The sequence below is a fragment of the Amblyomma maculatum genome, chromosome 9 (genome assembly GCF_055883805.1).
Source record: "Amblyomma maculatum isolate TAMU_Amacu chromosome 9, ASM5588380v1, whole genome shotgun sequence".
Lineage (NCBI taxonomy): Eukaryota > Metazoa > Arthropoda > Arachnida > Ixodida > Ixodidae > Amblyomma > Amblyomma maculatum.
In genome coordinates, this window is record NC_139352.1 from 76,235,632 (window position 1) to 76,298,557 (window position 62,926).

The 62,926-nt window shown below is 44.3% G+C and overlaps 1 protein-coding gene across 1 annotated transcript; it reads right to left on the bottom strand.

Moving 5' to 3' along the window:
* Positions 1-1,909: 1,909 nt before the first annotated feature.
* Positions 1,910-57,205, bottom strand: LOC146179462 (uncharacterized). The gene is made up of 21 exons (XM_084579888.1): positions 57,105-57,205; positions 30,261-30,324; positions 29,421-29,582; positions 21,665-21,936; positions 20,982-21,075; positions 20,101-20,115; positions 19,230-19,291; positions 17,994-18,043; positions 17,442-17,481; positions 16,265-16,306; positions 16,051-16,103; positions 14,297-14,324; positions 13,728-13,832; positions 11,403-11,470; positions 9,600-9,780; positions 8,179-8,251; positions 7,272-7,421; positions 6,138-6,239; positions 4,465-4,543; positions 3,104-3,192; positions 1,910-2,067 (listed from the first exon to the last, which is right to left on the bottom strand). The coding sequence occupies exons 2-21, from the start codon at positions 30,267-30,269 to the stop codon at positions 2,017-2,019; spliced, it is 1,725 nt and encodes a 574-aa protein (XP_084436014.1). The 5' UTR covers positions 30,270-30,324; positions 57,105-57,205; the 3' UTR covers positions 1,910-2,016.
* Between the last annotated feature and the right edge of the window lie 5,721 nt (positions 57,206-62,926).

Genomic DNA, 62,926 nt, shown 5'->3' on the forward strand with positions numbered 1-62,926 from the left:
CATGACATCCTGGACGTTGATATAGATATCGGTATTGAGGCTATATTCGTAATTAGTTTCTATTCCTACGATGTTTTCCCATGCAATAACGAAGAAGAAAAAAAAAACCCTGGCGTGGAGTAGCGGTTTGCGAGCTTGGCTGTGGATCACAAGATTGCTGTTCAATTCCCAGTGGAGACAGTTTCTTCTATGGTGTTAATAACGTGTAAGCATCATGTGCCAACCAATTGCGCCACTGGGCTTAAATCCACTGGATTAATTAAAACGTTCTACTGTCTATCTCCCTCCTAATATCAGCATGATTTTTTCTTACAGCCACACTTCCAAAGAAAGGTAAAAGATGGTGTGACACCACGTGGGTGGGGCATGGTCTATGCTTATAGCCACACTTTGTGTTCCGGCTCATAAAACATCAAACGTAAGCTGTTTGTTTACTTGCCTTCGCTCGAGCGGGATAATGAAGCTCTCGCTTCCTAAGTGACGCCAAATATTTGTTCCTAGACGCTAAGACTAGTCCCCTGTTTAATACCATCGGGCTCTGAGGGTGAAATAAATAAATAAATAAAATTAGTTGTAGTTTAGCTCGGGTTAACCCTAGTTGAATTGCGAAAGCAACGGCGGAAGCTTCTTGTGCCAGCTACATTATTCCCCTATCACGCCCTATCAGTGCAAGGTGCTACATTATTGGGGACACTTAAGCTCAGCCTTTGAATTGAAGTATATTTTGCCCACACACATTACAGTGGGAAAAGGGGGACACTGGGAAAAAAGCTGCATAATGCAGCTTGAGGTAGCACCCAGTGCCCCAAGAATACATGGGCAGCAGTGTGTTTCGCGAACATCAAGCTTGGCACTTCTGACCGTTTGTTGCGATCTGGTGGCGATTTGGTGGCGGCCTTTGTTAAGGGTAGGACGCGAGAGCGTAAGCTATCAGCTCACATATAAAGTCACGCTTCAACAACGACTTATGGACGTGCCTGCGTGTCGTAGGGGTAACGAGAATGCAAGCGGTTCTGGCAGGCTGATTCTGATGACACCTTCCCATATGGAAGAAGCGACCAGAGTTGACAGCTCCTGCCCGTGGCATAGGCGTAACGTGAATTGAATGTCGTGATAGGCTGATTCTTTTATGAGGAGACCGTAGCTACGCCTCTTCACGGCGTAGTTGCGGCCACCCGAGGTCTCGCTTTGGCGGTAGGAGTGGTGCTTTCGCAACAATAAATCAATAAACAAGACACCCTTGATTTCTCCCAGCAATCTTTCAGCAAAGGCAGGGGTTACTGCAGACAGAGAGACCCCGCACAACAGTTGCATACAACAGGTATACAACAGGTATAAAACATTTGCATCTTACCTGTACTCACCTATGGAGCTGAAACGTGAAGGCTAACGAAGAGGGTTCTACATAAGTTGAGGACAACCCAGAGGGCTATGGAACGAAAAATGGTAGGGGTAACATTAAGAGATAAGAAGCGTGCAGAGTGGGTCAGAGAAATAACTCGTTACTGACATTATAGTGGAAATCAAGAAGAAGAAATGGGCATAGGCAGGGCATGTGGTGCGAAGAGAGGATAACCGATGGTCGCTTAGGGTGACAAACTGGATTCCAAGGGAAGGAAAGCGTAGCAGGGGGCGGCGGAAAGTTAGGTGGGCGGACGAGGTTAAGAAGTTCGCAGGGGTCAAGTGGATGCAGCTAGCACAGAACCGAGTTAAGTGGAGAAATATAGGAGAGGCCTTCGCCCTGCAGTGGGCATAGTATGGCTGATGATGATGATGATGAGAGAACCCGCAGTCAACGTTCGTTTGCGTTGACATCAAGTCAGCAAACTAAAAAATACAACTACGAATAAAAAAATACTGTTTTCTTGAACTCGCCTGGATACATGAGGCAATAAGCAGCAGATAAACAGATATGGGTTGTCTCTTTATTGAATGACCAGCAACTTGAAACAAACGAAGCGCTCTACAAGAACAGCTCTCGCTTCTGGAACTTGTGGACGGCTGTAACAATCTTCGTCAGCAGTCAGAGTCCTCGCAGCGACCAGCCTCGGTGACGACGTAGTTCTTCTGAAACAAACAAAAACAAAAGTCATTTGCGTTTTTAAACACGTTTTTACTGCTAGCGGCAATATGGCGTGAGAACTCGATAATCTTGAATGTGTACTGCTTTTATAACTCTAAGCAGGACTCCGAATGGTGCATTGCTAGCAACTCGCCGCAATCTATAGCGATAGAGAAGAAAAGTGATAATCGTTGAAAGGAATCGGATTAAGTGCGGCAGTCTAAAACGCGATATGCGGGTGGAAAACGGCAGTTGGCACACAAGCATAGTAACGAAAGCGTTCATCACCTCAATCGGTGTCGAGGTGCGTATACTAACGTCACAGCGTTAAAGGCCTTGTGAAAAGTCATGTGAAAAGCCAGACTTACTTAAAGCGGTGCATTATATCCCAGACAGCTGCCAGCAGCGGCTCAATATTTGAATATCCTGGCGATGTATTGGTCCTATATAACGCCTATATTGCCAACATGTATCCAATATTCAGTTGACGATTCGAGCTGCCCGGGATCTATGCCGGGTGGTATTCCACATGTTCTGATAGCTTGCAACTCTACGCTTATGTGTACATGCGAGATAATATGAGCATAAATTGAAGAAATAACAATTAAATTAGTTGCATGTGCGTGCATGCAAATGAGGATCTGTAAGGCGAGCCGCAAACGGCAGCCAATAAAGCTGTATACTTGCGCAACTACGAGTGAATATTAAGTATCCTCTCTATTTTCGGTGTAATGACCTATTCTCGTTTTGGTGGTTTAAAAAAAAAATTATCATTTTCTCGAGTCCTATATCTTTTCTTTTTTTTTATGTCGTTGACCTCGTCATATCCCGTTTTGAAGGGTTACTAGCCTGCAGGTCTGCAAAAGCACCATTATCACTTGCAGCATGGTTACATCACGTGCTTTGTTGATACCTTGTAGCTAGGCAAGACATTAAGTGGTTGCATCTAACAGTCCTACGCCGATTTTGTTAATGTTCGAGAACTTCGGGGAATGCTTAACGGACATTGATCGCTAGGCCTATTACGTGGAGCATACTGACCTGCATCTGCTGTATTCTGTTTATCTGCTGTTCCGTGGCCAGTTGTCGCCTGAGCAGCTCCACATTGTTGGCCATCCTGTCGCGCGACTCTGCATTTCAGAGGATGGAAAGAAAGTGTATTCTAAGCGCACTGGGCGTAGTGAATGCTTCTTATAGGCGACTGATAGTGAGTGTGGTGAGAAGAGCGGGATTATTTTTCTCTTGTTTGTCAGATTAATTTCACCTCAACGTGAAATTTAGGTGTGCCGGAAAAGAAAGAGAAATTCCAAGAGCTCTGTTCTGTCCCAGAAGCAAATCCCCATTTACACTTTCCTCACCCTTCTCCTACACTCTTGATCTGGTTTCACATATAGTTCCGGTTATAAGTGGAACTTTTAAAACGTTCCACTCATAAGCGGAACTTTTTAAATGTTCCATCTGTAACTGGAACTACGTGGATCTAGATTAAGAGTATACAGCTCTTAAAAGGGCTCACTCGAAGACATTGAAGGCTTAGCTTCAGGAATCACGTGACCTGAATCGCGATAATATTAGCAAAAGGCACATTCCACAGATAACAGCTGGATAACAAACAATAGGCGAAAACGGAAGTTTCGAATTACGACACTGGGACGCCGATGTGTTTACCTGAAGAAAAACTCTCCCGCTGTTCTTACTTTTAAAAACAAAAACATGACGCATACAGACAACTACTGAACGTCCGAAACAGTACAAGCACGGGGAAAAATGTCTCAAAACGCGACAGCACGGAGAGTTTCGCCCCCAGATACCGGTGCCTGATCTTGCATGCACTATGGGCCCTAGGCGTGAAACGCGGCCTGCAGCCTAAAACTGCGCAGCGAGTTGATTTTAGCTGTTGTATTACCGCCGTAGAAAAGCGCAATACCCTTACATTGTCAGCCGTTCACAATATCTAGAAGATATCACTATTCCCGCCTCACGCGTGCCGTCTACTATAGATGCCTACTAGCAACATGAAATTTCGTTCAGTAGCTGCATATATGCGAAGTGTGGGATATGCTTGCCTCACGTTACTCCGAAAAAGCGCGGTATGATTCCTACGAACAGTTGTTTTTCAGATTAAACACCTGCGACGCATTCGCCGAAAACGTTGGTAAACGAATTGTGGACGCAGGGATACTTTTGCGCAGAGAAAGTAAAGCTGCAAAGGCAAAACGGTAAAATGGACAATCCGAATACAGTAAATAATTGTACACAATCGTATATGCCATTTCATCATAGGGTTACTTGTATAAAGAGATATGGATCTCGCGAAGATACGTCAAAATTGATTCCAATGCTTCCGGAATATTGCGTTTCTGCTGCGTAAAATTAAATATGGGAAGCGAGGGTGACATCACCGCTTCTCCGTCGGGGAGGCCGGAAGTCGGGCACGGCGTCGCTCTTTGCTTTCCGGCCGTCTTCTGCTGGCCGCGTTACCTGGGCGGGAAGAAAACTCTATCTGTCACTGGCAATTTTTACCACGATGTCAAAGACCGTGCCCTCTGTCACAATGGCCAAAAATGTGTACTTCTGTGATGAAACCGAAACGTTGAAGTGACATGCACAGGCCATTATGGGATCTGGTCCAAACCGACTTTGACGATTGATAAATATCTCATTGTATACTGGAAAAGGGAATCAGAATATCTTGCGTGTGGGCTAAGCTAATAAAAAGATGCAGCTTCTGTGTCAAATTGTGACAGAGACATAAGTTTCTTTTCGCTGTTATTTGTCAAACCTGTAAAGTCCCTGCAGGAGGGGAAGGCATGACTTGTACGGAACGTCACCTTGCTTTTTCCGTGGTTGGCCGCCGCTAAAGGTAGTGCTTTCATGAATATATGACGTCTCTCTTATATGCAGCATTTCAAACGCAAATGTAGTTTCTTTACTTTGAGTTGTGTCGTCTATCTTTTTATTGGTGACGTTGGGGCTAGTGCAAATACTGTACGGGTGTTGTAGGGAATAACCACCGGGTATATTCAGTGGAAGGAGATATTTGAGGGAAATGTGTTCTTCTAACCCTATCTTCGTGAATAAATTTGGCTGTACGAATTATTTCTCCCGATGCTAGAACAGAGCAGTACTAAGATCTTACAGTGTTTGTTCTACGCTCTTCTCCGCAGCAAGAGCCAATAACAATATGTGCGAGACCAGAGCAGCCGTTTCCAGAGCGCCAAGAATAAGATTTGTCTGTGTCAATAGTTCACGGACGTATACGAAGACGTACAGCCTTTTCATGTGTTGAAGATACCGGAATGCCCATTAGGAGGTTACGCGGGAAATTTTAGTTTTCATTTATTTTCTTTCTTGGCTCTACAAAGACAGATGCTGCAGGATGGGTATATTAGAATTCTGCCACACAAATTAGAAAAGAAGACGAAGGGCAGAGTACGGGAAAGTGTGCCGTTTATTAGTGGACACAATTTCGCAAACGCTAGACACATGAACATATAGCTTAAAACATAAAAGCTATTCAATATTAAAGCTTCATTACATGCATAAAGGAGGAGGTTAATTCACCAATGTATTGGATATCTAACGGGAGCTTCGCAGAAATATACGCATAAAAATTAGCTCGCAATGGATTGATACCATGGAAAAGCGCGTGCTACGATGGTGCATTTTACAAGCTTTGTTGTGTGTGCACGCGGTTGGTCAGCCCCACAGAGGTATTCAGTTTGGAGGGTAGCCAGGTAGAGCGAGACGCTCGCTTCAAATGCTTTCCAAAGACGTTTGAAGGATAGCCGATGTGAAAACGGGGAAAACGACTGTGTAAAAGCTTTGTTAGGTGGCATTCAGGTGAATTTACCCCAATAATCATAAATTACGTATCCTGAAAATTTCTTGTTAGAGCCAGCTTTATTAGCAACGAAAAAGCTTTCGCAGAAAATTTGGCATCCGCCATCCCTCTCTTGAAAAGCGCATGCTTCAATGCTCGACTGTACACAGTCGATCCAGGAGGCGATTTCGTCGGAGGCCCTTTCATAAAGCACTGTAGGTACAAGGTTCATAGCTGTGAGTTAACGCTTACCACTTTCTGCGGCTTGACGTGGGGCACCGACCTCTTGGTCTCAATCATCATGCGCTCCTTGTCGTGGGGACCTTTAGTCACTTGCTCCGAACGTCTGGTGACCTGCGGTGCATGCAATGGTATCGCCACCGTGTAGAGCACTCGTATTGCTTAAAGCGTGGTGTCGGATAAAAAGAAAGCGAAACGTCGACCACGAGGCGCCCTTCATTCTTCCTAGTACGATTCAAAATCGGCGCAGCTACATTAAGTCTTTATGGAAGTTAGCACATGTTTGCGCAGCCTACCACACGTGATCATCCAACTAGTCAGGTGTGCAACAAAAAGAGCGCTGGGTGAGCGTCTCAATATGAAAGTTATTTTAGAAAGTCCAAAATATTTAGAAATGCAGCTATCTGAAGATCTGGTTTAGCGCTGGGACTATATTGAGGCCTAGAACGGACACCAGGCAAAAGGCGGAAAGCTACGGTAATAAAATAAATACGTCAATTACCTTTTATATATTTAGTTTAAGATGCCTGTTGTATTTCCAGTACTGGAGTGCATTCCCCAAATAGTTTAACCAAGAAAACATATTTTAATAAATCGCTCCGCCTTAGCGCTTTAAGGCCGAATTGTGAGCGAAATGAGTGCGCGCATTGTGCACAGACGCGGCGGCTATCAGCGAGGCAACCAGAAAAACGATGTGATTGGTCATCCTGACGCACTCAATCTCCGGGCCTGATCTCACGGCACTGGAAAACGCCACGACATGCAAAGAGCAAACAGCCTCGAACATTCAGGAAAATCTATAATTCTTCTCCCAGTCCCGCCAGTCGCTCAGTGCGGAGCAAGCACGCATGTCCTTCACAAAGTTCGAATCCACACCCTCGTCACATCCCTGATACTCTGCAACTATCAATCGCGTGACACAGCACTGTTTCATAGGTTTGCAGGACAGCGCATACACCGCACATTCTGCACCCACGTAACATCCCCTTAGCGAAGCAAGCGCTTTTTCTCGTTGTTCTTTAGTGCTGGAAACAGTTTTTATCGTCCTTCTTTTCTTCATTGCCGGCACCCTAGAAAGCATCCGTTCAACATTTAGGGATTTCGGTGCATTGCCTAGCCACAAGCGCGAGTGCGAAGAATGCGCACCTGCTCCTTGGTCCTCTGCCTTTTCCTCTCCTCCTCGTACTCCTGGTACATCTTGAGCTGCTGTTGCTGGACGCGCCGCTCTAACTTCTGGTCTTCCTCTTGGTCCAGACGGCGCTGCTCCTCCAGACGCTGCTGTTTCTCCTTGATCTGCTTCAGTGCCAGGGCGCGAGGCAGATCGGCTCAGTATACCGTGAGGCACAAAGTAGTACACAACAAAAGGAAAAAAGCAATTGACGACAAAGTAGTCACAGTTATACCCTGGTTATTGAAAAAGAGGACTACACTGCGGATGAAAGTAGGCATGGGCCCTTTAGCCCAAAAAATGATAAAATAAGAACAGAAACAATGACCCATACAATATTAACTCTGTACTGTAGATTACACAGACACACATGCAAAAACAAAAATAACGTTAATAAGAGCTAGCAGAAGAGGTAGGCATGATTCAAGTACGGAAGACACAAAATGTCACGTCAATGACCCGCTCAACTACCAATGTGTTGGCCGCCATGAACACTAACAGCGACCGAAGGCTATTTCTTTAAGGAAACAAATAAAGGACCTCGTGTTTAGGGTTCGATGGCTCTGGATGAGAACCTCTGATAGTGCTTCGATATTCAGCATGTTCGATAAGCGCGCTGGCATGGAGGTCACGTAGGCGTACAGCAACGACAGCGCCACCTGTAATAACACCTTAGCCAGGGTATAATGTGCTGCCATTTCGGTACAAGCGCGCGACAGAGTATCCGGCAGCTATAATTATAGACCTCTAATAGATATAATAGATATTTGAGTTATAATTTTGCTCTCACATTTGTGTGACAGAAAACAAAAGACACAAAAAGAACAAGATATTCTTTTTCTTGGTGACACCCATGGTATGAAAGGAGCCAATCAAACGACTTACCTGTTTCTGCAGTTCCTTGCGGTACAGGCCTGGAGGCAGAACGTTACGCACAAGCTTCCTACTGGGCCTGAATCTGCGTGACACGATGAAGACGCCATGAGCCTAATTAAGCTTCATGAGACTGCTTCCAAAGTGCTTTAACAGCCCATGAATGTGAATGCTAATTTTTTACGGTCTGCCGAAGTACTGGGCAAGCCTCTCAGACACAAATGAGAAAAAAAATCCAAATCGTCCAATTCACAACGATGAACCTATAACAAATATACTTTCTGGTTTTATACTGCCTATTTTCTATAAAATATTTCACGACAAACAATAGCCGCAGTACAATTAAGTTAGCTGGGATGTGCTACGTCACGTAATGCAGTCAGAAAATCAAGGAAAGGAGAAGAAAATGAATTCTCTAGCGTACAATACGAACAACGCTACCACCATGTATTGCCACCGTATTTTTGGTATTACGTGAGCAGTAGAGCTTTCTGGCTGGCCTGAAAACACCGTAGACGGATACTGTGGCTCCAAAGCACCTAGGTGGGCAACCTCAACGGTAAGAGACACTCAGGTGCAATTCTAGATCATTTGCGCAATGCCAATTGTTAGTTATAAAACGGAAGACCCGCCGTAAGGTTCAGTGATTATGGCGCTCGAATATACTGTGTCCAAGGATGTGGGATCGAATCCCGGCATCGGCGGCCGCTTTTTGATGGAGGCGAAAAGCAAGGCGCCCGTGTGCTGTGCGATGTCAGTGCACGTTAAAGAACCCCAGGTGGTCGGCATTTCTCGAGCCCTCCACTATGGCGTCTCTCATAGCCTCAGTCGCTTCGGGACGTTAAACCCCACAAACTAAACCTGAAAACGGAATAATTTTTGTTTGACGTGCTTATGGAGTGATTTGCGCTCAAAAAGCATCTCAGAATGAATATCGAAGGAACGCACCCGCAGCAGATTTTGTTCATCATAACTAAGAACAGCATGCATTTATTAGTGCGGGCAAAAAAAGAAAATAATAAAGGAAGAAATTCTGCTCTCGATCGGCTCCCAATATTGAGGTTCAGGGCGCACAGCCCAAGATGTTAGCTTAAACACACACACACCCAGACAAGAGAGCGTTTGTCAGCTCCTTTTCCTGGAAGCCAAGCTTCGGCGTCGGGCATCGGAGGTAGCGGCCAAGCATGCCCTTTTTGTTGACTGTCAACCACCCGTCTCCTGCTTTCTCATTAAAGAACTTTTGCGCTCCTTTGTTCTTGTGTGGTGAGGTTGGATAACTAGAGTACCCTCTTGGTCTATTCGTAGTTTTTTGGCCTTGTGCTGTGCAGTGTCTTCGGCGAAGATGTTTCCAGCGATTAAAGCCCAATAACCCCAAAGTATAACACTTGACACAGCGCCGATAGCAGACGACACGAGAAATGGTGCACTCTTACAAGAGTCCGTCGCCCCTGCGCGCCAGGAGCATGTGCAGGTGGGGCACCAGCATGGCCACCTCTCGCTGCCTTCGTGGGTCACCAAACAAGTTGGACTCCGAGCGCGCCTTGGAGGGCATGATGTCACTCGACGTCTGCACCGGCTGCACCAGATCACCCAGGAAGCGGAGCCGCTTTCCACCTGCCGAACCGGTGGAAGCGATGATATGATTCGGAACAGACAGAGCTCATAATGAATATTTATATCAGATGTTTCGGGAAAGCCCGCTATTCATTTATGCAAACAAGGTTTTTTAGATAAAAATACGGATTCTGCGGCGTAGTACGATTGTCCTATGGGAGTGTCCTGCGGTACAACACGAGTGCCCCCCCACCACTGGACTTTGTTTCGCGGTGAACATGACACGTGACCTTCTCGTCCCACCTAGGCTGAATCAATAAGCAAAGGCGTGCGCCGCAGCGCAGGTGGAACAGAGAACGTCCCGTAAAATTCTGTGCACCGAGCGTCGCGATCTGATAAATGTACTGTGCGCACACAACAGGTATCTGAGTTCCGCATTGCGGGAGAAATGGCCTAAATGTGTGGAGCAACAGCGCCTCGGGTAATCGCGTTCCCAAATTATCAGATATCGCTATTACTAATGGTGAGCAACGACTCTCTGACTGTAACTGTGTGGCTACCTGTAATGGAAAGTAAGTTCACAGTTAGAATTAGGCTAGCCATCTCAATAGGTAATGATATTCAGGTGTCTTCCGGCGTAAGCCAAACTTTACCGTTCTTTTTCGATTTTTCCTGTCCAATACTCCTTCCTACACAGAGTAACATGCCAGCGAAATCTCAACGACGGCTAAATTCTCTGTTTTTCATTAAAGGGTATCCTTCTCTCTCTCTCTCTCTCTCTCTCTCTCTCTCTCTCTCTCTCTCTCTCTCTCTCTCTCTCTCTCTCTCCAAACTTTACAGAAACATGTCCAGGGTAACAAGTTGCATTGCAAAAGAAGGAAAGCATAGCGGGGGAGGAAGAAAGTTAGGTGGGTGGATGAAGACGTTTTCAGGCGTGAAGTGGATGCAGTTAGCACAGGACCGGGTTGAGTGAATTACTATAGGAGATGCCTTCGCCTTGCAGTGGATATAGGCCGGCTAATGATGATAATTTCATTCTAAAAAACAAGGTGGCCGCCTACTCCGAAACATGTGACAAATTCAAATCGTAGCGATGAAAGGCACTTAAAGCCGAAGTTAGTGTGGGCAATCAAAAAGAAATAGAAATTACATTTCCCAGCCCGCACCACACTTATAGCTGGATGAAATATGGCTTCTGAGTAGTGTGCTCCTCATGCTGTACAAAATTATTGGTGCATGGAGAAGCAGCTGTAAAGCTTTCTGCCGTGCAACACTCGCCCTAAGGCAACTTGACACACTCCTCGTGGAATATAAGTGTAAATCATCAAACTTCTGAGGACAGATAGGACGCTACCCCAAAAAAGCCGAGTGGAAGGCAGGGAACATATTTTACCCATACAAGCAATATCAGCCGTGGGATTGACGGCATTAAAGGTCGAAATAAAAACATTTTATGTGCATAAATAACGCAATGCCCCGTTTGTTTATCGATGTGCTGTATTTCCAGCTCTTATTATTTCTCACTGATTAAAATTACATGTGCGCCTGAACTTCACGTGCACATTGTATCCTTGCCCTCGCTTTGTCCGGAACTTGAGGGCATAACACCAAGCTGGAGGGTCTTTGTTTTCAGCAAAGAAAGGCAGCTGTTACAAAACAAATATCAACCTGATAGATCTAACCTGCAAATGCTGCAGTCAGGTCTCTACCCCACGGGTCCTGGTACTCTTCTATGCACTTGCGGTCAAGCCTGAAAAAGCATAAGTTTTGGCCAATAAAAGACCTACAGCTGCAGTATAAAATCATTTCTAATATGCAGGTCATGTAACAAGTGGCTATTAACAATGTATAACGATTTTATTATCTAGGGTGTGAACCAACCAGTCCGTGTCACAATTCTACTTGCTTAGGTTGTGGTCAGTCACGTTATCCATAATGAAGGCGTTAAGAGCTCTTGTATTATATTAGGCGGCTACTTTTTACGACGTATTTTAGCTGTTGGCTTGGTTTGGTTGGCGTCTAAAGTCTCAAAGACAGTGAGAGACGCCTTAGTGCTGAGGACGGGTAATTTAAACCACCTGTGATTTTTTCGAAGTGCACTTACATCACACAGTACACGGGTGACTAGAATTTAACCATCATAAGGCAGCCGTCACGACCAGATTTGAACCAGGTACCGCAATAAGTACCCTACTGAAAAAATTGTATGAGGCAATAACCTCACATTTTCTCACACAGTCTCAATCAAATCACGTAAGAAATCACTTTAAAGTCGCATATAATTGTGTAAGATCTCATAGTTTCTTGTACATTGACATAAATTCTGGAAGATATTTTATGATAATGATGTGCACCGTATGAGGGTCTATGTGATTCGATGAGGTTGTGTGACGTTATTGCTCCGTAAAACTTTTCGTTTTTCAGTAGGGTAGTCCAATACGTAACCTCCAAGCCACCTCGACGGGGAAGTTTTTAGTGCGAAATCCCTAATCCGGAACGTCAGAACCTGACAAAATCGTCTGAAGTTTGTATGTCCCCTTTGTATAGCGGGTCACCGAGGAGTGAGGTAGATACTGAGGTTTCCTTTCCCCAAAAATGACTGTGGCAGAGCCCAGCTAACCCTGGTCATGCAGGCGAATGCTTTGCTATCACCTGATTAGGCTTCGGTCGAGCTGTAGCTAGCTCTTGCTAGGCCTGCATTGTCAATTACACCTTTCGCTCGGCGTTGAGCGAATTGGCTAAGGAACAACTCGGCTGAACCTGGTTATACGGACCGAAAGATTGGTTAAGCATGATTAGGCACAGTTCGCTTTAGTTTACATCTTAGTGTCCAATCCTGGGTAAAGCTTTGACTTTTTGAGTCGATTAAAGCAAAGACTTCGGTGAAGTAGTTCATAGCCAGAGTTTGAACGTCCAAAACTTCCAGGTCACACCCAAGCAGTCTTGGGTAACTTGTTAACCACTATAGGTCCAAATGGATGGTCCATTGTGTCGCTGACACGCTTTACCCGCTGTCTCTCAAGACGAGCCTCTCTTACATCTTCGGTTTCCGCTGCTATCTTGAAACGCTTCCCTTCATGGTCGTTACAAAGTGCTTGTTTCCAGCGCACAACATCTGCACGGTAGTCAGATTCGGCCTGGCATTTTCGATTCACAGCACAACAACCTGCAACCGGTTCTTCCACAGCTACGCGGAGTACCGAACAGCTCTCATAATCATATCAGGAGGAAGGCTAGTCATGTGGTTAGGCGCACTTGCCGATGGAACGAGTCAAGCGGCGAGCCAGTGGCGATTCACGTGGTTAGGTGCATGTGTTCAAGGTCATTTGTGCAGACATGGTGCAATCGACGCCGCTTTGCTAATAAAGCTTTTGCTTTAAAAGAAGAGATTGAAGGGAAGCGTTGCTCTGCGCTCTATACTTTTGTTGGCTCTTTATGTCACGTTGAACAGGGTCGTAATTTCGATGACCACGCTCATAAAGCTGATATCTATACGAACCTACTCTTGGAAGGTTTCTTTAAAACACTACCACGAACGTTTCTAACTACAGGCTCTGAAGCTATAAATGCCAAGCGATGCCCGGAATGTTATTTACTATTCTGCTTTTTTTCAGGAGGGTGGAGGGGCTGATTGCACAGGCACTTCTGCCCCTTTGTGGTGGCGCAGTGGTTAACTGGGCCAGAGTACCCGGGTTCGATACCGACCGCCGGCGGCGGCGTTTTGATGGAGACGAAGCGAGGAGACGTCAGTGTGCTGTGCGATGTCAGTGCACGTCAAAGAACACAAGGCGGTCGAAATTTCCTGTACTCCACTACGACGTCTCTCATAGCCTGAGTCGATTTGGGACGTTAAACCCTACATACCAAATCAACCACAGGCACCTACCTCTACGGCATCCGGTATTCAGACCGTGCGCCTTTCTTTTGACAGAGGAGAGCGGGATGCACATACACTATCCCGGAATTCCTCATTCCAGCGCGTCCTTCTCCTACCAACTCCCACTCACCGGGCCTCTTCCAGCTTCTCCTGCAGCATCCGCTCCTGCTTCTCCTTGATCTGGGCCTCGAGCTCCTTGAGGTAGGCTTCCTGCTTTGTGGTCGACCTTGCAACGCTGCGGACGGTTATAGAAACAATAGAAGGAAATTGCGTCGGAAGTGTACGACCCGAAGAAATAAACTTTTGGGCACCATCTGCTAGAAAGCTAATAATGGGCAAAGAAGGCAATTGCGGGGAAGAAAAATTCTATGACGTTTCTATTAAATAAAGAAAAACGTGGTCACAGTTTTCATTATAACACTAGAGGCTTTTTAAAGACAGTATGCTCCCTCAATCATGCCTGTGTGCGGGTAATTAGAAGTGCACGTGCTCTCACTGATCTAACGTCATGTGCGTTGATGTGAATAAAACAGAACTGCATCACAAACGCGGTGCACAACTCTTGAAAGCACATACTTGACTTCGGCAAGAATATCGTTCTCAAGTCGAAGAAATATTATTTTTGTTCACGAAACATTACCGTTATGTCTTGAAGCAGCGTTACAATATAATTATCCAGTGAACATGAAAAACACTCACCTTCCGTCAGGGCGGCGCTCGGAGCCCGCTGTGTAGGCAATAGACAATAAGAAGCCTGTCAGCTCGTTTGTTTCATTGCACGCACTCCTTGTAATAAAAAACGTCGGGGGACTAGATCCATAACACAGTGAAATCCGCGACAGCGAAACACACAGGCACCCTGAAAATTTTTGTTAAAGCGGAAACTTCGTTATAGTGAAATATGACTCAAAATTGTCAGATAGGACTGCTATCTTGTAAACAACGTTTGCAGTCGATTCTAGATGCACTGAATTATTGTGTATAACAAAATATTGGAAGAACCCTCTTGAGAATTACATGCAAATGTATACCACTACTGAATGCGTAGTACCGAACAATGTGCCGCGGCACTGCAAGCGGCTCTTTTCCTATCTGCGTTTTCATGATCACTTTTTGCGTCGGGAACAGCCGTGGGTGAGGCCTTGTTCACCTATTAGCGCAAGCTATGCCATGATTCCGCAAAATTTAGTGAAGTGAACGTACTTCGCAATTAGCGGTAGCCTCTGGTCTAGTCTGGAGGCACTTGTTTTCACGTAACACTGATGTCATACGAAGAAGCCAACGTTCTGCATAGCACTGAACACGAGGTGAAGATAACCTAGCTGAAATGAGGTTACCGCGGCTGTTACCAGGCTTGCTTGGTTCGATGAAAATTCGTCTTGTCAGACACTGAGTAAAGTGAGTCACTGTCCCTAACAAAGAATGAGGTTCGAGGCATTTCTGAACCGCTTGCGAACTCATTCTTCACTGAGCTAAACAAGAAAACATCACCACGATTTTTTGCCCAGCTCAGTGAACAAGGAGCGCGGTTCTGGGGTGTGGTCAGTGACCGTAATTTATTTGCTCTTGTTGTCGAAAGCACTGCAAAAACCAATTGCACCTGATTCTCAATGAAATATTTTTCTATATTTATTGTACCGGTGACACTCATCATCATCATCATCAGCCCGACTATACCCACTGCAGGGCGAAGGCCTCTCCCATATTTCTCCACTTAACCCGGTTCTGTGCTAGCTGCATCCATTTGACCCCCGCGAACTTCTTCACCTCATCCGCCCACCTAACTTTCCAGCGGTGACACTATTAGACCTTATATTCTAAGCACCGATTGGACGTGACTTCGCTGCGAAGCAGGATAGGCCTAGCAACTATCAGCGTTGGCGTTTTGCCGGTAAGCCGGTGCGCAGCCGGCGTCACGACTCTGCAAAAAGCATGTCCTTAGCCTTTATTCGCTGTGCTCACTTCCTAGGCGGCCTGTAGCCCCATGAGTGCAAGTGCCCTGTCCAGGCATGCGGCATGCTTCGTGCAACGACATGCACGCCATCGCAGAATAGCATTACGGAAGAAAATATGCAAGTGCTGCAATGTTTCGTCACACTAATAACAAGCCTGTTTGCAATATTTGCAATTTTAGCATACAGGTGCGCTTTTGAGCGGTATGGAATGGGACGGTATTTGAGTATTTGAGTGATTTGGGACGGTGTGGCTGAGGCTACGGAGGAAGTCATAGTAGACGGCTCTGGATTCATTGAGACCAGTGATCTTTAACGTGCACTTACATATCACGCAGACCACGGCTGCCTTTTGTGTTTCTGAGGCATATTTTCAGATATTTGCTGGTTATATGCATAGTTATGGCATATCGCTAGCTTCTTTTGACGGAAGCCAGCTTTTGATAAAGGACTGCATGAGTGAATTGTGTTCATAAAAAGCTAATAATAAAGAATTCAGACCAGTTTGAGAGCCTCCTCCTGCATCCAGTTGTGTCGGTTGTGATCCTCCTTTCCTGTAGAGAATAAAAAATAAAGTTCTAACAAGATCTAACGGATATACAGGCTTTCACATACATCATTACGTCTTAAGAATTGAAAGTCGTGGGCATTTGGTACCCCTGATAGTGTCTTAGGGAAAACATTCCATGGTTGTGATTCACGAATTGGTTATTACCTTAGTTGCTGAGATGCATCCAATTGTGAGGCGCCTTTCAAGCTGAAAAGTGAGAATAAAGAGTTTGTAAACTAAGACAACATGAAGAAGTCAGCACTCCCTGCTGTCAATATAGCATGCTCATTAAAGGTCTGCTTCCTCCTTGTAAAGATCTTTACAACTTAACTTTACGAAATTGACAATAATTCGCTATTGCTGTCGTTGCGTCATCTGCTCTTTAGGTCCATTCTTTTTTTAACCACTTAAGTGAGGATTTGCTCACTAACTGGCCTCTTCTGATCCTTTACTTTCCTTATCTTTATTTCTTTTCCTTATCTTTATTTCTATCATCCTTTGTATTACCCAAAAAAGCCTATCTCTACTGCCCTATGTGCCTGTGCCTATGTGTATAGTAGCACCCATGACACGAGCGGTTCGCGGCGCAAAGTTTTAAGCATGGATTCTGTCGACACCCAGTAATGCATCAGTTCCGAACAAACGAAATATAACACCACAAAATAACAACTACCGAACCAGCTACCACAAATTACCAAATGTTTTATTATGGTTGTAGCAACTAAGGTCCCGCTCGGTGGAAGATCGAGCATCGGCGTGAATGGAAAATACAGATTGGTCGGCTTCTAGCAATAGGAGTCATTATTCAAACAGTGCATAACGTGTCCTTATGTGGTCATTGCGTGACTAAAATAATATTATAACACTTAATTAAGATAAAGAAAATACGCTTTAAGCAACTTGGGCTATCAAGTGGCAGAATTGAACTTCGGATCCCTGGGTCGCGACTTAGACATGCTGCACCAACGTTACTGAGGAGTGCCCTAGGCCTGTTCATTCGACTTTGTTAGAAAGCAGTATGCTATGGCAACATATGTGTCGCTATCTGCGAGGGAGTGCGCGAGAACCCCGGTCCACGATAGAGACACTTTAGCGCTGTCGCATCGTACTCTTAGTGTGGCATTAGCTTAGGCGCCATACAAAGTTTTTGTCTTTGGTACTGAACATCTTACCGAGATTTGCGCGAAGACACACGAGCTTCAAGTCTTTTTCTTAAGCCTAACAGCACCCTCTCTCGTTTTAACGCAGTAGTGAGTGCTTGTGAACGGCATTGCGCAGTATTAGTTTTGGTCTCGCCAGCAGAGCATTTGTTCGAGGAGAGAGCATGCAACTTCTAGCTTACCCCCTGTCCAAACTCTGGCTTCTTTCCCACTGAACAGGAACTGCAGTTGGTTCATGAAGAGAAAAGAAAAATATGCGCATGTTTCACCATGAAGAACGGTTCATGCCAGGGACTGTGCTGACCGTAATGCAACATATGTAGACATTGGTGTGCTGTCTTTAACGCCCCAGAGCTGCACGTTGCAGAATTTTATTTGCGCTGTCAAAACGGTGCCACCACCTTTGGTTTCCCCATTTTGAACCATTTAGCTTGACTGTTTGGGGCTAAAAGGCATTCCAAAGCGGACATCCTTCAGATGCTTTATGGAAATGCCAGCTGCACATTTCGTTTGCCTCTGTTGCTCCTGACGGCAATTACATTAGCCATAAACAAATAAGTCGACTAATCAGAGCTGTAATGTCCTCCATTTTTTACTTCAAGATCACTTTATAGTCGTGGCTTCTCGATGGCCGAAGTTAAATGCGGTTGGAGTTGCACTGCGGTCCAGTCATTTACATTTTCATTAGCAAATTAGCAAGTGCGAAAATCTGACAAGCTTATACAGATTCGTACCATTTTCATCGCCGCTGACTTCCCCGTGACCCGGTGATTGTCCTCTGCTCCTGGAAGAGAACACGGAGATCAAGGTTCAGAAGAATGCAGCCATCCCGGCAAAAGCGACTCTTAGCGATTATTATTTGTTTAGTATTACCTTGCGGGATGTTTTAAAGAATCAGTAAATTATGGTAAAATATCAGGAAGTTGTGCCACCTACATTTTTAGTTTTCTCATTTCTACCCTTCTTACCCTGGAGCATCTGCGGAATTAGTAAAAACGTATTGGTAGCATTCTTACTGCGGTAGGTCCCATCACGGAAAGGACTACGACGGTAAAATTATAATTCACTAAGACTAGAAAGGCAGAAACCATTTTCTTTAGTTCACAATATATAGTCAGAATACGTTTCTGAGTTGTACTATCACGTCTTCCAGTTCGTTTCAAGCTGAGAAATACGTTTTATTCAAAACCAGATGTAGAGGGTCGTCCACTTCTAGCTATAACACGGTCACTGCTTTCGAAGCAACATTGCGCCCGACGTAGGCACATATCGATACAAAGCGATGCAAGCACAGAAGGACCCGGGCCTGTTGTTGCTTCACATGGCCTGCCACTAAGCTCTATTGCGTGGCCGGGTCGGACGCAATGACGCTTTGAAAGCAGTGACCGTGTTATAGCTAGAAGTGGACGAGGCTGTACAAGATGAAGTGAACAAGCTGTTTATCGAGCATGTGTTGACCTCGAGATAGTGTCCTCAGAGAGAAGGCGGACAAAGCCCAATAGATTAACAGTCCAATCATAGTCGGTAGATAAGTTCAAAAAATGTTGACATGGGGATTCACCATATCAAATGCAAATATTAGTGCCATTTTCCAGAGCCAAAGTGACCAGGTACAAGTTTTTGATGACAGCATAGACGATTTTATGAACGGATCAAATTTCACTCGCACTCATATGGTCGTGTGAGCATGAACATCCAGCGGTTGAGGAAGGTAAACCTGTAGTTGGGAGTCACTGGCGCCAATTAGCAAGCCGAGAACGAAAACAAGAGGAAATGGTGTATCTCTGCTATGTAATGTAACCAGCACAGCGGTCCAATAAAGGCAAATGTATCAGTAATAGAGACCGCAATAAATGAGCTTTACTGCAGGAATATCTGGGCGTAATTAACAGGGCGCTCATACACACATGATAGCGAAATTTTCATAGGCAAAGATTAAGGCAGAAAACAATTCCTCAGAGACAGCATACCTTGACAGGCAGGCAGTCAGCGCGGCTCTAGTGGCAGGTTTCTGAACCTCGGACATCACTTCCTGAAGGAGATAACCAGAGGCCACCTTTTCGAGCTTGTCTGTCTAAATCTAAATTTAGCGTGCATTATTTGCATCCACACCAAGATATTCTTATCCAATGGTAACAAAATCCCCCTTGCAGATGCCTCCTTTTTTTGCATTCGTAAACATAGCTTTAGACCCACATCGTTTCGAGGGCACTTATATGGCGATGTCATTTTAGAGTTTAGTTAATGCGCCACTGCACATTTTACATGGCCCGTTGAATTATAGTTTTGCAGTGGTATAGGCATAAAGTGTTGAGCGAAATCAGACCTCCTTTTCTTACTGAGCTTTAGTTTTAGTTTAAAACTTTATGAACCTACTGGTTGGCATTCCGTGTCCTTTTTGCGTGGGATCTGCTGTATTAAATGCTGTTATGATTACGGAAGGATTCTTTTTTCTTTTTCAAATTCATTGTCAAATCTTAACGCTGCAAAGGTTAAACTGGACAAAACTGCCGGACAGAACGATGATATTTAGACATGCGTTTCAAGCATGTAGCCTTTAGAAGTAATGTTCCAAGCAAGCCAATACAATAGCACCTAAACATAACTGTATAACTATTAGGGCTAAGTATTCTCATTGATTTAGAGTTGCTTCACTTTGCGGAACACTACTTAAAAAGATTGATCAAGATCGAAGGATGCTACAAAATTGAGGTGGCATGCAAAAGATTCCCAGGTGATGACGTAGTGCAGTGACTTGGTGTAGTGACGTGGTGCAGTGCTTCGCTCCAATGTGGGGACCGTGCCGCGCGCAGTCCGAGTGCTTCGTGCCGGGTGACTCACCTTCAGACTACTCACCTGCAAGACAACAAAACAAAAAGAGAAACTTATCTGCTGAGTAACATAAGGTGGCGATAGTGGTATGTGGTCCAAAGAGACACCAGCGGATTAGATGTTACTGTCACTGCTTATATCTGACGTGCGCATTCTAAACGACCTTAGGTTGGCCGTGTGACTTGTGCGGATTACATTCCCTGGCACAGCAGGCATTGCAGCAGAAAAATATTAATAACGCCTTTGAACAAATATATTTTTAGAGAAAAGTTTGTATGCAGAATTTGCATGATCCTTGTGTAGAGTGCTCGAGCACTGCATACTGGGCGGGAAAAGATATAATAACTGAAAGGGCAATTGAAGTTCGGGAAAAGCTGCTCGTGTCTACCTTGCTTGCGGGTCTATCATTTACTATTCGGTAAAATGTCATCACTGGGTTTGAAAAAAATATCTGGCTTTTTTTGTGAGAAAGTGCGCCACCCGAACTCCTGACCGCTCTGCACAAGATTTATGCAAACTGCACCCCATCATCGTGTAGCATTGTGAACAAATGCGTATGTTGGTGCATTACTCTGAACAGCCTTTACACCCATGCAAGTGCAAACATTAACGCGCGGACACAGTTAAAAAAAGAAACACGCGCCTGTTGTAGAGGCAGCAGATAGTAGAGCATAAAGAAGATGTTTAAATTTCACATATTATATAGACATTACCCTTTTTTTTTTCCTTTTTTAATGCGGGGCGCGCTGCGAGCAAAACAATCGTTTATCAAGCAAAGTTCCAAAACTGAGTCCTAGAGGCATTTATTCGCCCATGTATATAAATTTGAACTGCACATTGCATGTAGAGGCTCGAGAACGAGGTGTACGTCCTTGGGTTTCCGCACTTACTAGTTTGGCGAACTCTTCCCGCTCCTCCTTCAGTTTGGCAGTCTCTTCCTTCAGGGTGGCAACCACGGCCAGCTCTCCATTTCTCGTGCCGTTACTGCATAGCATGCACGGGGTAGGGACGGAGGAAGGGCAACAGGGCTGTTGCGATAAACGCGTCTCTGGATACGCTGTCTGATAGCATTAGTTTGTTTAGTTACACAAATTACCTCCACTGCACGTATTATCAAGTTTAATTCGACAGTGAGGGGCTTCAATCAGGAGTGCCACCCAGACACTAATTTATTTGTAGGACACACATGTATAATATTCAGAAATGTGGCGCAACAAACACAAAACATTAAGCAGCACCAACTAGCCCCTCAAGCCGTTATTTTGAAACACATGTATACTTCCTGTGAAGTCATCATTCGCCGAAATCACGACTAACCGCCTCAAATTACGAAACTGAGTTATCATGTACGTAATTAATTACATATAAACTGTACTAAAAGATACCAAGCAGAAAACCATTCGAACAATCCGCCAGTTAAAAAGCGGCACAAAAATGCATGTAGCTTATAGGCTGCCATCGAGAGATTTGTGTACGGCAGCCCTTGACGGTGATTATGTTTCCGAATTTGACTGCTATGCCTGCCGCAACCTACACCTTTGAAAATGAATTTTACATCGTTTTGTCCACAAACCGTGGCCGGCGTCCATCTTTCTCGTTTTGGGTGCCAGATGCCGTCTGCTGCCCGTTGACGAACGGTAGAGCTAGGGCCGTGTCGGTGATGCCGTCTGCTCTCGACTGAACTCTGGAAACAGCGCTGGCTTGGTGGTCACCCTCTTCCTTAGTCTGCTTCTTGAACGATTCATCTTGAGCTGGTGTCGGTCTCCTCAAGTGCTCTAGTTGTGACGTTGCGCGTCTGCAGTGCTTGCGTCGCCTTTGCCGCTTTGCCTCTTCCTCGGCTTCTTTCTTAAAAAACAAACGCAACGACCATAATACACAAAAATGTACAGTGATAAGCCGGTTAATTGAAATATCACTTCGTTAGCAACCAAATGTTTATACAGTAAAAGAAAGTAAAGATGGAGGAACAAGCTCGAAATGTTGCTCGTAGAGGACGTAGCGCATGTCCGTTCTAGAAGAGAGTCACACAAATAGCGAGAAAATGAACAGGAAAAGAAAACGCGTGGTTAAATTGACAGGAAACGTTCACAAGCTAGAGGACTAAGAGCACCAACTGTGCAGTTTTCGTCATGACGGTAGTTGGTCGATGGCGTACCTCATCTGTTTCTTGATAAACATTAAACACACTAGATTTATAAATCGCCCATGTTGATCTACTGCTATTTCTTACATCTATTTCTTTTCAATTCTAAATATTTTGAAAACGTATTTTATTTTCCTTATTTAAATACTCTAAGGGCCCAATAGGCATTACAGAGGGGGGGGGGGGAGCATATAAAATATGGTTACATAAAATGCACATGGGTTCATGTCATACATAATACAAATACAGGAAAACCAATAATGAAACAACAGTGTGATTTAAAAAATTAGCTCAATATTGTACATTGTGGGTATGGTAAAGTATGCTAAAAACCAAACAAATATGTACATGTATAAGGTCGGCAAATTCAAACAGACTACAGTGCTGCGCTAGATTCAAGAAGTGTTAGTAACGATGAGCGAAAAGATGATGTTTCGTTAATGGACACAATTAATGCTGCCAATGTAACTATGCATAACGAAGCTAGTTCTTTGTCCAATTTCGCGTATTCCTCACGGTTTCTCAGACGAGGAGGCAGATGTATTTCTCACGGTTTCTCAGACGAGGAGGCAGATTTTAGATTCTTGATGGCGGGTATTCCTGAACGATAAAAAATTAGCTGGGGTTTAGCTTTAGTTAAACCCGGTAGGTAGCGTAAGCAAAGCCGACGTAACTATACTCTTTCTGTTCTTCTTCTTTCCCTTCCTCCTCTTCTTCTTCCTCTTCCTCTTCCTCTTCTTCTTCTTCGCCCCGCCGGGGTGGCGCAGTGGTTACGGCGCTCGACTACTGTTCCCAAGGACGCGGGATCGAATCCCGCTCTCAGCGGCAGCTTTTCGATGGAGACGAAAAGCAAGGCGCCCGTGTGCTGTGCGATGTCAGTGCGCGTTAAGGAACCCCAGGTGGTCGAAATTTCCGGAGTCCTCCACTATGGCGTCTCTCATAGCCTGAGTTGCTTTGGGACGTTGTTGTTGTTGTTGTTGTCCAAATAACTTATGGCACATACCCACAGAGGGGGATCGGCCAAGAATTGGGTAGCAAAGAATTTTTTTTTTAATATACTTGCATAAAAAGAAATATATATATATATATATATATATATATATATATATATATATATATATATATATATATATATATATATATATATATTAATAATAATTTGAGGGGTAGAGGAAACGAAACAAAATGGGAAATAAGTGAAATATAATATGAAAAGTGGTAACACTCACGGGAGATTGACACTATATTTGTAGGACAAGTGATGTTTTAATATTTAGCAAGGAAAACGATTTGAGTGCAATAAAAAATTTTGCATGGCGGTAAAAATAGACCTGTGACTGTGCCCAAGGATGGTGGCGCCAAATGATAACAATGTCGGGCTGCTTAAACTAAGGCCAAGCTGTTGCAATGGCCTTTCCATCAACTGTTTTCTCAGCGTAGTAAAGCGGCGGCAAAACAATAAAAAGTGATCTAATGTTTCTTGTTCACCGCAAAATGCGCAGACGGGAGACATTGCCAAACCAGACCTGTGAAGATAGAAATTTAAAGGTGGGATGCGGCATCGCAGCCTTGTTAGTGAAATCTCAAGTTGCCGTGAATGACATAATTTTCTATTCCAAGAATAATTTAGATGCAGGTAGTCCTCAGATCTTAAAAGATGTCCGTTTTTCATATTTAATAGAACGTTTCTTCGAAACCTCGCTGCGGTGATGTACGCGGTTGCCGGAAGGATAGATAATACGGGGCCATTAAGGGACTCTTTTGATAAATTGTCAGCATATTCATTTAAATCCACATTGCTGTGGCCTGGTACCCATACCATATGTACAATTTTCAAATGTTTTAGGATCAGGGAGACAAAGGTTTTTACTATTGCAGAATCCACCGACGAAGAGAGAGATGAACACAATGATAGAGAGTCGGAAATTACTGCCACTTTAGAAAAAGAGGAGTCTAATTTACGTAGAGCGAGTACCACCGCCAGAAACTCCGCCTCAAAAATTGGGGTGAAGTCCGGAAGCCGGACAGAAAAAGACCAGTCTAAATGTGGACAATATATACCCACTCCCGCCTTTTCATTACTTTGAGATGCGTCAGTAGCTACAACTAAACTAGCAGAAAGGCTTCTTAAATGATCTTCTAATAATCCGTTTAGAATAACGGATGATAAGTTTTTAGCATTATTCGGGAATATGTCATCAAAGACAATTTTAATAGATGAACCGATGGTTTGTATGGGTAGAATACTAGGAAGGGAAACATTTAAGGGGTCCAGCAAATTTTTGACCATAACAACCTGCGGGGTGTGAAATTTAGACCAATGGACACCGAAAAAGGAGGTCGGTTGACAGCAAAAAATAGACATAGATCGGTGAAACTCTGATTCATATATCCTTAAGTACGTCTGAACGGTTAGAATTTGTAATCTATATATCAAGGGTGGAATCTGGGCTTCAAGGTAGAGCACATTGTTGGCAACAAATTTTGGAAGTCCCATACACAAACGAAGCGCTTCTCGCTCCAAAAGAACAAGCGGTCGAATTTTATAAGCTGCTGATCCAGAAAACAAGACTGAACCGAACTCTAAAATTGGACGCACATACATAACATAAATCATTAAAAGGACATCTCTCCGCATTCCAGACCTGGGACGACTAATTCGGCGCAACATGCCCACGGCCCGAGCCCCTTTCGTAGTAATATGGTTAATGTGGGGCTGCCATGAAAGATTATCATCATAAGTGACCCCTAAATACTTTAATGATTTAACCTGTGGTATTATTTGTTGCTGATACATTACAGACAGACTTACAGAATCTTTTATATTAAATACGAGGACTGCGCTTTTGTTGACATTTAATGTGAGATGCAAGCCACACAACCAATTCTCAATAGAGTTTAGGTACGTTTGCAAGTGGAGATAAAGGGATTGAATATCCGATGCAGTTGCAAAAAACGCAATATCATCAGCATATACGTAAGTGCGAACGTCATGATTAACAGGTATTGAGCTGAGTAGTATATTGAAAAGGACTGGTGAAAGGACTGCTCCTTGCAGCACTCCCCTGGCTTGCTTATATCTGCCAGAATGGACGCCATTTAATGCACAGTAAAACTCTCGGTTTTGGAGGAATTCGGATATCCAGGCTACTAAATAATGTGGAAACTGAAGAGATTTTAATTTTTTCAATAGAATGCTATGCTCAACGCTATCATAGGCCTTGGCTATATCTAGCGTTATCAAGGCAGCGTGCATTTTTTGGCGCCGCGCTAGAAGAACTCGACTCTCGAGATCAGCATGCGCATTCCAGATGGAACACTTTTGACGGAAACCAATTTGGCAAGGACTGAGGATATTTTCTTTATTCATGAATTCCGAAACACGTATAAGTATGACTCTTTCAATTAATTTTACAATGTTTGATGTTAATGCAATTGGTCTTATATTATCAATAGACAAGGCACCGCCTTTATTCTTAAGTAAAGGAATTATTTTGGCAAGTTTCCATTCTGGGTGTATCCAAGCATGTTTAATGGAATAATTTACTAGCTCTAATAACGTCTGAGGTGACTCGTCAAAAAGAATTTTTAACATTTTTGAAGTTACTTTATCAGGACCGGGAGCAGCGGCTGGTAATCTCATAACTATTGGAGTAAGCTCAGAAACGGAAATTTGAGGATCATAATTAACAGGTTCCATTGGCATTACAGATATCGAGCCCGAAGGTAGTGCAGACGAGAAACGTTTCTCCAGTCCTTTGGCAATTTTTTCAATTGTGTCTATTGCTTCATGGGGAGTCAAAATAAAGGAATGTAGATTTTGTGCTTGCGGAATCTTTTTCCGCGAGCGTAAAAAACCAAAAAGTGCAGTTCGATTGCCTGATTTAGAGAGGAAATCAAAATGCTTTGCATCATACTCGTCCTTCGCTTTTGCAACTGTACGTTTAAATGTAGCTGCAATGAACTTGTAATCCTGCCAGTTTTTCGGGCACTGGTTGTGGAGAAGCTTTTTCCATGCCGCCTTTCTACGTCTGTAATCTCGGGAACAATCAGCATTCCACCAAACAGCTGAAGTATTCACCTTTGAGCTCCGTACCAAGATCTCAGACTTCTTACGGCAATCCTCAATCACCGAGCATAAGCGTTTTGATTTTTGTTCTTTATCCGTGTTAGTCAATGATTCAAGATTAGAGCGTAACGTTGACTGAAAGTTATTATAGTTGATAAATGACCTCAACTGAGAAGTCGCTGGAGTTACAGGGTGATTAACCTCAAACGCAATCGGTATGTGGTCACTAGAGGTGCCACAATCAAGTGTTGACCAATTATTAACGAAGAGACTGGGAGAGGTAAAAGTTAAATCTAACACAGATTGACTGTGTTTTCTTATAAAAGTGGCCGAACCCGAATTTCTACAGGAAAAGTTATTATTTGTTACCCAATCCCAAAGACGCTTGCCACAACTATCTGTCTTGTAGCCCCATGACACATGATGCGAATTAAAATCACCAGCCAGAAGAACTGAGTTTCGACAATTAACTAATAGCAGATCTAGAGGTTTTGTATCTTGTACACCGCTAGGGAAATAAGCATTCACTAATGAAAACGGACAGTGCCCTGGAATTTCAAAGTCTAGGGCCAATAACTCACAATCTATAGAAGATAACTGGAAAGAAATCCTAGCCCTGTGACAGAATTTTGTACAGACAAATATAATTAAACCTCCTCCTTTTGATTGGCGATCTTGTCTGAATGAATTATAATTTTGTAAATAGAAATGCTTTTAAGCTGTTAGCCAAGTTTCTTGCAAAATAATTATATGTGGATTATATTGAGAAGAAATGTAAACTAAATCTGTTGAAGCTGTTAGAATTGAACTACAGTTCCACTGGATAACTCTTAGTGCCCCTATGATTGTGGAATCTTGGCAGCCGCAACTGCCTGCCCCAAAATATTATCCTTTGGCTTTAATGTATGCTGATGTTTCTTTGATTTTGGTTGGGACCGCGGAGAAGAATGATTGGACATGGGAGACCCACACCGTTTTAAAATTCTTACATCTGATTCTACCATCTCTGCGTCATTAATGTTTTCATCGTCATCTGGAGGAGCAGCCCTGTTAGGCGAAGCAACAGCAGTGCTTTCAATCGGTTGAGAGCTTTCAGAGGGCATATTTTGCTATGAAAGGGGCTGTTCCTGATTGCAGGGCTTGCGTTAGCTGAACTGCCAGAACGTTAGAAAAACACTCTGTGACAGTAGAAACTATTCGGTCGACCATTTTAGTCATTGATGATTCCACTGCAGTCATTATAGCCTTTGAGATTGATGCATCCAGAGGCACACCTGATCGGGCTGATACACCTGCATAACCGTGTAATCGTTCCTTAACCTCTGTTAAAGCGTCACGACGCGAACAGCGTTTTCTATCTATTACCTCTAGAATTTGCAGCTCCTGTTTTCGAGATGGACACTCCAAGGAGTTTGCAGCGTGGGCTCCACCGCAAAGGCAGCATTTATCGTTTTGTTGTGAACAAGATGACGAATGATGACCATCGCCACATTTGGAACACCGCACGGAGGACTTAAACCACGAGCACTGTGACCATATCGCCAGCAATTAGTGCACTACAGTGGCTTAGATTTAAGAGGATCCACACGGAAGATCAATGGCCATGCTTTTATCTCTGACGGGCATGAAGTTCCCGCAAATGTGGCAATCACCGACTCTGTTGGTACCCGCGTATTATTAACCTCCCGGCTGCAACGATACACCGCTACCACACCAGCCGCCGAAAGAAGGTCGAGGGTCTCAGCTGGAGTTAAAGAAGAGTCTACTCCTCGGACTAATCCCTTTGTGCATGCAAGATGAGTAGGGATAAAGCTGCTCACCTGAAGCGATCCAAATGAATTGCATTTAAGCAGATTCTTCACGCAATTGAGATCTGGAGATCGGCACAGTATCCCGCCGCGCCCAAACTGCCTCACTTCTGTGATTGAGTCATACAGGGTAGAGGCTGCCTGGAGAGCAGCTCGAACAGTCCCAGGGTTATTCATTTTAATAAATCCGCCATCCTTGGGCACTAGCGCCACAGGAATGTTTGGAACGCCAGATCGTTGGAACGCTTCCAGAGGTAGATCTTGAGGAGTAATGAAAGCCGACCAGGGGGAGCGCCCCTGGCCGGGAGACTGCGTAGACATCACTTTACAGTTACAATCTCTCTGCGAGCGTTATCAACACGGTGAAAAGCGCAAATGCGCAGGGGAAAACAGAAAAAGAGGACTAGCCGCCCAATACTTAGCCGAATCACGCCTTCTGCTCGTAGCGGTGCCCTAACGTGCTAACAAGCTCGATGTGGTTGCCGACGACGTTGTAACCCGTGCCGACGTTGTAACGCAGCTTAAACGTCAAACCTCCCGAAGTTGCCTGTGGTATACGAGTGAAGCTGCAGATGACGATTTGAGGTAATTTTAATTAAATCGTCCCTGGATCTTTGGCGTCCACAGCATACCCCTTGCTCAAATCAACGTTTTCCCATTGCCTCTGTAAAAATGTTGGGACGTTAAACCCCAAAAACCAAACCTTCTTCTTCTTCTTCTTCTTCTTCTTCTTCTTCTTCTTGTTCTTCTGCGGCGCGGCATGGCTACCGACAGGGTTTACCTGACAGCTTGAAGAGGCGCCCCATCTGCGGTCGCTCTAAAGGTCAAACGTGGCTACCAGCCGGGTTTACGAGACGGGCTGAAACCTCGCGTAGTATCGCTTACGCAATAAACAAAAAACAACTAACTGTTGGGAGCAGCACGCACGTTATGCAGTCATGTTAAAAGCGCTGTGGGCGTGAGTGTTGACTGCAGCTTGGACTGCAAGCAACCAGCGGAAATAAATATGGTATATGCTATGAGATGTGCAACCTCCCGAAGTTGCCTGTGGTATACGAGTGAAGCTGCAGATGACGATTTGAGGTAATTTTAATTAAATCGTCCCTGGATCTTTGGCGTCCACAGCATACCCCTTGCTCAAACCAACGTTTTCCCATTGCCTCTGTAAAAATGTGGCGGATCGCAGGGATTTCAAACCGCCACCTTAGGCAGATCAGAATAACGTCAGAATCACTGAACCACCCTAGTGGGTGGCACTAAGGGCACAAACACTACGCAGAAAGACGGCATCGTGGTGGAGGGTACGTACCCTGGAAAGGAAGTCGTTGTACTCGCGACGCCGTTCCATGGAGAGCCGCAGCCTGCGTTCGTAGTCCTCCCGTATAGGTAGGCTCACGGGATCGGCGGGGCTGTCGCTCCGCCCTCCGCCGCCATGAGGGCCCTTGCTGGCCGCCTCAGGCTCAGACACCTTCTGCAGGGCGAGGGCGTTTAGTGTATGAGCAAAGATCGTCCCAAGTAATCGCATATGTGCGGTTGAGACTCGCTCTTCTGAGCGGTGATGTGATGTTTTTTTTTTTTTTTTTTTTTTTTTGCATGGCCGCCCGGCCTGTCACTAAATCTTGTGAGCAATTATTCAATATCACGCAGAAAAAACTCCATCCCTTTTTCATTGTCATTTTAACATTCTGTTCCACAGTCCTTTTTGTGTATAGTGAATTTTGGTCGGCACAAAATAAATTGCATTTATTGCTTAGACACCCCTTTCTGGTCGGACAGATAGCTCTTGTTCATTTAAAAGCCTATACGAAACGACAAGGGAGGATTGATGAGAGATGTTATAAACCATGCTCTAGGGGATCTGTCTTTCTTTGTCTTTCCGTCTTCGCCATTCGACGCAGGTTTTGAAATCATTTACTAGACAACATAGGCTTCAGGAATAAATTACTTTCTAGAATTTATCGCGAAGTCATGACGTCAGCGACAAAATGGACTCCGTGATCACAATTGAGAAGAGAATAGAGGTGAAATGTAACCTCCAAGATACGTTTGAAGATTTGAACTTGCATAATTGCCGCCACTATACTTCCAGTGAGTATCAGCAAATATGGCCCGCACGAGGTGCAGCGAAATGATGTGAATACACTCTTACATGTGTCATGAATAGTCCTTCATGCTAGAGGGTTCACGTCGTCAAGGAAGCCAACGCAGGCAACCTGAAAAATAAAATGCCACAAACAGAAAAGTTAAATTTTCTGCAAAATAAGGAAATGCTGGCTAGTACACAAGACAAAAATAGAACGTCATAACCGCTACTCGAGAAAGGACACGCTGTTCTATAACTGTGGCGTCACGCACAATCTGTGGCGTCACGCTTAACATGAGCTTTGTGAGCTGTTAGAAATTGCAACATGTGGTCATGTGACGTCACCCATTGTTGAGGTACCTCTGTGGCAAGTCCCCATCCCGTATACTGCTTTTTGAGTGTTATTTGCTAGTACGGTATCACTAACGAACCTTCAATCAATAAATAAATAAATAAAAAGCGATCTTTATTTGTAGGCGATCTTTATTGTACCTTCATGTTGCGCCGGGTTTCTCATGCACCATATCAAAATTATGACGGAACGACGCATGTACTCCTCCACGTACCTTCAATTTTACATCGTTAAATGAAGACGTTTATAAATCTGCCAAACTTTGCGCCAGCCTCCTAACGCTAAACCGTCGAGCAAAACTGTCAAGCGGAGTCTGTGAATCCTGAAGAAGTAGCCAAGCCACAAGGAGAACTGAAGAGAAAAGGTTAGAGGCCGAAGATGGTATGAGCTACTGAAATACCAGAAGAACGGGCTGCTATAGGCGATAGGATGACCGCAACCGAAAACATGTTAATCTCATTTCTCAACCGGAACGTCGCACCTCTTTCGGATGACTACTGGTTTAACGATGTCTAAACCAAACATTTATTTGCTCTTAACTACTGTTCAGCCGCAACTGTGGCGCCCGTCTTGTATACACTGCAATGATTTCCTTTTTTTTTATTCGCATTCACACTGGCAAGCACCGTCTTCTCGTCTGTGTAGTAGTTTGAAATTCCTCTATCGTCCCCTTTTCATTAAATAAATATCTCCTTATCACTTCCTGTTGGCATCTGAACATTCGACATATCCCTTGCTATCAACTTCATATCACGTGATATCGCCTTTTTATAGCTCACTAACACATCCAAACCAGTTTCACCTCTATACTTTGAATAACATGGGGCCGCCATGGTTATTGGGATGCTCTTCCATAAGAAATTTGTTGTTGTGGATCCACTCTAGCAGAGCTCTTTATTTCTTTCTTTCTTTCTTTTTTTTTTGAGGGGGGGGGTATTGCTGCTTCTTCAACGCATGAGTACCCCATGCCCCTCCGAATTGGTTCACCTCGGCCATATGCTAGCGCACCGAAGGCGGCTCATTGGCGACTCGCATTTGCGCGACTGTAAAGGACCGCCTGTAGCTGACATCAGCTTCAGCTGAGTGGCGAGGACACCGTCATGCGTGACGCGAATGCATGCTCTGCGAAAGCATTCTGCCAGCTCGCCAAGTGCGTACATCTTGCTCCCCGTAAGCGTCACATAGATACGTTAAAAAGAGGAGTGCGCCAGAACTTTACCTTTTGTCTGCTCATTTATCCGAGTGCACTTTTCTTTCTTTTCGCAGTAAACCCCCTCTCTCTCTCCTTATTGCGGGAAAGGCTTATACCGCATGTAAAATTTACGCCAGACAAGACAGATAGCGCCGAAATGCAAAACAAAAAAAAAGGAATCACTAAAAAGGGATTAAAAGGAAAATGAGGGAGGAGGTAGTGGTCAGGTGAAACAGAGCGTAGGCTGAGAGCGTCGATGGCTCGATGGCGGAGACGTGCTCAAAAGCCGCGCCTGGGACCATTACGGCGGTGGGCTGCCCTCATTAACATGAACGCTCTCTCTGGCGTCGCGCCCTCGTTTCCGTAGCGCCGCCCGGCGATACACTTTCAACTCATGCAGCTGCTGCCACGCGGGCCCCTCCCTCTTTCTTCCTGATCTCCCCTTTACGTGTGGTGCGGGCGCGTAACCTTTGTGCTGTTTTTATTTCGCTTATTTCGTTTTAACATACTTGGTGCACAGTTCTTACGCTACGTGCAATAATCTTCCATTGCAAAAAAATTTAGCTTTCGCGGAAAATCCCCAATGTGGGACGAGGTGCGTGTCCTGAATAGCGCGGTTAACCGCGTGTCGTACCTGATTTGTTGCATATATGTTACTGGCTGCTTGAACGATTTCAGCCCAATACATTAATCTCTAAGGGTAAGTTTTTTTCTGTCCAGACTATGTCGAGGCGCAAGTGCAGGCTATATATATATATATATATATATATATATATATATATATATATATATATATATATATATATATATATATATATATATATATATATATATATTGTTACGAACGAGCAACGAAGATGAAGCGGGCAGTGGCGCGGCCAGGAGGCCCGCTAACATTTCATTAAACGTCCCTTCACTGTCATCGAACATCTTCTCTCTGTCCTCTGTTGTCCTGTTTTCATCTGCTTGCCGCCACGTAACATTTGGTTGGAGGTGCAAGGTACTTCATCCTCACCCCCTCATCCTGGTCTGGAGCTTCAGCGCCCTGCGACTTCTTGCGTCGTCGGCTGAAGGTTAGGAGACATCGCATGGCTGTTCCCCAGCCGGCCGGGCCCAGTAAGACCTTACCGTTCCACCGCCCCATCCCCCCGCCCCGACCACAAGACACGACAAAGGAGAGACTGACCCTAGACGCCACACATCGCCACAAGACACAAAAAGGGACCCGAACGACCATATGTGACCCCACTGACCTGATGTGCCAACCAACGACCCCACGACCCAAAACACCGCTACATTTGAGGACATCCTCCCCTGCCTATGCCATGCGTGCCTTGGCCTCCACCATCGAGTCGTGGCAACGTGTGGCCTGAGAGTGTCGTGGTTCATCGGGAATAATCGTGCCGGCAAGCCGTTCTATTTTTCCTTCTTCCTATTCTTCAAGCATCCAGATACGCCCATCATGAACATCGGTAAACTTCCTCGTCCACGATCGGGACGATCACTCGGTGGCCCCTTGTCATATTACGGACGAGCAACGAGCAATGGCGCGGGCAGGAGCGCTATATATCATCATCATCATCATCATCATCCGCCTGAGTATACCCACTGCAGGGGGAAAGCCTCTCCCATATTTCTCCACTTAACCCGATATATATATATATATATATATATATATATATATATATATATATATATATATATATATATATATATATATATATATATATATATATATATATATATATATATATATATTACATTAACATCGAAGAGCAAGGCTCCTACAGAATATGTCTATCAGTTGTATCCCGTAGCACATGTTTGATGGTTAAGGCTAATCAATATAGTGAATACTAATTTTTATGAGGCTGACATGTGTTGCCATATCTGAACTGAAGCAGCAAATTTGTAGAACACCGAACGCATGCAACTTTATCCTTACTCGATCTGTTAATCGCAAGGGGCATATAATCAACCTTTATGTTGCGTCGAGCTAGATGACAACAATATATAAAATACGTTAGGGACTGGAAACAAAGCTCCGAGAGATACTAATACTGTAGTTACGTGCAGTTTTGCTACAAAATTGTGTTCACCTGTTCTGTACAAAGCGCGTGACGAAATTGAGGGGCTCTTGTTCTCAATGTTCTTTAGCTGTTCGACTAGCCGCATACTCGAGTGCTAGTTTTTGTTCGTGCATTTCGTTCAGTGAAATAGAATAACAGCTATAAACATGCGGCGAAACGATGTTTGCGCGTATAACGTGTGCAGAACTTCGCGTCCATCGACTGCGCGTGGAACCCTCTCCATTCCATTCGGGTTACGTGTACTGTTCATATTACTACTCATTTCTTCTGATGACTTTTTTTAGAAGATCGCCTGTGCAGCCAATTTCGGGTATTCGGAACAATGGTCTTCATCTCCCGGTAGCCTTTCTACGTAATTCAAAGATAGCTACAGGGGCAAATCATCCGTGTTTGAGCTATTCGGCAAGAGACCGCATGAGTTGCGCTTGGCTGCCTAACTATTGCAGGCACCATAGTTGCCATCTATTGCATTCTATGTTTATTTGATATCGCCCCATAGCGTCTTGCAACATCTACAAAGATTCTTGCGATCAACCAAACGTGCCTGGAAAATTTCTTGCAATCAAGGAAGCTGCTTTTCCATCAACTCTGACTATAACTATTGTTTACTTAACTTTACTTAATTAATTCTGATAACACGATCTGTTTAGGCGAAATTATAAATCAAAAAGGCGACTATTTATTCTACTTCATATGAAGTGGTGGTGTGTTAGGCTGCATAGCTTGTTTCATTTCAAGAAAAAGCTACCACGGAGTATTAGTTCATTTCATATACCAGTACTTTCGCCTTAGCTAACAGCTGTACTTTATTTTAGAAAACAGAATACACACACATTTGACGATAGTTCGATATCTGTGAACCTCTTTATCTTATTGATGTTGCCTTTGAACACCACCAAGGCACGACGTGCACATGCCTGTGGAATCACGTAGAATCCGTACTACCGTTGTGGTAGGCATTCATTGTTTAAATTCTTTGTTGTTTTGGAACAGCCGTTAGGAGATGTACCGAGACGCCACTTCATCTATGGTACACGTGATATCCACCTGGACCATTAATCCCATGAAAAAAAAATGTGCTATCAGTGCTTGGTATGCCATTACCTACACGTTCAAACACACTGCTTCTTCAGTAGAAGTGGAATTGAAGAAGTGGAAGTCGTTGAAGCCTAAGCTAGAACTTCTAGCGGAAATAGAGGCTTTACAAAAGTTAGCGCCATCTAGTGAAAGAGAGAGAAACTGTGCGCGGCGGCCATGTTTTGCTCAGTCCGCCCGCGCCTCCCATCGAGTACGCTGTCAACGTGCGCCTTCGTAGAACCCGTGCATGCACCGAAATGTGAATTGGAATGCTCACAAGCAATTGTTTCATTTTTTAACATCACAGCAGGCGCTGTTAGCTCCAAGCTCTATTCGGAATGATGCCAGCATGTTGTTGCGTGCCCTTCTGCAGCCAGCGCTCCGTCATAGACGCGCACGGAATCAAGGTATACGTGTATGCAACCGCTCGTTTGCAGTCCTAATCGGCTTTACAAGGGTCACTTGCATCATGTAAAGCATTACTGCACGTCCCTCTGACTGGGAGCTAGCTCACAGAATGTGCTATCACCTAAAACAGCAAGGTTAATTGTTTTGCGCGCTATGGAGCCTTGTGAACTTGAAGGATAAACTTATGCTGCGATGGAGGACACGGGAGAAGGAGCAATGCATGTGCAACGAATGCTGTTGTGCAAATACGTTCTTTGAAACATTTTGTACGTAGGTTACATTTACCATTGTGTATTTGATTTAAGACACGGGCATGATTACCGAAACTACTTTTTACAGTCGTACGAAATGGTAGTGCTTGGTGCAGAGAGCAATACGGTTGTCTATAGTGCGCCCGAGGAGCGTGTTTCACGCTGCAAAAGCAAGCGGCTGCCAAACCCGCGGCGTCTAGAAAAGCAGGAAAAGATGACATCCCACTAGTATGTTGTAACATGCTCAGCCAGTCCACATCCAGAGCGCGCAGCTCAGGTTTTATACCTGCCAGCGCGGCCGATAAAATAACGAAGCGTGAGCTTCACTTTTGTGTTTTTTTTTTTTCGAGTCACCCGATGGTTCGCTAATTCACAGCTACCTGAAATTCACTGGAATTTTTAAATATGTCGATTTCTTGTTTATTCCCTCTGTCAGAAAGTAAACATTTGAAGCCGTAATCTCATATGAAAGCGCTGACATTGGAAGCCTCGAGGAACTCGGGGGAGGAAGAACTCGGCTGAAACGAAAAGAAATTTGAAAAGTCAACTCACATTACTGCGAAGTGTTTGTGCTTTGTGCAACTGGCTGTGTTCATAAAATCAGATTTATATTATATGATATCGTTATAGAAAAATTAGGGGGTCGCTTAAGCTCCGCAGTTAAAGGTATAACGCGATAGTGTCTCTCTCTCATACACACACACACGATGTTTTTTTCTTCGCGTGTTATATTTTAGCTCTTTTATTTATTTATTTATTTTATTTACCAAATACTGCAGGCCCTAACTGGGCCCTGGCAGGAGGGGCGAAAAGAATACAATGCAGTGAAATATGAATTCATCAAAAGTAACATACTACACACAAGTGTAGTATGTTATATGTTGTTATGTATGTTATATTTCTATGTTATGTATGTTATGTTATATTTCTATCACTTCTTTATTTATTTTTATTTTATTTGACGTTTTATATTTTATACACCAATACGAATGCGTCAGCAACAATCGGCTTTCCATTCTGAGCAATTTGACACTTTTGAACACATTCTTCAATTATTTAAATTAATCAATTACACATTCTAAATTTTCTTCCTTAGCATCACCAAGCACTGGTTTTTCATTCTGACACCTTTAAACCCTTATTTCCAATTTTTCCTTTTTTTTTTCGTTTCTTTATTTCATCAGTTGATCAATTAAATACAAAGATTTTATTAACTCGCCATCGCCTATCGCACACCAATCAATATTCAATCACTGGAAGCACAAATTACCATGGCACTTTTTTTTTACGCAGCGCCCGATTATTTCCGAGACTAATGCCAACTACTGCGTCGACGGCATGGGAAGGAAAGTGCTAAGCGCCAGTCCAACTTACGTCAAATTAGACATGATCGTTTTATCATAAAATAAAATGCATCCTCGCTCATTTCACCAACCAAGTATCTTCCAGTGGAATGAGCGACGGTGATTGTGCAAACCAAGCAAACTCGCGATGATCTCTCATAAGCATTTAAGTAAACAGCAAAGGCGCACAGACAAAAAAATCCACATTACAGAACTCTGGATACTGTACCTGGATAGGGATGACGCTGCAGATTGGATACTGTACCTGGATAGGGATGACGCTGCAGATTGGATACTGTACCCGGATAGGGATGACGCTGCAGGTTGGATACTGTACCTGGATAGGGATGACGCTGCAGATTGCCGAGCGGGGCGGGGGGCATGCACGACTCGTAGAGCAATTTGTAACTGCGCTCGGTAGCGCAGCCGGTGGACCCCGCAACGTCTCGGCTGTCAAAATACGCTTCTAGGCGTCTCTAACAGAAACAGCCAGGGACCGAACAGAGGTCCAAGCACAGCACACTAGGTTAAAACGTGAAAAGCGCGAACAGAACGGCGAGCGCTGACGGACGGACACGAAGCGAACGGATGGAGCGAACAAAATATGGCGGCCAGCGCGGGATCAGGGTGCCGCTCACGGTTGCCAGACGTACTTTTGTAAACCCTCTATTAAGAAGAAGAAATGGACATGGGCAGGACATGTAGTGCGAAGAGAGGATAACCATTGGTCGCATAGGGTAACAAACTGGATTCCAAGGGAAGGAAAGCGTAGCGGGGGGCGGCAGAAAGTTAGGTGGGCGGATGAGGTTAAGAAGTTCGCAGGGGTCAAGTGGATGCAGCTAGCACAGAACCGGGTTAATTGGAGAAATATGGGAGAGGCCTTCGCCCTGCAGTGGGTATAGTCAGGCTGATGATGATGAAGCTAGAACTTCAGAAATTTCTAATAACGTTTGCTGGACATTTTATCCCGTATCTGTGTAACCATATTCGCACTGGGCTATTTTAATGGTATGGATTATAATGCTATGGAATTTCACTTATTTATTCGATGTGAGCTGAGCAGTGAGGGCACTCGATTTTCTTCGTAGCATTTTTAGTATGCAAACCTGATGTCCATTTCTGAATAAAAAAGCACAAATAATAATTGATGTACTCTGCAACGGTGCTTTCTAAGATTTATTGGCTGCTTTACTATACTGATGCTTTTATGGGGGCAAGTCACTCATCTATTGCAGGAAAAAATGTACTTTGTGATCACCATTTAAGGAATTTGGAAACGCCTATAGGCTTCGCCTAAGAGCAAAGCATGATAACATTAATGGACCCTGTCACGTGGCTGTCATTCCCTGCGGCCTGCCTCTGGTGGACAACGACTCGTTTTGGTTTGTAGATTGCTTTCAAGAGCGTGCGAGGTTCTGTTATTGTTCCGTGCCAATGGAGAGCTTATCAGTTCGCCAACAGCTGAGCCCAGAGGCACAACTGCCGACGCTGCGAGCGTACGTGCGCCGATCATGTGAAGCTGAGCAGGGCCTCCGCTCGCTAACTACGCCGAGGTGCCGTTCGCCTCGCTCTGGCGATGACGGTGTCGGCTTCCCCACCTCATCAGCTCTTTAACGCTATCTCGATGGAAGGGAATGACAGTGTTGTCCTGCGTTAGAGATACGCGGATTTACTATTGCTTGACGCGTGACAAATTATTAGAGAGAACAGCTGGTGGCACCAGCACCTACAATTGATTTTTTAATCTATGTTATGAAAGAACAACTTTTAGTGAAATTAACCTCATTGTCGCGATAAAGCAGTAAAATAATAATGCAAGTCATCTTAAATTTATCTGTGGTCATTTGGAACGATGTAGAACACCATTTCAAAACTTATGAAGAAACGTCCATTTATTCAGTGAGCGTGTTACTTGCGTTTGCCTCAAATGCTCCGTAAACTCAAATAGAGAATGTGTACAGTGTGCTGTGCGGCTTTGTTGAGGCGAATTTGCCGGTCCCGAAATGTATGCACCTGAGTACATATAATGTCCACGAACAACGATGTGCTTCGATCGCTTGTCGGTGGAGGAGTCGAGATTATTTCGGTTCTTTTACTTTCGATCCACTATCGATCTGAGACACGCGATTTATTGAAGCTCGGCCTTTGTCGCGAGCAAGGCACGAAGAGTGAGTAGCATGGACGGCGCAGCTGGCAGAAAGTAAAAAAAAAAAAAACTGCGACAAATGTCATGGCATCGTTTATCGTCTCATCGCGTGCATCTGTGTACTGTGTGCGTGCGCACACTTTGTCATGACTTGCTCGGTTTCGATAGATTTCAACCCGAGTTCCGAACCGCCCTGCTGCCCTTTTGTAAAGTGATACTCGCACTTTGCCGCTTATTGGGGCCGTATACCTCACCCGATAGTTGCGGTAGGTTCGTTTAGATGGAGGCAAAATGCGCAAAACGTGTGTTACTGTTACTATGTTTGTTAAACACATGGGCGTATTTGACAACAGTCGTCTTCTGGGACTTGGACAAGGGTTTCACCTGCCCTCCATATTCCAATTACTTTCGTCTAACAGTGTGCATTAGTGCGACCATCACGAGAACTTTTCACGCGGCACAACTCCTTTTCTGCGTTGCCTTTGAAGCGCGATCGCATTCCTGTAGCGTGAGCATTTACTGGAACCTCATGTAACCAAAGCCCGCTGTATAGTCCAAAAAGGTCCGCAAGCGAAGGCACGTCGGGATAAGAAAGAGAAGAACTGAAGGAAGATAACATGATATAAGGAGGCGAGAACAAGGGGAAGACAGAAGCCAGCCATGAGAGAGAACGAGAGAGATAAGGAGGAGGAGAAAAAGAGAACAATATGAAAATATGTGTAGAAAATGGAAGGACACTGCGATGTTCTCCGTATGCTCTCCATAGCCACGTTTAGTCAGCGGCACATTTTCTTTTTTTTCTTTTTTTTTTGAAAGACTCCAAAAAACAAATGGGGGGGGGGGGGGATGAAAACGCGCTGGGCAAAGAAATCAGCTGAAAACAAACAAGCATTCTGAGAATGTGAACAGGAGGCTATGAGAGGACATTTTGGCATGGCACTCAGATGTTTAGCCGTCACAGCAGACTAGCGTCGTAGCCACTGAGTCTCTGAGGCGATTCGGAGCAATGCAGCCACATTTAACGTTCGTCATCAGATTGCCGAAAAGACCGGGGCACAGCAGGGGAGCAGCGCGAACTCATCCTCGCACGCATAGTGCTTGTCACGGGCGGAAAACTGACGTTAATATTTCCATTCGCATCACTTTCGCAGTCCATTCCCCTTCATTTCTCCATGCAGAAAGCACCATTCGTAGCTAAAAGGATAACGAAAAATAGCACTAGCAGAAGAAGGACAAGAAAAAAAAAAAGGACACAAAACTGCGCTATTTGTGTGTCAGCGCAGCTGTGTTTCCTCCTTTTTCTTGTCCTTCGTCGGCCAGCGCTGTTTTCCGTTATGCTCTACCAACTCGCCCAGCAACGTGCGTAGACCACAGACGTAGGTCATGCGACGAAACAGCCACATGATCCCGGCGGCCAGCAGACAAACACGAATGCGTTCCGTTTATTCGTACTGCCCTGAAGGAGATCAAGTGATCCATAAGCGGGGACGCCATTCAGTTTTTTGTCTTTTTTTTAATGAAGGCGTATACCACCTCTGCTTCAAATGAGCTAGCAATAACGAACCAAAAGACAAGGAAAATAATGCACACATTACGGTCGCCAGGATAAAACTGACGCTTACTGTGGGGCATTCACCCCAGGCAGCTAGCCAAGGCGTGGACATATGTCGCAGAAAGAATAAATAAGCGAGCGTAACTATGCGCTTGATTAAGCCAAAGCAAGAGAGGTAAGTAACATAATAAAATACGAAAATCATTTTTATGCAAAGGCTAAGAAAGTAAAAGCTATATGAGACATCGAAACGGTCTACGCTTACAACTCTCCATTCTTTTACTGCACAGCAGCCGGTAATTAACTCTAAACACCCCCCTCTCCATTGCTTACCCAGAATCCCGAAAAGGCAAAAGCCACGCAGCAGAAAACATGTGTTTGTCCTATCATTAGGAGTTTCCAAGCAAAAGCAAGACTACTCGCTCAAAAAAAAAAAAAAGGAATATTGCAACAGTTCTTTCTCTCACCCCCTTTCTGCCATTGCTGGTTTAACAAAGTGAATGCGGGTTGCGTGAAAATGCGGGTTGCCTATTCTGTATGCAAGCGGTCAGTGTGATGGCAATGTGGATGAAAATCGTCACGCTATCCCCTCATTATTGAAAGCTCCATTCTGCATCCAATAAAGGCTGGGGAACGGTAGGGAAGGTAAGCAAGGGGGGCAACTTCACAAATGCTAGTATTGATAAACACACACCAGTGCGAGGAATACACGCTACGTAGCGGCTTGTTCAAAAATGAGGTCATAGCAGCCGTCAGCACGCGAAACGCATCGACCAGCCGTAGCTATTTCAGGCTTGGTTTAGCGACGACGCCGATGACACGCGTCTTCGGCTCCAAAATACGTGACCAGGCGGTTCATGCAGTATATCGAGAAATCAGAATGTGGGCTCATTTTATTTCCTGGTCGAATTTAGCATTTTCGGTAGGCAGTAGAACGTTAACATGCAAATGCAACACCAGAAAAAACCGTACCGTCTCCCTTCTACTGAACTCCTTTATCTCCCATGACGAGACCCAATACGCACTCTCCGCAAAGAAAAAACAAACAAGCCCTTTCTTCCGCTGACTCACAAACTACAATATCCGGTCGTGTGAAGAAGCTCCTTGAGCGAGCTCTTGGGTGATCAGGTAAGATATTAAGCACAAAGTGTTCATTCCGTCCCTTCACTTAGCTCCAGTCACTTAGTTTCCTTTACTTAGTTCGTTTCACTTAGTTCCCTTCACTTAGTTCCCTTCACTTAGTTCCCTTCACTTAGTTCCCTTCACTCCAGTTCCAATTGAAGCACTGAGCTTTATTCACACTCAGACATGGACCTACAGGGCAGGATGGTAAGGCCGTCTTGTGTATAGAAAACAGAATCGCTTTTCAAAAACAAGGAATAAAAATTGACGAAGCGGAGGTTCTCTGCAATGGTGCTGTAATTTTTGCTTCTCTCATATTACTACAAATTTGAGCGCTTAAAGATAACAGAAAGAGGACGTGCAACACTCAACTAACTGGGATACAGAGAAAGCGTAGGCACAAACTGCACTAAGCTGCGCATCCATCATGAAATTAGCTCGTATGTCACTGTCGGCCCATCCCGCGAAATATGCATCCTACATACCACAAAGACCGGCGCCCGGTAAGAGTTCAGGCCCTTTGCAAAGCGCACAAAACAAATAAGGAAAACAGATACACTGATCCAGCAAGGCAACCAGGGAGACAAGCCCACTTCATTAGCGCCATGGATTCCATGTTTACAGAAAACACTCCTGCAACTATTCAAACAAATGACAGTCACGCAGCCGAAGAGGCTAATCAACTTAGCCCTCTCGACGTGCAATGAACATGTCATAGTCCTCAGTGATTCGCTGTCTGCCTGCAAAAATTATCAAAGGCAAGATTTTCCAGCATACTACATGAAATCCTTCGTCTAACTTCAGCACACCACTCATCTGGGAGAAAACAAGGCGTCAACGCTTCAGCCCTAGGATGAACTAGCCGAGCACCATTGTCAAAAAGATTTTCGGAGAACCCGGCATGTACCCAAGATTTAAACTGACATCCGCTTGCATTACTGACTTGGCAGAAGAAAATATTCCCATCCTACTCAAACTAACCTGGGAAGAAGGAGTGAGGAGAAGGGCGTCTTTCATAGCCTGAGCTGATCAAGAAACTTAAAACTCATAAACCAAAGAGTTACCCCAAAAAATACACACCAACAGCCACGTCCAGGGAGCCTTACTACACAGGATATCGACAACCATCTGCCTATATAAATGGATATTCTGTAACGTGCCAGACAACCTAGAGAAGATGAGGTGGGGATGCAATGGGACCACATTATACCATAAACATTAATTACCTAACCGTGGAGCAGTGGGAGACATCGGCGTATAGTCTCGTGGACCGGACTAGAGAGAGATAGTTCGGGTCCACAGCTTCCTGGACTGTGAGCAACTGCAGAGCACCCTATCCGCCACACAGGAGCGGGGGTGGGGGGGGGGGGGGACCCTCCCCTCCTCTTTCTGCATGGCGGCGACGGTGTTCTATGCAGTCACGTTATCTTGACTCTCTAGCGGCGTCAGCGGCATCCAGCAGTATCAGTCGGTCGCTGCTAGCGCCGGGGGGATGAAAGGGGGGCGGAGCTGGTTACGAGGCCGACGATGACGCCGACGCCGACGCGAAACCCAGGAACGGACGCCAAAGAGCTGCGCTCTAAAACTAGAAGCGACGGAAGCTAATGTGATCGGATGCGATACAAGAGGGGAATGTGCTGGCTAACAGTCGCTATTGGCGGAGGGCACGGCAAATCAGAGAAGGCAAATAAGAAAGATTTCTCTAGCAGTGGATGTTACCTAGATGCTCCATTCTTGAGCACCACTGAGCTTGTATGCAAAAATTGCCGAAATAGAAGACTTTCCAGTAAATCCTTTGAAATCTCTCGTCCCACCAAATCGCAGAGTCACTTTCCTGACTACATTATATTTATTTATTTATTTATTTATTTACTTACTTACTTACTTATTTATTTATTTATATATTTATTTAATACTGCAGATCATTGTACAGATCCAAACAGAACAAATACACATGTAGATATTGCAAATACAAATGCACAAAGTGAAATGAACAAAATAAACAAAATGAAATATGCAGCATGACTATGCGCTGTCAGTCATTGTGCCGGAAGATTCCACTCTGCTATGGTACGTGGGAAAAAGAAAAATTGAAATGTGTCAGTTTGAGCAAAGTATGGAGTAAGGGCACTGGGATGATAATAACGTGTAGGGCGTGTAGTTAAAAAGGATACGTAGGGTGCAGGATCAAGCGCCAACTTGGTATGAGCAGGGAAAGAAATTCTCGACGGACATTTTTTTCTTTTTGTCTCAAGGGGTTGGATATCTTTCATATTCATTAGCGCAGATGGGGAATCAAACGGCGAAAACTTTGAATAAATAAATCTTACGGCTTTTATTTGAATTCTTTCAAGTTTTTTAACATCAGTTTTAGCATAAGGATCCCACACCACGCATACATGCTCGAGCTTAGGCCTGATTAATGAATTATAGGCGAGTAATTTAACATCAACCGGAGCTTTCGAAAGTTTGTTTCGCAGAACACATAGCTCGCGAAATGCGGATGAGCAGATATTCGTAACATGTGAATTCCAGGACAGGTTGTTAGTTAATGTTACACCTAGGTATTTAAAACTGGATAGTTCATGTAATGGTGATTCCCCAAGGTGATACCTGTGAAGAAATATATTCTTTTTATGTGTCACGCAAAGGAAATTTGTTTTTTGTTTCTTTACGACCATGCCTCCTTTCTGGCACCATGCAAGGACGTTAGTTAGAAAAATCTCAAGGTCAATTTGGCGATTAGAACATCTAATAGCCTGGTGCAGCACGCAGTCATCTGCAAACAAAGGAATCTCCACCCCAGGAACAATTGTTTCAACAATATCATTAATATAAATAAAAAATAATAAAGCCCCGAGTACGCTCCCTTGTGGCACTCCAGAAGTGACTGCAAGACCGTCCGATTCCTCTCCGTTAACTGATACATACTGTTTGCAGTTTGTTAAATAGTCTGAAATCCAAGTAACCAACATGTCAGGAAGGCCAATTGCTTTAAGTTTTAAATTAATTTGTCATGAGGGACGTTGTCAAATGCTTTGCTGAAATCTAGGAATATTAGATCAACTTGACCATAACTGTCTAGGGCAAATGCAAGCGAGTGAACGATTGAAGAAAATGCAGATTTAAGAATTCATTTATGCGATTGGCAACAACGTGCTCAATTAATTTACAGCACGAAGAAATTGGGAAAATGGGGCGATAGTTAGCCAAGAGCAAACGATCACCTTTCTTGGGTACAGGGACGACTCGGGCGGTCTTCCAGTCATCTGGCAACTTTCCAGTTTGCAAGGATGTTTTAAACAGTAGACCCAAGAGCTTTGCCAATGGTTCTGCATATCGCCGTAGGAAGATGTTTGGAATGTGGTCGGGGCCACAGGTTTTTTGGTTTTCAAGTTCTGAAGCATACAAAATACACCCAACGTAAGAAACAAAATTTACTTCTGCGTCATAAAACTGGACGGCTGAAGGGGTAAATGAGCTAGATTTCGAAAATACGTTTTGAAAGTACGTGTTAAAATGCTGCGCAATGGCTCTCTGGTCAGTAATTATGGAATTGTTGACCGATATCTAAGACGAAAAAGTATTTTTTCCGCTTATATATTTCCAGAACTTTTCTTGTGCGTTCTTTATAAAGTTCGGCAAAGACGTCGTGAAATAGTAATTTTTAGAAACACAGACTGATTGCGCGAGAGTCTCCTGTAATTTTTTTATGAAGCCAGGTTGCGATCGTTGTTTCCTTAAACGTTTTATTTTGCGCTTCTGGTGTACGATATCGCGTGTTATACAGGGTGTCTGCTAGTTTACTTTCTTTCGTTTGCTCGGCACAAAGGTACCAATGCAGTAGTGGCACATGCGCTTAAATCGATCCCACGGGACGCAGAAGTCTGTGTCACTGAATTCAGGCAGACGGCTTTCGATATGTTCTACGATTATGGCGTCATTGGCACAGCAGTAATCTTTAAATGATTTAATCAAGGAATTTTGTTATTTCTTAAGTGTTGAAAGAGAAAAGGAAACACCCACAAGGTAATGATCAGAGAGCCCCTGCTCAACATGCACGAAATATTCAGTGATATCACCTTTTACAAATACTAAATCTAAAACAGATCTGCTCGAACCCTGTACACGTGTTGGCTTATCTACCATTTGAATCAAATCATGCGCTAGCATTATATCAAACATGACATCGGTACTTCGGTTGTGATGCGAACATGTTTGAAGTGGCTCCCAATTAACCCCAGGTGAATTAATCCCCAGCTACACCACCACCCCTAGATGACCTGTCATTTCGAAATACCTGATATGAGGGTGGAAAAATTTGGTCATCGCTAATTTCATTGCGAAGCCATGTTTCGGTTATTACGGTGATGTGAGGGTCGTGTTGTAACAATGCTATTTCAAGGGAGCTTGTTTTATTTGTGACACTACGAGCATTTATGTTCAGCAGACGTACATGTTTCTTATAAACTTCATAGTGACGTCATGCCTCAGATTCTGCGCATTCTATAGCTTGAGATTCCGTAACATGACTATTCGTAATCTGAACGTGCCCGTTTTATGTTTCATCCCACAAGAAAACATCTTTTTCGATCTTTTGCCTATCATGCACTAGAAAAACTTTCTCTTTAGCATCCCTTTCTGCCTTTGCACTCTCCCATAACAGTTTGCGTTTCTTAAGAGTTGAATGGGAATAGTCATTTTGAATCAAAATACCAGACCATTTCACTTTCGCTACGTTTTCTTGTATTGCTTTCTTTTCAGCGAAATTCTGAAGATATGTGATGACTGTTCTTTTCCCGGTTTGCTTTCCAAGTGTGAATCGCTGTGAATTCGCCCAATAGACTCGACTTTCACATTAGTTTATCCCTGAAGACTTCTTTATCAAGTTGTTCTTTAAATGACTGTGCTGTCTCATCAGGGCTTTCAGCAATACCATAAATGACTAGATTCGATCGCCGACTACGGTATTCTAAATCTGTCAATTTCCAAGATTGAAAGGTCATGACTTTTTCGATTGACTGCAAGCCAGTTTGAAGTTGCTCACTGGTATCTGAAAACTGTTTAGTGTCACCAAGCCGTTTTTCCAACGCCTGTTTTACGCATGTTAGTAGGAAAATGGGACAAGTGCCTGTAGCGGTTTCTGGAGGAACCAGAGGCTCATCGCTTACTTTATGGCACCGCCATTCACGAACGTTGTAAGGGTACAGTAAAATAAAAAGAGAACAAAACAACTCTTAGCTGGGTACCCTGTGAAATTAAAACTTATGAAAACCTCATTAACCCGATGAATGTGTGCACGTTCGTGGTGCTGGTGCAGTGTGATACCAGCACATTTGGTCAACATATGCAAGGATCACTGACCTCCAGCCAAGCGGTACAAAGAGCATTTGAAATGCGACACCCTGCATAGCTGCATGCAAATATGATCAGGCGTCCCAATTAACCGACGGGCATGAGCAGCAGCTCGCTTGCTGCGTATCCGGATTACAAAGCTGAAATTATGGAGTGCAGCGGATGTACCCAAGAGCCGCGTTGCAGCGACTCGTAAAACTCTCGCCCTCTTTCTTCTTCCACCCCCAGGCGTAGAGCTTGGACCTCTGCACAGCGGTGGTGGCATATTTGGGGCCGGTGGTTCCGAAACCGGGTCACGCGTTGTCGTGTGGGCGGTGGTGGGTTTTTTGTCGTGCCACTGAGGAAGGTAAAAACATACCCGCTGGCGGTGATGAAATTGGGTCGACGACTGGTGCGCAAAGTGCATTAGCTGGTCGCACATCTTCCCGCCTTTCCCTGTGTGTGTGTGTCTATGCGTGTAGGTGTGTTATTGTCTCATATGCTGCGGTGGCGACGGGCTCACTCCAGCGTCACGTATCGCCCGTCGTCGTCATGTCAGGGCTCTCACGGTACGCTGCAGGGCAAGGGAGAGAGGGGAGTCGGGGAAAAAAGGCGAGGAGGGTGGCTTCGCGTCCGGGTTGGTCCGGTCGGGGTCATCGCTGTCGCGCGTCACGGGGACCCCCCGCTTGCGCGCTCCCTGGCCTGTTCTCCTGGAACTGTGATTAACATGGGTTAATGGCGCTAACGCGCCGTGCGCTCGCGTAGAATGGCGCAACTCCCGCTGCTGCTCTCGTTTCGATTTCTGCTGCTCTTTCGCGTGTTTGTAGCCATGGGCGTTCCGGAATATGCACACGGCTGATGCTGTTTTTTCCATTTCCCTGTCTGGCTTTGCCCGGTTTCCATTTCACTCCCTTGAGTACACCACGAGCGAGTCAGCGGTGGCATTCGTGAGCTGGTGGACTCCGGCTCAACTTATCCAGTAATTTTGAAAACATTGGAAAAATAAAAATAAAATGCCACTGAACATTTCTTTGAACCCATCACGGTAGTTTCGCCGAATACGAGGGCTTCCAAAGTCGATTCATTGTTTTGAGCGTGAAGGAGCGTTGAAATAGTACGCTGAAATAGTACTGACGCAAGCGTGCTACAATGATAATGTATATCTCCTTTCGTGTTTTCTGTCGGAGTTAGCTGGTTAACGTTTGACAATGCCTGAACAGAAGAGCCTTCCGATAGCACTTCGGAATGAGTGAGACTAGTGGGCGTGGCACAGTGAACAGCAATGAACGAGTCTAAGCGGAGACAAAGAAGCGAAGGAGAGGTTAAGGTTTGATCACGCGGCTGCCACGTGTCCGCGTACTGCGCACCCTGAGCCATGTACCGCTCCTTGCGGATGCTGACTTCGAACATTAAAATTTTTGTTGGAATGTTCGATCCTGCAGCCGGGCGCAATGCGAAGTCTCCATGACGCTCTTCGTTGCAGAATTCCTTGCCTCAATCTTCATTTTGTGTCGTTCAGGGATTCACGCTGTCTAATGTTTGTGTCGGTCATGCGATGATGACGCGGAAACGGTGGTGCGTTACATACTTTCCTGTATGAGGTATGCTTCTTAGGGAAGGAGTTATTTGGAAATTCCAATTGCTCGCTTAGGCTTGCCGTTATTAATTCCTGTCCTCCTCTCCTCTGGTGCAACAACCAAAGGGCTCGCCCCTAAAAAAGTATATGAGCTATTTCATGGGTATAATATTGGAACCGGAAGATTTGTTTATTCGCGCTTCTCTGTTATGATTTTACTGTGCCAGTTTATATCCCTTTCTAATTTGTTTTCTTCTTGATTACTATCTCTACCGCCTCAAAAGTTTTACCAATAAATTTTTACCAACACTGGCTCCTAAATAATAATTTATATATTATGCGGCTTATGACCTAACCAAAGCTTTCATTTCTTGTGCCTGATGAAGCCCTAGCGAATACCCCTCGCCCCCTCTCCCTATAGGTACGTGTCATGTCTAATGAAGAGAGAAGAACTGTTTTCACCGTATGGGACTCCTCCGCTGGCAGCCGGAATAGAGGGCGTGGTGGATTGAAGAATGAGTTCTAAAATTCTTAGAGGGAAAAGAAGGCATGTAGCGGTCTGTATATGTGCGACTGTGCAAATAAACAAATAAATATCGAAAGTAAACACGCTGCGATTCTCTCACTCAAGGGGAGAGGAAAAGGACGTAGAAGAGGTGTGAAAAAGGGAGGAGAAAAAGCTTCAAATTACATTACATTACATGAAGATCATTAACTTGCAGTTCTCAGGTTAGAAGCACCAGTTTATCAATGAGACTCAAAATAACGATATGTAGCAGCTGCTACTCTAAACGCTCGTGCACCTATGTGGCCTGAAAAGGTACGTAAACAAATAGTCTAGAGATTCAGCAGAGGGCAGCACTCATAGCCATAAAAGAAAAGGATAAAGGTGTCGTTAATATCGTCACACAACAAAAGCAGCGTGAATGAAAGCCTGAAAGCCCGGAGTGGAGTTTCTGCGGAGACCAAGAGTATGAAAACTTAGGCTGCGGTCCGAAGTTAAGCTACTACTACCTGTTCGAAATGCAGATTCCGAGGGAGAGAAGAATGGAGCCGAGGTAGGAAAATTAAAAATAAATGCGCAAGAATTTGGTGATTGCATCAGTGTAGGGGCCTTAATAGCTTGAGATTAAAGAAACAAGCTTTTTCCCTGCAGAAGATGATGCTGTTGACATAGCACGAAAGGCTCCCGAAGATGTGCAAAAAACTTCAGATAAACAAGCCGAATACAGCCACGCCGCTAGCGCACAGCGCGAGACTAGAAAGCACCTGCGACTTTTCTCTCTGCCTTGCCTTTTCTGTTGATCATCGTCTGCTACAAAAGCACCTTGTGTTTTGTTGTAGAAAATTGCTGAGCTGTGTAACCTTCTCCTTTTTGCCCCCTTGACCACCTAAACACATTGCACGCTTTGACTGCGTGATCATGTAATCCTTGGAGGCAGGAATAACTGCGACACCTGGGACATGGTGATGGGAGGAATAGCTGTTCTCCGAAGGGTAAGTGCACGCATGTAACAATATTCTGAAGCTGTGCAAATTGATCTTGTACTTGGCTGGCGTTACCAACCTGCAATGTTAGGGCCACGAACCGGATTTTTTTCCATCGCTTTCGAGACGAACGTAGGTACTTCGCTGGCTTTTATGGTCAACTGGTGGTGCGATAACCGCACTGCTGCTAGTCGTCGTCTAACGTTTGCACCTAAGACGGAGGTTGCATTTATCAGCTATTTAGAGTATGTAGTCACCCCTCCGAGCATGCTAGCGTAACGCGTAATTAACTGAGGCTGACAAAATTCGGTATTTCTTCTTAGAGGCAGATGACGACGATTTTCAGATGCTCGTGGCAGAGAGCACCTCATTCCTTTCCGAAATTTTCAATCACTACCAGAGCTATACAAACTGCGAAGGCAGACCACGTTTTACTATGTCGCCCTCTGCACAGCCGGAAATTCCTACAGATCTTGTCACCTATTCTCCAGATAAAGTAGTTTGTGGACGAGAAGGTGCTTGACAGCTGTCTGTTTTGCTCTATTATATGCCCTCCGCCTGTCCCGGCGCCTACATTGCTGGGAGGAATTCAAGCACACGTTTTCGAATTCTTGTCATCTGTTTTGCCCGTGCGTCCCGTACGTGCGCAACTTATCTACGTCAATGCCGTAGTGTATTAAGTCATGGCCGACTGAATCAGCGCGCGGCGGGGCTGCTTAAGGTTGCTAATGCCGTCCTATACGAACGGAGAGGGCGTAATTGCGGAGAAAGGCGTGGCCTTTTCTTCCACCGTACCACGGCGCGCGCCTCCGACCCTTCGCCTCACCTGCTATGGTTGCGCGCCATGCAATTTGCAACACCCTGAAAATATCGTGTACTAAAACATTGGGGACAGTACTGCCGAACGAAAAGGCACACTAATCACTGATGGTTCCGGATGCCATTTTTTTGTTTTTACATCCTGCACCTCAGCCTCTATGGGGATGAATTAAGCTTCCCGAAGTGATTAAACTCGGAAGCAAGGTTTACAGGATGCGAGTTCGCGAATAACGCTCGACTACTGTTCCCAAGGACACGGGATCGAATCCCGACCTCGGCGGCCGCTTTTCGATGGGGGCGAAAAGCAAGGCGCCCGTGTGCTGTGCGATGTCAGTGCACGTTAAAGAACTCCAGGTGGTCGAAATTTCCGGAGTCCTCCACTACGGCATCTCTCATAGCCTGAGTCGCTTTGAGGCGTTAAACCCCACAAACCAAACCGAGTTCGCGAATAAAATAATTGCTATTCGTCCGCGCAGCATGCAAATGGAAACTATGTAGGCATGTGATTCGTGCTCCACCTGCTAAAAGGAATGACACTTAATTGGCTGAAGAGGCAACGCAGAATTTTCTTCCTGTGAATCCGCAGACAGCGAAATTTGATGATGCTTACATTGTAGCTTGATCAAATGTCTTTTTAACTATCAAAACAGGGCTGGGCAAGATACTTCAAAAAAGGGTCTTCGATACCGATACTCGATACTTGAAAAATTGTATTTCCGATACCGATACAAGATACCGAACCGAAATTGATTTCCGATGCAGATACTCGATATTGTATCTTCGACACTTCGATACATTTCTGAAATCCCCTGGAAAATTTTACCATGCTTTCTAGAACTTTCAGTGGTATACAATATCGCAGTTTATGTTTTTTTAAGGGTTTTAATGAATCCGACAGCACGGATTTATTGAAGCTCTGCTGTCTAGGCAGCCGGCCTTGTCAGAACTTCACATTGAATTGAACCCATGGTTACAAAGCTTCCACAAGTAGCCTAGTGAAGAATTTATTTAAGCTAGTGTTCTTCATACTAGCCACCCTGTGAGCACTTGGCTACATATAAATTAATCTAAAACTTCGTTTGCTGCTTTTCATTTCATATAATACACGTTACTACCCGATGGCCCTCTCCATTTTCTTTGCTATAAGGTTCAGTGCTGCGTGTGCTTGGAGAACTGAGCAGGTATTTCGATAGTAGTGCGATAGCAGACTTTTGAAGCTCGCATTATATGTTAAAAGCTAGAGGATAACATAAATAAAATGGTTGAACGTTTGTGGTCGTTCTGTAAGCGAGGCAAATAAGAAAAACCTCTACATATAAATCGACGAGCACGCCGCACTGTTACATTTGATGAAGGGGCCCTTTACCAGAAGATAAGAGTGAAGCATGGCCGTGTCGACTAGAGGATCTTGAAGGTAGGTAACAAAGTCAAGATTCACTAGCGTCTCATGAGAAGTCTGGTTTAGATAAAAGAAAGAATTGTTCTTTTTAAGAGAGAGTGGCCAATATGCCGTCAATCAATTCGCATATTTCGAAAACATTTTAACAGTCTATTGATATATGAAACAGGGGTATCTTCACAAGTTTTATTCACGTTTCGTTGAAACGTTTTTGGCAAAAAAAAATTATTTGACCATGTCTTTGCTACTCACATTTATGTGTTGGAAAAGTGCAGTTACATAGGATTTACGTCGTGTATTTTTCAATATTTTGGACGTAATATTTTTTACAGAGAAAGCCTAGTGGAAACCTCTTCCCGGCGCAGTTACAAAGAAAGGTGTTTGTTTCGAATCAAACGCTGTAAACTACAAAAACGATTGTTAGCCGACTGCATCGTAGCCGACTGAGGCCTTAGACGCTCGTGTTCTAGCCGTCAAGCAAAGCCGACATGCAAAACTCAAGGGTCTGTAGAGCTAGGGTCGTGCATAAATTACTGCGTTCGTCAGCACACTGAGCATGCTGCTTGACAAGAATAACATGCCTCAGAGACGGACAAGGAGGCGAATTGCAAAGGGTGGGAGAGCAGCTAGGGATGAAGTGCGAGTGGTCCCTACTTCCTGTTTGTCTTCTTTGGTGTTTCTTCGTAGATTTTATTCTTTGTTTCTGCGTGTCTGTTAACGGCTTAGCGGCTTCGTGGTACGCACTAGGTGCTCACAATTAAACAACCTCATGTGCACCTACTTGCCATTGGTTCCTTCAATTTTAAAGAAAGAATATGGATAGACAGAGGCTAAGAAGACGGTGCGTGTCAAGGAAACTTCGAGTAGGAGGAAGATCAGGATGTTCTGCAAGCGAAAATGCCTCCCGGCTTGTACTAGCGCCTGGGCGAGCGCCGTCGACCAAATGTCTGACACACAGTGGCGTCAATATTTTGCGGAGTATCGAGTATCGTTAAAATACACGACACACTAAAAATCTATTTTCGATACTTTCATTTTCAGCGCTCGATACCTGATACCGATGCACAAAATGTACTTAAAGATAGCATCGAAGATACATGTATCTTCGATACTGCCCATGACTGTGTCAAAGTATGACTCGGAAAATTGAAGAGTGAGAATGAGATTAAAGCTTGGAAAATAGAGAGGTAAAGTCATTGTTGTGTTGTACGTTAGCATGATGAGATACTAGTATTTATTTCCTGTTAATAAGTCGAGCTCATCGTGCCGCTGTGAAAGTTTATTCGAAAATAAACTTTCAACTTCAACTTCAGTCGGCGGCGACAGACAGACAGCATCTTTCTGAGCAATCTGTATACACCTTCCTACCATGCTTGTATGCATGACGAAATTACCAGGATTGCACACTGTCAATGCATTCAATAACTTATTTACAACGAGCTGCTCACCTGAGTTGGCAGCGGTTGGCAGTCAGCATCTTTCTGAGCCACTTTCTGAGCAATCTGTATACACCTAAATGCATGCCATGCTGTAATCATGACAAATTATTAAGATTATACATACTCTCAATTCATCCAATAACTTATTTATAACGGAGTGCTCTAAGCCTCTGTACACTCGCAGTGCGTGCTTCATGTGCGAAGAACGTTTCGGCTTAATTCCTTATTTATTTATTTTTTAATTTTTTTCAAGGTTTGTCCCTCTGTCTGCAATCACTGCTCCAGTGTTTGTCAGCACAGGGCTTTGTTGATTGCGTTAGTTGTAGAGACCAAAAATGTCTGGCTGACCTTGACAATGTTAAAGTTATGAAAAGGATCAAGGGTAAGTTAGCAAGGGAAATTTATGAAGCATATGTAATCTGTGACATGGGAGACCTATGTGTCAGTATGCCTTCAGTGGTTTTGTTGAAGAAAGAATTAGAATTTCTGCGCAAACCGGCCGGACGTTAAAGACAAGGAAGAAGTTGGCTGCAGACGTGAAGTGAAGGAAGAAGATGTGCGGGTTCTGGTCAATATAGTTGTCAGTGCAGCGTTGTCCTTGTGTTTGTGTGTGCTTCTTATGCTTTGTGTTGTTCCCTGCCCTGCTGCCTTCTTCCAAGAGATTTGTGAATCTGTTTGCACATATTAACGAATTCGCTGATCGATGCTCTTCTTTTGCACAGCAAGAAAAAAAAAAGACATGTCTCTAAATATGGGAAAATAAACGATATCGACTTTTCCCGTCGGCGTTCTTTTTCCTTTCTTGGCACCTGAAAATGCATATAGCGTGGATAGCCAGGAAGCATGCTGCATTCCGTTTCAGGAGCCTGGTTTTTGAGGACTTGGAGCAGTAGTCGGTGGCCAAAAAGTGCGAAGAGCAAACGACGCGACTCATGAACTTGCCATTAACAGCGAATTAGTTTCTCAATAGGGTTTTAAGCCACACCTGACCAAAAGCTTCATCACTTGGAAAATTTTGAAAACTAGGGCTAAGCTTTTTCTTGGTGCTCGACTTGCAGGACGATCCGCAGCGGTAGGGTATATTTCTGTAAAACAGTAAATTGCTCGCGAAATCTCAAGCCATATCAACCCCGGCGCGCGCCGATTGAGGCAGCCGTGATTGACCGGAATGTTATTTGAGAGAAGACATGGCAGGTATGGTATGCCCACTGAAGCAGAGAGACGTCCCCAATCGAAATAAAAGTTGTTGCAGAGCCAGAAAAGAGTCAAATGAAGAGCGAACAACTGAGGAAAAAAGAAAAAGAGGTACACTGAAGGGTGCATACAGGCCTAGGCAGCGTTTGAGCGTTTCAAAATGATCGGCAATTTGTCCTAATACTTAACTGGAAGTGAGATTTCCATGAGACATTCCTTACAAATGGTCAGTGTAAAGCGGACTCTGACTCAAGATATTCGTCAGGGATGAGCTAAATTGCATCTTGTTCAGATTGAATGGAATATTGATGAATTCATACCGAAATCTGATGCTTATTACTGAAGCGCGTGTCATTTTCTTTAGCAAGGAGAATTAGTACGTGTAGAAAGGAAAATAGTCTGCTATAGATATTGATATTAGGTTACCGCCGCTATACCGGGTGTTTTTGGCCTCACAACGAACTGCAATAAGTGAGGCAGTCTTTTATAATATTCAAACACCTGATAATGGTGCTTTTAGCTCAGTCTTGAACAAGCTTTCAAACCTAAATTTTTCATTTTGGTTCACACGGAAAAGGATTAGAAATTAGCCCTTTGATACATGCCTCAAATTTTTCGCTTTTTAGGTTTTAGTTCCATAAGGTGTTGGAGCTGTTTATTTACAGTGTGTTGTGGCACCTAAAGTAGGGTAGGAGGGTATATTCAAAAAACATGAACACTTGATCATAATTTGCATTCAATATTTTACCTACACCTTTAGCATAAGCATTTAAAGCGACTGTGCTGTAAAAGCTTTTGGCAAAAAAAAAAAAAAAAGAAGAAGGTGATGAGCGCTGTTCTGAAGATATCAAAGTCAAGTCTTAAGAATTTGATCGCTCAAAGGCGTAGAATCAAGATGCTGACCGTACTCGTCATCCACATGTGCGAAATTACCTGTGTACAAATTAATATTCACGACGGGGGCTCCCGCTTTTTTATTGCGTAAAAGAAAATTAGGTAGACCCTTAAACCACCCTGCGTGTATAAGGAAGCTGTGACCCCTCTAATTATTCATGTACTCAACACGATGTCAAAACATAAAACTGAACGAGAAATACCATATGACTTACATGCAAACACGTGCTTGTTCTTAAGATACCATGCATGGCCTAGTCGCTAGCAGGACTTACACCGCCAGAATATTATCGCGTGTGTGCATTATGCCCAAAGTCGAAAATTCAACAAAATTTAATGTGACCAAAATGATTTCTTTGCCAAGTTAAATCATATAATGCATGCGGCGATGCTTAAATGGCCCTACTTGCCACGCTCTAACTAACTGTCGTGCTTCAGATGACGATACATTCAATGGAAGCGTTGCGGGGTGACTGAAATTCCCGCTCTAAGTCATCTGGCTCTGGCATGAACAACTGTTCGACCAATCAACATTTTGCGCTCATGGTCACCACGCCAAACGCAATGCTGAATTAATTCCCGCACTGGTTAAAAAGAATAATAAAACTGTCTGACACAATTTCTTCGGGGAACAGCTCTCTGCCTCTTTAAAACAGATGCAGAAAGATAATATATATATATATATATATATATATATATATATATATATATATATATATATATATATATATATATATATATATATATATATATATATATATATATATATTTATATTTATATATATATATATATTTTTTTTTTTTTTTTTTTTTTGCTGTGAACGGGTTCAAACAGACGCAGTTTTATGGCACGCATAAGGAACTGCTGAGCCCGGCGTCGTACAGCACAATAGAAATCTGACTTCAGGATGGTCAGTTAGAGCATTTAGGGAAAATTAGGTCACGCGAAAGTTCCAACCCACATGACCAGTCCGACTACTGAATGCTTCCAGGGCGAAATAAAGTGCAAATACATCGTTATTGAGATTGCCGTAACGAAGTTATATTAAAAAATATAAGATAACTAAGTTTAGTTTGGTTTTTGAGACTTCCACCGTAAGATATCTCATACTTTACCAAGCCGCGTTCGGTTGTGCGCCATGTTGAGGCACGTGTTAAGGGGCCAAGACCAGAAGAATGCTCGCTGTGAAGGTTAGTCGGCGAGACTATAAAGAGAGCAGTTACGGCCACTCACCGCCTGGCACTCTCTACTCTCGCTGCAGCCTTGTCACATCCTGTCGGAGCTGCCTCTTCTTCGAGCCGCAAGCGAACGATAGCCGTGACCTCCACGGTGACTACGGTGACGACTACGCGGCGGCTGCGGCCTTCGCCCGGTGAAAGTGGGGCCTTGTTTTCCGCGCCGCTGCGGCCCGCCGGCCGAGTTTTTGAGACCACGGCTTTCAGCGAGTATGCGGGACGACGCCTGCCGGTTTAGTGCGTGTGTGCGAAAGGCGCAGCGGCGGCAGGATCGTCGATATTCGGCCCGCGTGCGCGGTAGCCAGGGGTAACCACCTTGACGTCGCGGTGTCTCTGCAGGCGCCGAAAATGGCCGGCCAGGCACCCTTTCTCTCTGCGCCTCCTTGCCAGAAAACGCTATTGGCTGAACAGGGTTCGGCACGAGCGGCCCGTCACTGCTTCATTGCATGACAGAGTCATGGTGCTCGAAGAAAGAAGAGCCAGTGTCATAAGTTGAGCGTATCCTTTAACTCTGTGATTCGTAGTTGTGCAATTTGATTCGCAGACGGGAAGGGGTCAGTACGGGACATTCCCGCTCGGGACGTCCGCTGAGCATATTAGTTTCGGCAATAGCAGAGAGGGCTCTGTAGATTAAACTACATTGAAAGAAATGCATAAAAGGAGGAATGTATTTTAACACGGCGAAAAGTTGGGCTGGTTGGCGCATATGGTATTGTGGTGAAAAAATCGCGCTTGCACGAGTCAGAGACATGTGCCTTAATTCTCTCTTTTGCGGCCTAGTTACGAAATGCACGATGCCATTACTGAAAAGGAACGCGCGCTGCTGCCAATAGCCAGCTAGCCAAACTGTCTTCAGTTTTGGTACAAAAAACGAACGAAACCGTTGTATGTGGATTGCACCATGACCGGAAAGCATCCTCACTTTATGGGTTCTCTCTCCCGGCGATGTGATAGTCATAATAAAAAGACGGGTATAAGCAGCACCTCCATTCATTGCAAAAAACAAGAAATATTCCCCAACTACTACGTGACCAAGACTGAGAACCTTGGAAAACAAGCTCAAATAATATTACCTTTCATAGTTTCCAACTGCCTCACAGTTACCCTTGGCCATGGATACAAAATTACTAAGCTAAGCATCGGAGATCTCCTGGTCTAGCTTCAAAACAAAGAACAGTATTCGCACCTTAAAAAATTTGAAACTCTTCGATACATCCCAGTAGTTCTCAGAGTCCACCGATATTTGAACACTACCCAAGGCGTAATATGCGCGAGTAAATTTGTCTCTCAACGAAGAGGAAATACGGCGTAGCCATGCTTTTGACACTTGAAGTAACGTCAAGTACGGGTTTGGGGTGTAGGGTCTAAGATTTATTTTTGTGTACCCCACCTCCACAGAACGTGGAAGTGTGCTCAATACGAAGGTGGGGACGAAGTGTTTGGTGTCGATTTCCTTATTGTCTCGTCTGATTCGGATCTTGTAGACACTTGTGATGTTTTGATTTTTGAGTCCCCCCAGAAGCTCTTCTTCGCGCTCATGGGATTTAGGTCATTGCCTGATGGCTCGTTCACACTTAAGCATACTCAACTAGTTGGGAAGCCAGTCTGAGCACTCTAAATCGGATATATATGTCACATTCAGAGTGATTTTTGTTTCCGCGTGGAGCGAACATCTCCTTTCTTATGATTGATTCGCACTTTGTATTTTGCAGGCTGCGAAGCTCAAGACCACTGTCAAATTGTAGGGAACCTCACTCCAGTTTTTCATCGAGGAGCAGCGAATGCTACGAGGAGAGAGCGGCAAATCTGCTTTCAAAAGTTCATTGAAGTAGATCTCAATGGAAAGTAGCGTTTCAAATATTCTATCGTTTCAGAACTTTCGAAGAGAATGAAGATGCCTTTCGCATCGAGTATTATGTTTTTACAGGGAGGGGGCTTTTGTGAAGATGAAAAAAATAAAAACACTTAACGGGGGATTTACCGCCATTTTCATCGCCTGTTCACGCACATCTTGTCCTGAGACTCGACTGTACGTCGACCTTTACAATGACTGAGCCTGGATGTTATTTGGCTGCACTCAAAATATTCGCGTTATGTGCCAACGCTATGGTGGTAGGTCTGCTTCTTTTTCGGGTATACTCCTTTTGTGTGAAATCAAGAAATATAAAAAGTAGAATAGCACGGTGGTCTAAAGCATTGGCCAGCGCAGATAGCCTATTCCCCTCAGCCCCGAAGTTATTTATTTATTAGACCATGGGGGGGGGGGGACACACGATCTCGTGACGTCACTCTAACCGCTGACACAGACAGCAGGAGCGTTGCAACTGCACGAGCCTGGAAACGTCAGGCATTACACAAAGGATAAATGGCGAAGTGAACAGTCTAGTGCTAAGGCGCTAATAAATAGACCACCTTGAACTATGATATTCGCCGGAAAAAAGCCAATTAGAGGCATTTGTTGTCATGGCAACAGACGTTTGCGTGATTGCATTACGCTCTCGTTTACATGTGTTGAGGTGGTGGGAGAGAGCGCATCGGGGTCGAAGTGCACCGGTGCTTCGCTGAAGGTAGGCTTCGCCAGTTTAACTATTTTCTTCCCTCAAATGAAGCGGGTTATCACGTCCGTATTTACGAAATCCGTCAAAGGCGCTTGGTCTTATGCGCCTAGCTCTATAGTAGACATGCGGTGGTAATATAACGGCACACAAACGTTCATATTTTTTAAAGAGTACACAATCAAAAATACAATTAACGCCCTCTCTGTGGCGCTCTTGTTACGTCATCGAATTTACAGTCGGTATACAGTAAAGCAAGGCAATGTTCACTGTACGTAGTGATATTTCCTAACGGTTAGGTAATGCTAAAGCAATGCAGCCTGACTGCATTTCAAAGGAATTTTATCTTAAATGTCCTTCACCACTAGCGGCCTTTATTTCAAAGGTTCTTTATCTCAACAACTACAGATAGAATAGGGGCATTTTCGTTCCACCCATTTGTCACCTGCCCGCCACAATGGCAGATAGCACACAATAACTTGGTTGTGTTTAGGTCAATTTCAATTCACTTCAATTCCATTATTCAATTGATTGTGGCAGGCAGCAGCAGATAGGTTTACGATGCCACGTTTCTGAATGACGCCGGATTTCCCTCTGACCAGACTTATATTGTTTTCGCATTGATAATCTGTAATTAGGGAACTGCGTACGCTTTTGGAGATGTTTTTATTGACATGTCTGAAAGTACAGGCCGTTCACACCTTCACTTCGGCAGATCTACAAGACAAGTTTTATAGACTTTCAACTTGATCATGGGCATGTACATGATAAGTACCGCCTCTTTCTAGTATTAGGACATTGATATCGCCATTGTGGTACACAAAATATTTTAAAAGAACAATAAAACATAGGGTCGAATAACGAGCGGCCCACTACAACTAAGAAAGCGTGCGGCGAAACCAATACGAAAATGAAATCTAATAAGATAAATTTGCAGGACCATTCTCAAATTAACATGTAAGAAAAAATATACATGAAGGAAATTGCGCTGAAGCATCCAGTTTGATTCACTGTAAATTGCGTTACTACACTAGTTTTCAATGCATAAAGGCATATTGATATTATAAGCACAATATGCACCCCTGAATTCATTCGCCAGGCACGGAGCACTGCAGAGCACCTTCATTTTATCCACATGCTGGTGGCTTGCTCTTGATCGGATCCGTGCAATCAGCGTCCTTAAAATGTTCGGAGCAACAGTGATAAGCGTTGCCCAAATGCCACATCTTATTGCCGCTTAGTTTTTCCGATCATCTTTCAGCCACTAATCCCACTTGCGACAATGCAACATTAGTATAAAGTTTAATTAGGAACGTTAGTCTCGATATTTGCAACTGATGGCAAAGAGGTTTAAGGGTGTGTTGGAAGCTGTTCTGAGACATAATTCCTGGAAACGAGGAACAGTTGCAATTCCCATTGTTCATAATCTACACCTAGCCACTTATACGCCATATCTTTCTGCTCGACGCGAGAGACGACCTCATATCTTTTAGTTTATTTCCCCCGTTATTCTACAGACACGAATGCTTTGTCTACGATCAGCCGCTCTGGTGCACTGCCAACTCTCCAATGTTGGCCTACAACCACTTGCAGGGCTTAAGTCATGTGTCTCAGTTACGAAAGAAAACCCAGGCTCACAGCCGCAGGTATTTTCGCGTCAAACGTGAAGATCGCTGTTCCCGGCGCTAACCACCGAGCGATGATGGGGTTCGGGGCGGAGGGCGTGGAGTGTGCCACATCTAACAGCGAAATCCTAGAACACTATCAACTGAGTAGGGAGATGGCCGCTGCGCCAGCCCCTACCCTAAATTTGCAGGCAGGCCGTCGCCTGGCGTCGCCTGCAGACTGGGACATTCCCATAACCGCTCCTGGTGAGCCATATGTGCTTCCGGGAGAAAGATCAGAATTATGCATAAACTGCGACTAGAGAGGGACCTTCGAACACATCATCTGGAACCACCCTTTTTCCCCCCAGGAGGGGCCTAAATCCGAAGCCGCAACTCTGGGAGACCGTGCTGCGCATTTCGAATCCTGGGCCCCAACTAGCCGCAGTCCAGCTGATCTGGGATGCTGCCGGCCAGCCGGTGATTTAAACTTGCCTGGTATAAACTGGAACGCCTTTAAAATAACATAATCGCATGGTGCCGAGACAATAAAACAGGATTGACGAGTGAATCATATCTACTTTCTGCGCCACAAAGATCATCAAGGCTGAAACACAAACGTGATATGGCTATACAATGCCAGAACTAAGCAGCTAAAAAAAAAAAAGAAAAAAAAGAAAAGAAAAGAAAAAACACATTTTTTCATGCACGACCGTACAATGGGATCGCCTGCCTGCTTCGGGTGTTGGATGTGCTAATGTTGATGCTTTTAGGCGTACTTTGCAAACTTATCTTTCGTAACCGTCTCCTGTCTGGGAAGCACCGCTGCCTGCAGTATTTGTAGATAAACAAATTACGTCTGCCGGACTTGGTCGGAGGCGAGGCCCCCCACCACCCGTCCCAAATGAGGGAGGGCCAGAGCACCTTCATCAGCTGGTTTAAAAAGGTCTACTCTCTCTATCTCCCGCCGCCAAGTATATTTTCTGCTTCTTTTTTTTTTTTTTTTTTTGGCAAAATGATCCCAACTTTAAGTTTGATACTAATTTCTCTCTACCTTCCAGCCTCCACTGCCGTCCTATAACGCAGAGAGATTATGAAAACAAGATCGCAGCTTCTGTCGGCTTGTTGACGTGAGGCGGGTATGCTTACGACACACCGAAAGCAATAATATTGTAGGTAACAACTTTATAAACCATCCATTAAAATATCAAAATTACTCGCAATCAGCGCCTGGTAGGAAAATGTAAGAAACAACGTTATATGGAAAATGTAAGAAACAACGTTGCAAAGACTAGGCCTAAGTATACATGCTCCTTAGTCGCACAGAAACCATTAACAGGATATAGGTATAACGGAATTAAGGCAGGGAAAACGGAAATCTTCGCCGAAGTTGCTGATCTCTTGCTGTGTACAGCGGGACTTCAGTTTTCCCGGAACAATCGAATTAATTCGAGAATATAACTTGTTATAAATGCGGAGGTGGGTTTATAAGCATCTTTGTTTTTCTCCCAAAGTTTGGAGGAGGCAGGCGGGCTGAAATCCTTCGTGCTGTCTTAAAGCTGTCTGGCCAAGTAACGGGATAGTCACTGCTAGCTTGCGTTTCGTGAAGTTGAGACTAAAAGAACTTCACTCAGCCAATGAACACCCGTGTATTGGCACCA

Coding starts and splice junctions, on each gene's coding strand:
- LOC146179462 (XM_084579888.1), bottom strand. Junction 16,104..16,264: donor GATGCATCTCAGCAACTAAG/GTAATAACCAAT, acceptor TATTCTCTACAG/GAAAGGAGGATCACAACCGA. Junction 8,252..9,599: donor CGCAGGGGCGACGGACTCTT/GTAAGAGTGCAC, acceptor CGTGTCACGCAG/ATTCAGGCCCAGTAGGAAGC.